Below are 72,089 nucleotides of genomic sequence, written 5' to 3'. Positions count from 1 at the left end.
GATCCTGGTGCATTCAAGGCGAGGACTTTAGCTGCTAGGCCACCGTGCTGGGACCTATCTTTAGACTTTAGTTCATTTTTGCTTGAGAGGCAGGGAGACTAACATTATATTGCTTCTTAACTCCTTGATGAATCGCCTCCTAATGTGGAAAGCCAAGATATCGTACACAAATGTTTATATATTAAAATAAAATTTAACGTTTCCTATTTTTGTTGAAATTATTTTACCACTGTACTTTAAAGCAGCTTTCATATGTCTTATAACCATATAGAAAATTAACACTTTAATTGTTACAATTCTAACACTGTACCTTTCCCTGCAAATTTTGCCATCTAGGTCTAATATGGATTATGCTTTGCCTAACTGGGTACCTACTGGACTTTTTAAAGGGCCTATACTCAGAATTCTGATATGGGGTGCACATTTAAATTTGTTTGAGTAGATTGAGTAGATTTGTTTTGATCTGCTAAGTTGAAATGCCTTTGTGAAATTCACAGACAGGTTTTACTGCTGTTTTGTGAGCTCAGAAAGGCGAAGAGTTGTAAAAGGAATCAGATAGTTTGCATTTCGTCCATGGTGATCCTGAAGCAAGCTGCTCCTGTTTGAACCAGCAGCCCTAGAATTGTGAACAGTTGCCTCTCTGTCATTAGCGCTCTTCCAGGAGAGACTCTTGGGGTACTGTAGTTTTTCCAAATGTGACAGTCAGTGCTCCCCAGGGTGTGGACGAAAACATGACAGGACTTTGCTGAAAGAAACCTAAAAGGCAAAGCATGTTGCCTTCTGCTGCTCCATGTACCGAGGTGTCCTCAGCCCTGTGCGGTACAAGTTCCAATTGGTTTCATTGATGAGCATCCTCCCGAGATGCAAGCTCCTTCCTCCTGTGGGGAAACCAGTGGTTTCTTGTAGGCAGAGGAGAGCGAGCCAGCACCGAGGCTCGGGAAGACTTCTGCCTGCCTCCTGTGGTTCCCTTACTAAGCTGCCTGTGAGTGCTGAGTAACCCCGGGTCTTTGCCAATCCAGAGTGCAGTGGACTCCAGCTCTGTCTGCTTCCGGTGCACTTCTTGCAAGCCTCCACCACACAGTGGCCAGTTCTGCATTAGCTTAGTGTCTGTCGTTCTTGCTGACAATGTTGCTGGCAAGTGCGCAGTTAGAAGCTCTGAGAGAGAATCAGGACAAAAACCGTCAGCTGGGGAACTGGCAAACAAAGCCACGGGTGAAGCGGTCTGTCTGTGGCAAGAGATCCAGGGCCAGGGACGTGGGTGGCATTTACCACGTGGGAGGCTGGCTGTGGAGGCCCGCTGCCTTCTGGAGGAAGACTCTGAAATAAACAGAATGAATCGATAATGCAATTAATTAAGTGTTGTTTTCATGTAAGAGATGGCAAAAGAATGGCTTAGAGTTTTGCCATTTCTAGAATGTGGAGTCATCTGATTAAATCTGTGCTAACGCTGCTTCTGACAGAAAGATGGATCCCTCCTCTGCACCGGGGCTTAGTAGAGAAACAAGTGATTCTTATTTCCCTTCTTTCTTTCCAAGTCAACAAGTAGCTGAGAAATGAGCCATGGGCATTTTCCACTGTGGCTCGTGGACATAATTTATTTACTGCTGGAACTGTGTAGGAGTCCGTTCAATGGAAGGCATAGACCGTGGAAGACACAGAGGGATCCTCTGTAGACTGTGGCAGTAAACACACTTACTAAATACTGTTTCCAGGCACCTGTGCCAACGGTAATTCCTGCATTTGCAAGTAAAGGAAGTCAACAAGGGATTTCCTGCTTATAAAACTGAAAATCTGTAAGTAGGCCTGGTGCTAGAGGCCACGGGACAGAGGTCCAGGCTCCTCTCGAGCTTTGATGGGGACAGGAGCAGGGGAGGCAAGATGTAGCTTTGCCTTCACACCTGGTGACCAGTGTCACCTTCCCACCTTTACAGGGCTCTTGGAGGTGGTCGTGTGCCAGTTCTTAAAGGAGTTGAGAAAGTGCAAGGAGTGACTTGTGTAACTCTAAATCTCATCTGTTCCCTATCACCATGTTTCCCTCACTCACTGGCCATCTCCCCTCCATTCCCCTCCCCCTCCTCCCCTCCCCTCCCCTCCCCTCCCCTCTCCTCTCCTCTCCTCTTCTCTCCTCTCCTCCCCTCCCCTCCCCTCTCCTCCCCTCTCCTCTCCTCCCCTCTCCTCCCCTCCCCTCCCCTCCCCTCCCCTCCCCTCTCCTCTCCTCTCCTCTCCTCCCCTCCCCTCCCCTCTCCTCCCCTCCCCTCCCCTCCCCTCCCCTCCCCTCTCCTCTCCTCTCCTCTCCTCTCCTCCCCTCCCCTCCCCTCTCCTCCCCTCCCCTCCCCTCTCCTCCCCTCCCCTCTCCTCCCCTCTCCTCTCCTCCCCTCTCCTCCCCTCCCCTCCCCTCCCCTCCCCTCCCCTCCCCTCTCCTCTCCTCTCCTCCCCTCCCCTCCCCTCCCCTCCCCTCCCCTCTCCTCCCCTCTCCTCTCCTCCCCTCTCCTCCCCTCCCCTCCCCTCCCCTCCCCTCCCCTCTCCTCCCCTCTCCTCTCCTCCCCTCTCCTCCCCTCCCCTCCCCTCCCCTCCCCTCTCTTCCCCTCTCCTCTCCTCCCCTCTCCTCCCCTTTCCTCTCCTCCCCTCTCCTCCCCTCCCTTCCCCTCCCTTCTCCTCTCCTCTCCTCCCCTCCCCTCCCTTCTCCTCTCCTCTCCTCCCCTCCCCTCCTCTCCCCTCCCATCCCCTCTCCCCTCCTCCCCTCCCCTCCCCTCCCCTCCTGCCCCCTCCTGCCCCCTCCCTCCCCTCCCATCTCCTCCCTTCCCCTCCCCTCCTCTCCTCTCATCATCTCTTCTATCTTTTCCTTGTCCTTCTCCTCTCATCTTCCCTCTCCTCCTCTCCCTGGTGACTGCTTTACTTCCCAACTGCCTGCAACAATTGCAGCTGGCCTCTTGCCTTAGTTGGGAGATGAGAAATTAATCCAGGTCTCCTACATGAATGGCAGGGACCCAACCACCTGAGCTGTCACTTGCCACCTCCCAGGATGTACATTAGCAGGTGCAGAGCTGGAACATGAACCCAGACCCTTCAGCTGGGCTGTGACTCCCCCGCTGGTGGCTGTACCACTAGGCCAAATGCCCTGCTCTCTGACCCTAGTTTTGATGCTTCACCCTAGTTGGGCAGGGATCTGCCTGACCCTGTTGGACTTGGAATGAAATATGAGAGAGTGTGAGGAGTAAAATCTTAGGTTTATTAGCAGAAATGGGCTTGATAAATTGAATTAAAAAGATCACTAAAAGGTGCCCACCTCAGTAACTTACACAATTCTAATTCATTTTCCCTTACTATAGCCCGGTGAGAGAGCTTGCCTTATCTCTGAGTGACAGATGGGGGAGCAGAGGTAGAAATGTGAAAGTCACATACCAAGTTTGTCGAAGGTCCAGGCCTAGAGCAGGGCCTCAACCTTGCTGCTCCTCCACGTGTCGCTGAAGCCGTGTGTGCTTGATGTCAGTGAGTGGAGAAGGGTGCCTGTGGCATCCTCAGAACAGTAAGCAAGGCCTCTGGAGGCAGCAGAGCTACAGGCAAGGTTTGTGCTTTGGCGTCAAAGACATGAAAAGCAAAGTTGCAGGGTATTTTGCACAGCTGTTGTCAGAGCACTCCAGGCTGGGTGCTCTGTCTTCTCATGGCTCTAGGTCCTCAGGGTCCAAGATGGAAGGTCTTCCCACGTCAGAAGGTAGGAAAGTGTGGCAGTGGGTACTGAGCTGCATCTTGAAAAATGAGCCCACTCTTGTTATGGGTGTCCATCTATTCACTGCACCTGTGTGCCCAGAGCACCTGCCATCAGGCCCTGCTGCCTAGCAGCCGGGGATGAGCTTTCCAGTACATGTTTCATGTGGACACGTCCCAATCAGGACAAACATTTATATAAGTAAGGAATTAATGCCTCCCCGAGGAGCCTCCATCCTCAGGGCAGCACATCTGTCACACTAAGAAGGCTGCCTCTTGGGTTGCACCTGTCAGACTGGAAGGAACCCTAGAGCATCTATGCTGGTTTGTGGAGGTTGAGGACAATGGTTGGCATGCTCTGTCATGCTCATGGGAAGGATGCTTGCCTGGCGGGCTTAAGGGCGATTTGGGTATTTTGCAGGAGCAATCAGAGTAAGTTGAACAGTCTGGCAGACCACTGGCACACAGTGGTAAATGAGGCGTTTGTCAAGGCGTGTTTGTGGGAACTGGAGCCGCTCACCACAGCCTGATGCTGAGAAGCAAAGCCTACCATGTCCACGTCGTCATCACACAGCTTTTCCTTCGGCTGTCACTGGGCTGCTTTTTCTCATAGCGTTCCTACCCTCCCAAGTTGGGTCTTTCCCTCCAGGAAGTTCCCACGAGGTCTCTGAGTCTTTCACTGGCCTGTGTGGAAACTGGGGCCCTTGGGATGCCACCCCAGCCTTTCTGCCAACCTTGGCTGGCCTGTAAGACTTCTCACTTCATCCTAATCCTGACCCTCTGTGTTGAAGGACACCACACAGACAGAAGTGCCTCTTTGCAGTGAGGCTTGACATGGCCTTCCTCCTTGGAGACACGACCTTGGCTTTGTGCTAACATGGTGGCCTTTGGGAAGTTGTGGTATTCTTTACGACACAGGCTCCATCAAGGACCAGCTACATTTGGAGAACTCAAGAAAGATTTGTGTCCAAAAGAAACCCTAGATGGAAGCCTGTGACAGCAGTTGTTAGACAAAGCCTTGAGAGAGAAAATGGAAAGGGATGTTTGGCACAGGAGCTGGCACAATGGGAACCTGAGACGGACCCCAAAGCACGTGGGAGGGCACTGGGATTCAGTCCTTACATGTCTGGAAAAGCAATTTGTGATCATTTGGGAATTATAGTGAATTTTCACACCAGAATCTTGGGACAGTCTCTTTGGAATTCAGGAAGTAAATATGTCCAAGAAGCATTTGTTGGGATGTCGAACAGGCGAGCAGGTAGGGGTGGGTGGAGAGAGAGAAAGAAAGAGAAAGAGAAAGAGAGAGAGAAAGAGAGAGATCTTCCATCCACTGGTTCCCAGTAGCCACTGTTGCAGGCAGTGGCTGTACCCATTATACCAAAATGCTGGTCAAGTGATTGATTTTAAGAACTCCGCCATGATAGAGAAATAGGGTCTATGGGTCAATATTGCCATTGGCTGGTGGGGATTTTGGAACTGGAAGCAAAAGATGAAAGGATATGCTGGAAATGTTTGTATTGCAAAGATGAGGAAAACAGTAAAAGAAATAGCAAGATTGGATTCTGGGAAAATTTCTTGGAAATTTCCTGAAGCAACAGAAAGAGCGAAGCTTCTCACCTCTAGCAGAGGCCTGCTAGTGGCAGGTGGTGTGTCAAGAGAACTTCGGTTTTCTACAACAAAGTAAACCTGAAATAGCCATCAAAGGAGAGGCAGAGTCGGCTCCCAGGATCGCCTGTGGCACTGCTTCCTGGAGTGGGTGCCGCAGAAGACGTGCTGGGCCGGGCTGGCAGAGCTGGGGAGGAGGCATTCCTGGCAGGTCATCAGGAAACTGGTTAGTGATGATCAAATGAGTGATTTCTTCACAACCTTAGGATGTGATAGGACCTCTGAAACCTTTGGATGGAGGTATCATAGACACCCCAACATGAGCTTCCTCATATCCTTATTTAAAGGAACTCCATTGCCTAGAACTCTGGTGGGCATGCCGCAGTCTCCTAGCAACAGCAAGCTGCGGACTCCTTTCTGTGACTAAGGACCTGTTGGAGCACAGCCATGCCCGGGCATTCGTTTTATCTTTAAAAATAATTTTGTAGGTTAGGAATCCCCCTCTTTCTTCCCCTTCTCTCCCTGCACATTCTTCTCCCCACCATTCCCCCCTTATTACTACAGTAGCAAGACCCTTCAACTGCAGTCACTATTCCAACATTCTGTTATTCAAGAGTGGCGTGGCATTGTAGTTGTAGGCAATGGTAGCATGTCTAGTATCAGATTGTCAGGGCATATTTAACAGTTTTACTTTGAGTCTTTCTTTTGTTTGGGAATAGAAATGCATATTGCAACGTATTTTCATTTCCTGCTGTGCTGTTCCCATTATACAGTTCACTTGTGAGAACATATGTATGTAGTATATGCAGAATAGCCATTTCCCTTTATTATCCACACCACTTCGTGCTACAGTAGCGAAGTTAACTTGCAGGGCTGGAGATCAATGAACTCCTGATGCTTTTAGAATCAGGGTGTCAGTACCTGCTCAGACCGTGCCCATCCCTGTGGTATCATCATGAAATCTGCAAACTTGCAGATTTTGTGGGAGGGAAGCATCTCAGGCTCCTATTCAGACCCCCAGCATCAGTGACTTCAGCAAGCCCCCGAGTGATACGTGTGAGTTTTGTCTAAGTTGCGAGTTAGCAGGAAGTCCAGAACTTCGTAGATCTTGCAGATGCATGACCTGTGAGTCAATATGCAGCCGCTGCACGCAGCCCACAGTGAGTGACGCACCTTGGCCCCGCCTGCAGAGTTGTCCAGAAGAAGCCTCTTGTCCCGAGGAGTTTGGAATTTGCGGCAGAAGTGGCAGATGCGAGATAATTAGAGGAGACAGTGACAGAGCATATGATCCTTCCGGATCCTGTTTTACAGATGGCAGGTGATGAAGTGGCAGACATACAGGAAACTGAGCGCAAGAGGAAAGTGCAGCCGAAAGGAATGGATTTGTCTGATTAGTTGTGCTGTCTCAGACATGGTTCATAAACACAACCTTGAGGAGAGATCCAAGGGCTTTTTGGATTGCAAAGAAGAGACAGAAAACGCTCAGACAAATGGTTCCCAGATTCTCCCAAAGCAGATAAATGCGTGAGCACATGCTTTTTTATGGCACGTAAATTAGGCTGTAAATCAAAGAACAAAAGATAGAACTGAACATTGCAGCCGTTAAAATGTGACAGGAAATACCTGAACAGCCTCCAGTGAGATAATTGATAATGGCATAGTGAATTAAATATGTACGGAAGAATTCGCCATGGCAAACCTCATCTTTTTCCATGTTAAATGCTAATTTTGTAAGAATAAGGCGAATACGAAGTCATAATCCTACCACCGTTTGCTGTTGGCGTAATTCAGTGGTTTGGTACAGGAAGCTGTACTCTCGCATAGACAGCTTCTCCTTCTCACACAGCTACTGTTACTCCAGGAGAGCAGAGCTGGGGCGCTCTGGATGAAGAGGGCCCCACCCACCTGTTCATTTGCTTTGCTAATGGGGTGATTTTGCAGTTTTCCATTTAGACTATCAAAAAGAAAGGCACTTGAGTACTTTGACCTCTGATTGTGTTTGGGAATTGTGGGAAGCAAAAACAAAAACAACCTTTTTGTTGCTTTTTGTAGTTCTGATGGTGTCCTGAGGCTGTGGATGGTGGGGGGAGGGGGAGTTGATGGCCCGGAGGTGTGTGACTCCTAAACTTGATGTCCTGAGTTCTAACTTTCCAAGATTCTCCAAGTCACTTACTCTCTATCTACTGTAGTTTTATGTATTGGGAAAACACCAGGGTGGAGGCAACGAGGAAGGAAAAAAGGTGGGGGAGGCAAGTGCAGCAGTTGTACATTTAGAGGGGCTTTATATGGTGTTGTTAATCAAATCATGCTGGGATGGCTGGTGTCAGAAGGTTTCGGCTGTAGCAGCATTCCTAAGCATTGCTCGCTGTGTGTGTGTGTGTGTGTGTGTGCGCGCGCGCGCACCTGCACCCATTTCCAAGGATTGACTATGATGGCCTGAGACTCCAGCTTCAGCCTTATATATATTTATACATGTGTGCTATTTCATCTGCTTGAAAGGCAGATCCTTCAGGCGCAATGAAGGGATGAGTGGCCTAGTGTCTTCAACAGCGAAGACCATGGCAAGTCAAAATAGGAGTGCAGAATACCATCTTGGTCTCTCACGTGGGTGACAGGGTCCCAATCTTCAGCTAACATCTGCTGCCCCCCAGGGTGCACCCCAATGAGACCCTGGATCAGTAGCAGAGGAGCCAGCCGGAGGTAGAATATACGCTAGGTTACTATAGGATGTGAGCTCATCATGAATCAGCTGAACTTGCTGCGCCTCGAGGCCCACACCAGACCATCACGAACGGATGCAAACCAAAACTCACAAAGGGAAAGGCCCCAAGGAAACCAGCTCTGAAGTCCTAAAAGTGCTCACTCCCTTGGAGTCCACCGGAGTTACTTTCCACTCTGGCAAGGACTTGTGTGACTTCTCGTCTCCTAGGTAAGCTTCAGAGACATATGAGGTTAGGAGTTGGTCTGCCTAACTTGTACCAAAATTCCAGAAGATGTTGAGCACAACCTGCATTGGTCAGGCATGTACAGATGGACAGGGAGCCAGTTTTACTAGTTAAGGTGCTTGGATTCTGGCACTCAGGCATTCGTAAACCTGAACATTTGCAGCCTTTGCTGACATTAGCACTTCTCTGTGTAAATGGCCTCAACAGCTTTCACCAGCTCTACAGGTAGGAAGGTACTTAATTTAGGGGGAAAAAATGAAATTATGTTGCAGTTTCTTTTAGTGCAAAAATGTGAAATCCTTGCATAGTGTTATGTTTTCATACTATACCTCGTAAAATTTATTTTAAAATATGTGTCCTTTCCCCTGGAAATCTTGCAGCCTCTGTGTTGAGATTCTGTCGATGTTTCCCAAGCACACTTCTCCCTGGGCCTGCAAAGAGGACTTCTGCCAGCCTCTCGCTCCATGGGCTGCATGAAGTGGACTGCGACATGGGAATGTGGGCAGATTTAGGCGCCATAGCTACACTCACATGCTGGGCCATCTCTTGTAAGTCAGTGTGGATCATGCGATTCCCTAAAACCGACTCTTTCTGGCATCTTTATCACAGTTCAGACATTGGTCACATGTTCATGTCTGAAGAAGGCTCAGTCCTTCTCAGAGCACGTAGGATGCCCCCGAGTTGGTGCAGCAGGTATTTTCTGGAAGACCCCTGGATTGTGTTAGGGAAGGAGTGGTTCAGGGCTGACTGCGCAAAATCCATGTCACACCGTCTGCTTTCCCTGTGTCTGCTGATTCTGAGCCGGTTTACCCAGCAGCGCCGGCGTTCTGTACATGCGCTGAATACATGAATGCGTATACAGAAAGAAGCCAGAATTCAGCCCAAAGCCTGGCTGGCTCCTCAGTGCAGCATGATTTAAATGGATTTCAGTTTTCTCAACTTTCTCCCTCCCTGTGCCGCATTCAAGCATAGCCTGAATTGTACTTCAAACTGAGCATGGATTTAACTCCCCACAAGTCCTTTGCAATCCACCTGAGTTCTTGCTGCCTCTGTGGAATACTCAGACCCTCAGGGATCCTTGGGAATCAGGGATGAACACACACATGGCAAACAAACGTGATGGAAAACCAGCTGCATTGAAAAACTAAACGGTGACCAAAACTTGTAGAATCATTGACTCAAATAAATGTTCTGGCAATTTGTGGATTAACTGCTAAAAAGTATTACCTTTACCATGAAAAAGCTTTTAGAATTTAGAGCAGCAGGTAAACAGGATTAGCAGGTGGTCCCGTTTCCTCCTAGTCCCTAATTGTGTGTGTGTGTGTGTGTGTGTGTGTGTGTGGTTCTGGGATGTGTGAGAACCAGTGCAGAGTCCATCTATTGCCAAAATTATTCTGAGCTTCCTGGTTACATATCTAGCTGTTTAGCTTCGTGTAAAATATTTTTCACTCTTCCTTCTGCAAGCTTTCCTGTTGGACTTCAGTCTCTTTAGACACTCAAGAATACTTAGCCAGTTGTCTCCTTTCTTTGTAGTATCCTTTCTCTGCTCACTCTTGAACTGTCTAGGGTCTCAGATGAGCATAACTTCATGTCTCTGGCGGTGTCTTCCAGACACATCCTTTGTACTCAGGAAGGCAGGAGTAGACACTCCAGTCTTCAGAGTGAAGTGTCTGTACTGTAAACAGAGCATATAAAGGAGTGATCATGGGGGTGTGGACTTAGCCTGGCACCTACGTCACAGGTGAAGGTGCCCACAGTCCCCATTGGAGTACCTGGTTTGAATGTCGGCTACAGCTGCTTTGCAAATGTATAGGCCATACTGGGTGTGGAAGGATTTTTGACAGTCTTGAACAGGTTTGGCAACAAACCATGAACATACCCTGGAAATGGCTTCACAAAACTAAAGGAACAAAACAGTATACTGGTGAGCAGAGGAGAATATATGAGAGCAGAATCCTTGGCATTTGAATGCTGCCTTGGATGGATCTCAGACAAGAAGTTCTCAATTCTCAATGGTTCTCTTACAAGCGTGGTGCCATGTGTAATATCATGGACAGTCAGAAATGAACAGGGTTTGGGAATCACCTTTTCATAAAGGACTCCCTCTAGGAAGAGGGGTGAGAGAGAGTGGAGATGAAGAGAGGGCATGTCAGGCAAAGGAAAGCATCAGAGTGAGGACTCCCCAAGCCTTCAGTAGCTACCTGTTGTCTGAGAATGTCACACGTGGCATTGTGGGGGAGCTGGGAGACAGTAGATAACTGTGAGAGTAGCCATCACCATGTTGTTAGTTTTAAATTTAAGGTAGCAAAGGAGTTGATCCAGCCTAGAAGTGGTTCATATTCTCTTTTAAATTCTCCATTAAAATGTAATAGGATTTTTGTCTCAAAGTACTGTATTTTTACAATGGCGCTGACACAGTGCTGAGATGTCATGACCCAAAGGCTGGTGACAACTGGGACAGCTCCTCAAACTCACAGGGCTCCTCCTGGATCCTGGCACAGGTGTCTCGGCTTGCTTTTGTACCGAGGTGCTGGGCAGATGGGCCAGGCAGCACAGTGTGGGTTTGTTCCTGAGCTTGATGAAGGCGATGTCTGTGTTAAGATGCATGAAGAGGGAACTGAAATAAATTATGTGTCCAAAAGCAATATTGATTTTTCTTCTCTGCAAAGCTCTGCTCCAACATCAGTTCAGACAAAGAGGGAGAGTAGTGCAGTGGCCTTAAAGCTATGAATTCCCCCGACTTTCGTGCTGTGGGTTAGCTTTTCTTCTTTGTTCCTTTTTGTTTTTCTCAAAACAGTTTTATCTCCTCTGTTATTAAATTTTGTCAACAAGAGGACATGTAAACTTCACTTAGCACGTCTATGAAGTTAGAAGTGACTTTATTTTAAGAAAAATTATCTAGTTTTAATTACTTCATAGGCAAAGAGAAGGGGCTCCAGCATGTCCTGAACAGCTGGGGCAGGGGCAGAGTGACACTGATGGCCACATTTGTCACCTAGGCAGCAGGGACACCAGGACCTGAGCCAGCACGGCTGCCTCCCAAAGTGTACCCTAGCAGGAAAGGCGAGTTGGGTGTGGAGCCAGGCCCTGATGTGGGGTACGGGCCTCCTAAGCAGAGATCTGCATCACTGCACCACACATCCATAGTTAGGCTGCACTCTGCTCCCAGCTCTTTGGGTTCCCTTTTGTTCCTTTTAAAAGTTACGATAAATTTAAAAAGAAAGTTAAACCTGTAACTTACTACTGTGATAATTTGGGGGAAATGTCAGGGGGGATAAGAGGGAGAGAGGGAGGGGAGGAGGAAAGAACCCCTATGCATACAAAATCACATTGTGGAAAATAATAGCAATAATAAAGTAATTGGTCAACATTCACGTGTAGTTTGTGGAACAGCACTCTGGGGATATTGTAAAGACAATATAAACACAATTCTTACCTTCGCTACATTACAAGCTTTTTGCTTTTAGGTAGATTTTCTGCAAATTCCCAGGTCTAAACAAAGCCCTGTGTCTCAGTGCAGGTAAAGGGATAGGCTGAGCCATGTGCAGCACCTGACTCCCTACAGTGCACAGGGGAAACCTCCGGAGGCAAGCGTGGCCCAACAGCCCTCTGCGACACACAAGGTGCATCCAGAGCCTAGGGAACAGAACAGCAGAGTCAGGCAGGAAGCAGTGTTTGGGATCTGTGCTACCTTCATTATTTTAAAGGTAATTTATTTAACTGTAAATTGGTGCAACACATTTGTAGCTGAGAACAGCTCAATTTATTATTACTTATGTAAGAGGCAGAGAGAGAGAGAGAGAGAGAGAGAGAGAGAATGAGCGAGCTAGTGTTCCTGTGAGTTCACTTTGCAGTTTCTTGTGCTGGTTGGGTCTGGTTCTGGGGCCAGGGATGAAGCCCTATGGACAGTGGGAACCCAGTTGCTTAAGCCATTGCCTTTGAGGGTCAGCACTGGCAAGAGGCGCAGTCTGGAGCTGAGTCAGGTCAGGTGTGGAGCCTTGGCTGCCCCAGGTGGGACTTGGTGTCTCAACTGCCAGCCTTACTATATGTCTGGAGGCAACTTGGTTTTTTAATGAATCTGTTTTGAAGTCTGGTTTGCTCTGTTGCTGCAACTCTGTTTGCAGGAGCTCCTGTGGGCTTGCCTGCTACACTCCAGCTCCTTCCTCCCTTTAGACACCAGGACAACTGAGAGACATGGAAATGACAGGAGACATGCGAGGCTCATGTGCGTCTGTCAGCACCCAAGCCCTTGCAGGGTGTCTGTCCCTGAGCGACAGTAGGAGGCCCACGAGACTGCTGGGAGTGGCCTGGTCTGCTCTATAACATGAGGATACATTGTGGAGCCATCAGGAATGCTGAGGCCGACACTCGCCTACGTCCTGGCTAGGCACAGTCATTGTCTCTAAGCAGCCCATGGGAGCTGTGGACTAAGAAACAAGGTCAGGGAGGATTTCAGAGGCGAGGTGGCCCTTGGGCAGTGGAGCTTCTTACCCCTGGAGATGCTCCACACACTTCTCAATTTAAGGAAGGAGAAGTTATTCAGCATAGAAGTGATTCAAACTCAGTTTCAAATTCTGCTCCATCCTAGGGTAGCAAGATCCTGTCTTATTTGCCTAGATGTGCTCTATCTTTACAATGATAGTGAATTGAAGTGAAATTTGGTTCCCAAATCTCATGACATGTTACCGAGATGTCACAAACCGAAGTCTGGCAGTCTCCGTGCTGGACCCTGTTGTCCACATCTCCCTCACCTGCTCTGTCTTCTGCCAGGAGGCTTTTGAGATACTGCTGTATGATCAGATTGTTCCTCTCCTCCTGTCTCTTGTGGCTCCTGGTTAACTTTAGGATAATCAGGGGCTTCACAGTTAGGCCTCAGTGTTTGTTCTCATCCTCAGCTCTGTATGTGTCTGTGCTTCAGCTGCAGCTGCCTCCCCTTTCCTCTCTCTTGAGCACCCTACGCCACCTGTACATACAACCCAACCCACCTGTACATACACCCCAACCCACCTGTGCATACACCCCAATCCACCTGTACATACACCGCTATGCCACCTGTACATACACCCCTACCCACCTGTACATACACCGCTATGCCACCTGTGCATACACCCCAACCCACCTGTATATACACCCCAATCCACCTGTGCATACACCCCAATCCACCTGTACATATTCCCCAAATCACCTGTGCATACACCCCAATCCACCTGTGTATACACCCCAACCCACCTGTACATACACCTCAATCCACCTGTGCATACACCGCTACGCCACCTGTACATACACCCCTAATCCACCTGTGCACACACCCCTACCCACCTGTACATATACCCCTACCCACCTGTACATACACCGCTATGCCACCTGTACATACACCCCAATCCACCTGTGCATACACCGCTACGCCACCTGTACATACACCCCAACCCACCTGTACATACACCCCAATCCACCTGTGCATACACCCCTACCCACCTGTACATACACCCCAATCCACCTGTGCATGCACCCCAAACCACTTGTACATACACCCCAATCCACCTGTGCATACACCGCTACGCCACCTGTACATACACCCCTAATCCACCTGTGCACACACCCCTACCCACCTGTACATACACTGCTATGTCACCTGTACATACACCCCAATCCACCTGTGCATACACCCCTACCCACCTGTACATACACTCCTACCCACCTGTACATACACTGCTATGCCACCTGTACATACACCCCTACCCCATTTGTACATATAGCCTTACCCCATTTGTACATACGCCCATACACCCAAAGGACGTCTTGTCAACCTTCACTGTGCCTCACAATCGAGTGTCATTGGAAGCAGACACAAGTGTAAGGAGCTAAGGTTGAGAAAAATAGAAACTCACTAGCCAGCATGAGGGGGATTTATTTAACTACGTTTTGAGTGAAGAGTAGATTCATGAAAACACACACACACAGAGTTGTATATGTATATACACCCATTCTTGCCTTTAGGTATTTTATTTAAGGTTAAAAAGCCCATATATACAGTTACTTGTTTGTGTGAGGTTGAGTCTATGGTTTGGGGTTCTACTGAATTGTCTCTCTCTTATTTAATTTTATAGTATACTTGGGTAAGCTGGTTTATTTTTTCTTTCTGAGTATTCCTGCTAATCTATTTGCTTATGAAAGTGCTATGTTCCTTTTCATGTTCACATGTGGCTACCTTCTTTCCTGTCTGCACGGAGTCAGGTGCAGGCGTGGGTGGGTCCACATGAATACGTCTCAGCTGTGGCTGAACAGGAAACTGCAGGGAGGGAGCAGTGAGATAGATTCCCCATCCACCAGACACGATGTGATGTCAGGAAATTGTCTCACTTCTTGGGCTGCAGAGCATACCCTGAGCTTGTGAGAGACACATGGTTTAATGAAGGTATTACAAAAGTACCAGGCCCATGATCAACCTCACACCAGTACACGTCTGCCATTGTCATCGTCACAAAGGAAACAGAGCTGAGCGTTGCAACGGAAGTGCTCGGGACTGGACTACTCTTAAGGTGCTGCTAGAGGGAGCCGGTAGAGAAAGAGCTCAAGTTGGACAGTGCAGTTCAGAGCTGGACGCTGCTTGGTTCAGTCCCTGGTGTCTTCTGTGTAGGAAGCACCAACTGTGCCTGTCAGGTGTGAGTGGCCCAGCCTGGACACCAACTCCATCATGTGGGTAAGAAAGGGCTGGAAGCAAATGCCAGAGTTTGAAACAGCAAGACAAATAGACTAAGTTAAAAAAAAAAAAAACAGCAAGCAACAAACATTGCTGTTATTCTGAACCACCAAACATGGCATTTTGCTTAGTTATTTTCAGTAAATTTTCGTTCATTTGCTAGCTGCATTGTTAGACATTAATTGGAGCCATACGCCAATTAGAAGTCAAATTGCACAGTGCCACCTCCTAAGAAAACTAATTTTTCACATGGATAATTGCCATCAGGCTGGATTTGTTCTTTTGAGCAATTATTTGGCCTATATTAGCAATTCAAATAATATTTCATAATTTCTTTGCCTGTGCAGGCATGTGAAATTAACAAAGGAGAGGTTTAATGTTTGATTGAATAAATATATACTTCTGATGGATTTGGAATGCGCTTGTGCTACTTAACAGTGTATCTGTGTTACAAAAAAATGTTTTCGATCTGAAAGTAAGCCCAATAGCTAACCATAGCAGTATGTACTGTTCTCACTGTCTTGGTGGTGGTCACACCAATTTGGGTTAATTTTGATCTCTTTATTTAGATAATGTGAGCATGAAAGATGATCTCTCTGTACTTTAAAATAGGATCTTTCATACAGTATAAAATTCATTAACTTCCATTCTAGAGCCAGTCTTCCAACCCTTGATCTCTTATACTCAGTTAACATGATTTGGGGTGGCATTGCTTGCATGAAAATAAAAAGCATGTGCAACCGACTAAGCTAATGCTGAGTCATGACTCCATATATATTTCTAATTGAAACGGAAAGAATAAGTCACAAGAATTATGAACAGATCAGATCATTGGTATAATTGAAACTTACAACTTTATTTCAGTTAGAATTATGTTAGTCTTAGCATGTACAGCCAATTTCATAAGTCACATAACTTAAGGGAAAACTGTTGCACTTTCCCTTCTTACACTTGCATATCAAAGATGGTTCAATAGTGGGTGGATTGGTGGTTAGACGTCCTGGACTTCCATCCCTGCTGTCACTTCTTGACTAGGGAGTCTTATAAAACACTGCAAATAAAGCTTATTTTACGCATTGTAGTCCACGAAGTGCCTAAATGCCAAAAAGGAAACAAAACTTCTCTGCTTGTCCAGGAACTTCCAGTAGCTCTGACACAATTAGCATGTCCTCGGAGAGTTTGACTTGTACAGTGTTCAGTGGTTCAGATAGTTCTATTTGGGCAATGCAGAATTCGGGGTGTGGCGAATTCCTACTGTGGGGTTGGTGAGGAAATGTGTACCCGTGAGCTTATGCGTAGGTATTGTATCAGCTTCAAAGGGATAAAAAATGACATTAAACTTTCACAAGAAAACATGCTGTCTTCTTTAGCTAAGGGTGCTATGGGGTGTATACTACACACTAACACCCCAAAGAACTGTTAAGAGCAGACTCTTAAGGACTGGTGCTTACAACTAAAGTTTGTTTACATATCTGTCCTTCTGCCGTGTGTGTGTGTGTGTGTGTGTGTGTGTGTGTGCGCTGAACAGGGAACTTCTCTCTGAGGAGAGAGTTTCTTTAAGCTCACTACATAAATCTCGGGGAAGAACACTGGGTTTGCCTGTTTGGGTCATGTGGCTACTTACACCACAAATCAGCTCTTTGACTTCACATGCCCTCCTGGTCTCTGACTACCCTCTCACCCCGTGTGTTTCCCCTTCCCCTCACCTCCAGGGCTCAGTTATTTCTCTCAGGGTCAAGTTTCTGGTACGGGAGGTGCTGCTGTTCTGTTTGGTCTCCACCATCCCTCCATAACTATCACAGCAAGAGTCGTTTGATCACTCGGAATCCCAGCACCCTGCCATGTGCCTCTCTTATTCTCAACCCTTTTCCCCCAAGTTCCTCTGAACCCAAGACTGGCTGTTGAGCTTCAGGATGACCTGAACTATCTGCCTCCATTTCTCTCCTGGTTAGAATTATTCTTCCTTGTGTCTCGTATTAATGCCTCAAAAGAACAACTTTGATTCAAAACATTCTGTGCTCACAAGGAATAACCGGATATGGCCCATAGGGGGTTTCTTGTGTCCAAGAGACCTGCGATCGATCTGTTAGCAGTCCTTGCCACACGTACCAGGTGTCTATGTACTCCACTTGCCAAGTGCCAATGACTTTTCTGGTTAGCTTGACTTTCTGGTATAGCTTTTGATAGAAAGCTCCAAATTAAATATTTCCATCAGGTTGATATACGTTTCTTTCATCGTGCTTTTCATTCAGAAAGTTTTTGTTGTTTGTCTTTGCAGTAGCTTTTGCTTATTGCATGTTATTTATGTCACTAGAGTTAACTCAGTATACCCACATTCTTGGTTGGTCATTTCTTTAAGACTGTGTTGTGTGCCTATATGGCTGTAATGTGAGTACAGCCCTTGAAGACACATGTTCACACCAAGCATAACTAACTGGTCCCGCGGGGACCTCCAGGGAAGTGAGCAGAGCCATCTTCTTGCATGACAACACTGGGCCTCTCAAGGTTGGATGTAATGGGTGGGGCTGGCCCTGGGACTGAGTGCCTCACCCTTGTGCTTCTACGTGTCTTCCTTGTATGTTTACAGATGCCCACTTGTCCCCTGGCTGTTGGGGTCCCTTAGTAGTTAGTTGTGATTTCTGAGCATCCCTTTGGTGCAGGCAGCCACATCCCAGCATCCTCCACACCCCCTCCCCCCCAGCATTTGACCTGTAGGCTCTTGTTCTGCCTTGGGATAGATTGGGTCTCTAATCGCCAGTCAACATCTTCAGCCTCATTAGCTTTGTCCTTTTCTTCAAACAGTCAGTGCCTTGCTGTATTTTATCAGTAATTTGCATGTTGTTTTTCTAGGGGATTTTATCTCAGATGGAAATGGGGTTATCAGGCCAGATACATGGAAGGAATGTTTGATCTGCTTGGAAATTTTTAATAAGTATTTGCATTAAAGATTCAGAGAAGTCCTGTAACGAATAAATACGTGATTCTTTAAAGTTATTTAACTCATGGTTACCCTGAGGTACTGGTCATGAACCTTCTCTGTTCTCCCCACAAATTAATGTCCTTGGAATCCAAATTGGAGAATGTTATATTACACAAAGGCTCTCTAATCATGATGTGCCTTACAAAAACTTCATGCATAGATTTAAAGTTGTTTTTGTACCAGTATAAACTTAATTTTGATTTTATTTTTCTCTTTAATGTGGCCTTTGAAATACGTTGTCATGTAGTTTTTTGTTTATTTGAAAGGGAAGAGAGGAAAGCAAGGGAGGGGGAGGGAGAGGAGGGGACGGTAAAGAAAAGAGGGGTGAAAGGAAAGAAGGGGGGAGGGGAGATGACAAAATGTGAGGATAGGGAAGGAAGGTTGAAGAGCACAGCAGAGGAGAGGAGGGGAGGGGGAGACGTGAGGAGAAGAGAAAGGAAGGATCTCTTACAACTGCTGCTTCACTGCCCAAATGCTTGCATCACCCAAGGCTGCTTCAAGATGAATCCGGGAGCCTGTAGCCCTGAGTCTCCTGTGTGGCTGGCAGGGACCCAGATATCTGAGCCCTCACCCGCTGGCTCCTAAAGTGTGTGTCAGGATGAGGTTGGAGTAAGAGGAGACACCGACTCCAGCCAGACGCTCGGCCAGGGGATGCAGGCAACTCAAGCAGGGACTCTACCACTGTACCACAATGCCTGCCCCAACTGCATTTTCCTATCCAGTTTCTGAACTTCCCTTGTTTTTCTAGGGCGATTTATTTTGTTTCCCAACTTGATCTGTGTGCTGAGTGTGACCAGGAATGTGTCATTTCTCTTTAGCTGTTTGACAGCAGTTCATAGAATTAATGTCACATGCGACTAGTTTATTGCACTTGATTAATGAAAGCGTGAAGAAACATTGTATCGATTAAACAGATGTATAGTCAGGAATGGCTTTGACATTGGAATTTACACAAAATGTTACTATTAATTCATCATACCTCTTTGGACAAGTGACCTAATGCCTTTGATTGCTGCTCAGTTATAGATATAATGAGGAGTCTACTTACATTACTGTCATGTTTGGGAGCACATAACATTTTGCACACTGGAAGACTTCATAATTGGTGATTTTCTTACATCTGTTTAGAAAGCTCAGTAGACAAAAATTTAAGTCAACAAGAAGCATTCTCATTTTGTAAATTAAACAACTAAATTCAGTGAGGGACATTCTCTCATTCTGAAATGAGAAGCTAGCTTGTCCATATCAGTGGCTAACCATAAACAAACAAACCAAACCTCTCAGGAATTTGTTAATTATGCACCCAGGTGTTCTCAATTTACACTCCAAGAATCTAGACTGTCTTTGTAAACAAATTGCCTAAATATTGTTCTGCAATGCTCCGTGTCTTGCTTTGGAGCTTCCTGGGTGTGTGTGTGTGTGTGTGTGTGTGTGTGTGTGTTGTAATGTATAGTTCTTCTCCCTCATTGATTTCCCACATGTGGACCCAGTCATGGTTCATTCTCTAACACTCCAGCCATTAGGATGCACAGAGCTGTTGTTGGATTGGGTATGGTACAAGACACGTGCACTTATGTCTTCTGGTTGCTGCTGACGCCATAGTAAAATGAGAGTGAAGTTACACAGTAGATTGGAGGTAGCTTGAGGGTGGAGGAGTAGCCTTGGAGAGAATGAACTCAGAGAACACGGAAGATGACCTCGTGCTTGCAGGTGGCTGCTCACCACCGGCAGCCACACTGTCATCCAGGAACTCAGAGATGCTCAGGGTTTGGGCCTCTTTCCCTCCTTGACAGGACCACTGGAGGTGTATACAGACTCCAGAGTCCCCTCTAATGCAGGGGCTTGTTGCTAACCACTATGCAGAAAATAAATTTAAAAATGCTTGGGATCTGGTGCAATGGCTCAATTGGGTAAACCTGCCCCTTCAAGCACCAGGATCCCATGTGCATACTCGTTTTTGTGTTCCAGCTGTTCCACTTCCCATTCAGACCCTTTTTGTGGCCCTGGAAAGTAGCAGAGGATGGCCCCAAAGCCTTGGGGACTGTTCACCCGCATGTGAGACCTTGAACAAGCTCCTGGCTCTTGGCTTTGGATGAGCTCAGCTCTGGCCATTGCAGCTGCTTGGAGAGTGAACCAGCCGATGGAAGATCTTTCTGTCTCTTCTTCTGTTTAACTTTGCCTATAAATAAATCTTTAAAAGACAAGCCATGGATTGTGCAGCAAATCCGTATTGTTAAGGTTAAACCACTGCTGAGAGGCTGGCATCCTGTATGGAGTCCTTGGTCTGCACTTCTGACCAGTGCCTGGGAAAGAGACGGAAGACGGTCCAAGTGCTTGAGCCTCTGACACCCAAGCCGAGTCCAGGTTGGAGTTCTAGGCTATTGACTTTGCTCTAGTCCCGTCCTAAGCCTTGTGGCCATGGGGGAGTGAACCAGCAAATGGCACTCTTTCTCTCTCTCTCCTGCATGTGTGCGCACACACACAGACACACACACAGGCACAGGCACACACACACACACACACACAGAGGCACACACACTCTTTGCTTTTCAAATAAATAAACCTTAAAAAAGTGAAAAAAATTGAAACACAAAGACACAAGAATATAAGGGTGAAGAAAGGTAACAAAAATTGAGTTTTAAAATTGACATCCTTAGAGACATAAAAACAAATTCTTCCTTAAAGAGAGAAGAGCTTATGGGAACAAGAAAGGACTTCTTGGTCACGATCATTTTTATAATTGAAATTTGAAATTATGCAGTATAGAAAAGTATGTTCAAACATTCACTGCAAGATGTGGCAGGGACACTCCTGCCTGGGCTGTCGTTGTGACAGTGGCTTAGGCCACAGACTCTGTCACAGCCACTGTGCATCCAGTCCAGCTCCCTGATCATGGTCCTGGGAAGGCAGCAGAAGGTGGGTCCCAGCCGGCCACCTCGAGGGAGGGCAGGATAGAGTCCAGCCTTCCGAGTTTGGACTGACCTACAGGTGATTGTGGCCATTTGGGAGTGAACCAGTGGGTGGAGTGTCTCTCTCTCTGTCACTCTGTGTTTCAAAATAAATCTTTAAAAAAGATCTGGCAAGTAAATGATTAGAAAGTTTCAGAGGCAATCAAGGAGCTTCAACATTTACTTAATAGCATTACTTCTGTAATACAAAGAACTAAACATACTGGTGAAATTTCAAAGTAATAGTGCAGGAAAATCCCCTAGATTTGGGCATAATTAGGTTAAAAAGTTCTACCTTTGAACCAGAAGTAAAGAAGAACTACACAACAGATTGGGATCAAAGGAGTGAGCATCACAACTCCAGTCAGCCAACTCTGAAACACGGAAGCAGACCGATGCTCGCACTGGACTGAGCAATAACAATCATATACATCAGATGAATATACCAAATAGTAATATCAAATGCAACTCTGCCCTAAAAGATGGTGTTTATTATAAATACTGCAAAAGAAGTATAATTCCAGGTATCAATCCTATTGTTACTTCTCACACCTGTGGGTGTGCATTCTTCCCAAATAGCAGAACAAACCAGGTCCGGGGGAAATGCAGCATTCAGAAAATGACCTGTGGCCAGGAAGCCGTTCTAGTACAGGGTGCAGGGTCCAAGCCTAGAGCACGCAGGGTGGAAGGAATGGAGCAAAATGGAGAACAGGTGGGCAGAGGCTCACTAGGTCTGAGGAGCAATGGAGATAGCGTGTGTTACTTTGAAGGCCCAGCACCATATGGAAAGGGCCTGCCTGTGTGTGGCGAAGCGTACAGCAGTAAGGAAAGGCAGCAGAGTGGTTTTAAATGTAGCTGGGTAGGACATCAAAGCATGGTATTAGAAGAAAGCTTTGAAGTAGTGCAAAGCCTTGCTTCAAACTAAGCATTGTTGATCTGAGTAAAAACCACATTCTGATGATCTGTTTTACTGGTAATTTCAGTATGTGTATATTAGGATGGCAGGCGCAGGCCCAGCAGGTCTTGCCAAGGATGTCCGCTCAGGAAGCAAAGCTGATCTACTCTGAAGTCTGAACACCATGACGACATTCATGGCAGGGTTGGGCATTTGGTGCAGTGCATACCCACATCCCATGTCTGCCTGGGTTCAAGTCCCAGCTCCGCCTGCAGCCCAGCTTCCTGCTGATGCACACCCTGAGGGACAGCAGGTGATGTGTCCAGGTTCCAGGCTCTCAGCTCGGACCTGATGCTCACCTGGCTGTACAGAGTGTTTGCAGAGGGAACCAGCAGGTGGATATCTCTGTCTTGGCTCCATCTCTTTGCCTTTTAAATAAAAATAAATACATGAAATTGAAACACACCGTAAGCTCGGAAATGCTGACTTGGATGTATCTCGGGGACCCCTGGCAGCAGTTGCCAGGAGAGCCAACATTTTGATGGAGCAGTTATGTGAGGAGAATGAAGAAATGGCATCTTCTGGAATGTTCTTTTCCAGGATACCTTCCACTATTAGTTTGTGGCAAATTTTCAGAATTCTGCATTTAACAGTAAAGTCTAAACCATGTTACTCTAGTTACTGGTGGAGTAACATATTCTTTTTTTTCTTTCTGAAAATGGGGGGAAAGAATCAGTCACAAGGCTTCCCATCTGCTGGTTTGCATGACAGTTCATAATGCTCGTCATTAAGAGAATTCAGTTTTTTTCTGTGCTGCACTTATTTTTAACTCTCATAAGATCTCATTATAAATGAAAGATACGTCATCGGGGGCTCTTGAGGCAGTTGCTCTGTGGAGAGAGGGTCTCCCAGATGCCACTGCTGATGACATCACCATAAGAGGCTGTCTCCAGGCGCTGCTCCTCGGAGAGTCCTTCGAGGTGATTTGCGGGTGAAGGTGTGTGCTGCTTTCCAAAGTAATGCAGGAAGGAGTTTGAAACGGCGTTGTCCGAGACACGCAGTGCTTCTCTCACGCAACCTGCAAAGTGAGGTGTAGGGCTGGGTGAGGAGAACAGAATCGGTAAAAACAAGACGCAGGATGCCATACCTGTGCAGGTGTAGTGAGAGGAGGGTTTGTTCTCAGGAGGAGGAGGGGTAAGCTGAGTCACGTGAGGTCGTGAGCATGAGAGCACAGGCTGAGCAGGTGCCTGCCTTGCTGTGATGTCTACTGGGGGAAGCAAGACAGAAGGAACCATTTGACAGGAGCACTGCACTGATGGTCTAGTACCTGACACCCAGATCACATATGTAAGAGTTATGGAAGGAGCCAGGTGGAAGAGGTGGTCCTGAGGATGGAGCCATGGCTGTGGTGCTGTGAAAGGTGTGACATGCTCAAAGTGATTTGCTGTCTCAAAGAACTGGCAAGCACTTGTTTGGGATCTCTTTTCCCATTTAGCGGGGTCCCCAATATTACAGCTTCAGAACTACAGACAGTAGCAGAGCGGAGTCAGGACACCCTAAGAGGGGAGAACTAGGAGGGACCGACAAAGATGTAGCCCTGAGACAAAAAGGCATAGGAGTGTGTGCAGGTCTTAGGAGGCTTCAGAGCCCTTGGGGGTCTCTCCAGTGTCGCCACAGTGTTTTTCTGTGTTTCCTCCCGGTGGTTTCATTCTTTCAGGTCTAACATTGAAGTCTTTCATTCATTGTTGCAGATGGTACGTCAGAGGGTCTAGTTTCGTTGTTCATGTTGATGCTCGCTTTGGCCACTGCTGTTTACTGAAGTGAAGATTGGATGTGTGGGTTGACATCTGCAGTTGCTGTGGCATTCCATTTGCCTGAATGTGCTTTGTAATGCCAACAGCATACTGTTCCGTAATGCCACGCTTGGAAGTCAGGTGTGCTTTGTTCTTTTTGCTCAGGAATGTTTGAGTATTGGGGGCTTTTTGTTCCCTACAATAGTAGTATTTCTGCTATACACATGGAGAGTTTTGTTGGTATTTAATATAGATATTTTGAATCTGCAGGTGTTTTTCAAGATCATAGATATTTAACAATATTAATTGTCTTTATCCACAGGTATGAGTCATCACTGAAGTTTCACAGTTTGTATTACAGAGTTCTTTTACTTCTGTATTTGAGCTCATTCCTGGTTTTCATGTTCAGAAAATGTGGGATTGGAGCATGGTGATGGTAAAGGTTTTTTCATGTTCATTATTTTGTATCCTGAAGCTTTACTGACTTCATGAGCTCTAGTGGGTTTTGGTGGAGTTTTGGAGATCTGTCTGTGAGGTTGTGTCTTCTCTGCTAGGGCCGTTGTGTCTTCCTCCTTTCCACATTGGATGTGCTTGATTTTTCTCCTGCCTGATGATTCTGGACATTGAAATTGGCAGAGGTGGTGAGGATGATACATCAGAATCACAGGAAACAGAAACAAAAGCACATGTATGAGATTATAAAAACCAGAAAAGCTTCTAAACAGCAGAGGAATAGTCAGCAGAGTCAGGGGACAATGAATCATTTACAAACTATACATCTAACTGAAGGTGGACATCTAGAACAGATCAGGAAATTGAACAACAGCCCAGCAGCAACAACTACAATGAAAACAACACCAACAAGAGAAAAATATCCCTTAAGTAAAGGTGATCCACAGGGTTAGGCATTGTGGCATGGTGGGCCAGAGTGCTCCATTTCCAATCCATCCTGATGCAGAAGGAAAAGCAGTACAAGACAATGCAATATTGGGCCCTTGCCACCTGCTTTGGAGAACTGGATGAGGTTTGAGGCTCCTGGTTGTTCATGCTGCTTTGGAAGTGAACCATTGGATGGAAAACTCTCTCTCTGTCTCCCCTACCCCGTTATATTCTGCCAGTCAAATATACACAGGCAACTTTAGCAGAAAATTGAGCAGTAGCTCTAAATAGACATTTCTAATAAAATGATATACCAGTGATCTGCAGTATACAAAACAGTGCTCAGCCTCACTTATCATCAGAGATAAACAAATAAAATCATAATGAACCATCACTGTATCCACGGGGTGCACCTGCTGTTAGGAGTACAGAAGATGAGACGTGCTAACAAGGATGTGGAAAGGAAGCCCTTACACATTATTGGTGGTAGGGTACATTTACACAGCCTTAATGGAAAACAGCATGGAAGGTCCTTTAAAAATTGTAACAATAACTACCATATGATTAGGCAGTTACACTACTGGGTGTATGGATATGTTGAACAGAAGCGAAGTAATACTGTGGAGGAGAAGGCTGCATTGCCATGTTGTTCAAGAAATGTTAGTCAGGTGATGAGAAGGAAAATGTCGCAAATAAGGGTGCTTTGAAATGTTTGTGGAAATGCTGACTTAAAAGTGAATTTATTTCATTGTATATATTTTTGAAAACCATGCATAGATTTTTCATAATATGCATTTCAATGAACTTTCTGAAAGCACCCGGACTACTATTTAGTCATGAGTACTGAAAAAGTATTACTTGCAACTATATAGGTTATATGTTAAGTAATTAAAATGGGCACAGAAAGACAATGGTCTGTATGAACTTGTTCTTCTCTTGGAATCTAAGCTTTGGGACTTATGCATGGATCATTCCCAAGGTGAAATAGAAAGCAGAGAAGGAGTGAGATTGGGTAGTTCAAACTAATTCAGCAAAATGTGAGTACATATGGTATGTGAGACAATGTTTTACAGACTGCAAAGGATTCAGAGTAAAATGGATCCTGTTGCTATGTGGGTTGTAAAGAAAAGGAGAAAAGTGAAAGATGGTTTTAATCCAGTGGGTGGAAAGAGTCAACCATGTTGGTGATGTCCCAATCCGAAAATGCAGAGATGGTTGATGAGTTGCAGCCTCTGTGCTCCCACCCAAGGCAGACCCCCAGAATCCATCTGCAAGCTCTGTGTCTCTGAGATCGCACCTCTGCTGTGTCCCATGAAGCTGCTGCCAGGTAGTGATGAACACATTCGCCATTGATCAAGGATGAAAGAAAGATTATGGCTTGCCGTAGGGAGCAGAAAAACCTTCCTGGAACAGTAGCGCTTGCCTTAGCCTAAGCAGGATGGCTGAATTTTCACAGGTTTTTGGATAATAGCTTCTGAGTGTCTGTCAACAGGCAGCAGGCAGGGAAGTGTGGAGGCTGGATGAAGTGGATATTTGGGAAGGCATGGGTTAGGCAGTCTGGCTAGACTTTCAGCTGCATGTCAGGAGGAGTGAAGGATGAAACCAGGGAGTGAGAGTGCTGTGTACAAGGGAAGTAATATGAATGCAGATAATATTCTCTGGGTGCTTGCCATGGTTCTTACCATGGTTCTAGCAACGCACTTGCCATGGCTCCAAGCAGCGTATGCATATGTTGTTTAGGTATACAATGCAGATAATAAGAAATATTGCACATTTATAGTATTATAATTGTTTATCAGTACACTTTTTATGTTTAGAAATGTATGTTTTTATGTATGCTCATATATACTATGTACAAATTTAGATGAAGATAACTTACATGTTTCGTCTATATGTATAGATAGCAACACTGAAAACAGATATCTCAAACTGCCTGCTTCATTGTGCACAGACTCTAAAGGTCAGAGACTGGGTTTAGAACAAGCAGCCTCTCTGTACAGACCCCATCCTTAGCCTTGATGCTACCCTGTGTCCCAGTGGTCAGTGATTCTGCTCTGTGTCCCAGTGAGCAGTGATACTGTCCTGTGTCCTGGTGGTCTGATACTGTCCTGTATCCCAGTGGTCAGGGACACTGCTCAGTTTGCAGGTGCTAAGACAGTCTCAGCTTTTCAAAAGGGGAGTGAGGCAGCTAGACATGTGTTACAGGAAATCTCCTTGGAAGTGGTGTGTAGTGAGACAGCAGTGCAGGCAGTAGCAATTCCTGGGCTATTTGCTTGTGCCCAGTTGGATAAGGCCAAGTATGTGCTTGGGGCTGTCCAAGGTACCAGAGACAGTGCCTTTATCTGCCACAGCAGGGAGAATCGCCATCGCTAGTGATGTCACGTTATGCATGCAGATGAAATGACCCTGGGCAAAAATAATGACTAGTACTTCTTGGGAGGATTAATAGAGTCTCCCCAGTTTCTGTTGAGCTATCATTGAATTCTGTGGCATGAATCAACTGAGGCAGCTAACCTGGGTTTAGTTATTGTGCATGAGTGGTGATACACACATAGCAATGATGAGTGTTTAGGTCCTTGGAACCACCAAACAGGGGGCACAACTCACACTGGTCTGCTGCCAGGGAGTGCTGGGGGAGAGATGGTGAGTGCACCGTGGGCTCCTGGGACCGTGGCCTCCATGTCAGTGCTATGATGCCAGAGGTCCAGGGTGCACCGCGAGCTGCTGACAAGCTAAGTGTCCGTAAGACTGTAGCGTGTGACTTTACATGAATGAAATTGCTGTAGTCAGCTTTCTGTCTCCATTGAAAGACAAATGGACTTAAAGAGTCACACAGGATTAGACAGGTGTCTAATGTGGGAAAGCATGCCCTGATGAACAGAACAGAGGTGGGTTGAGATTAAATATAGATCTCTGTCCCTCCGCCACAGATGTCACTGCGAATAAGCTCTCCACAGACCAAGGGAGATGGCCAGCTCCTCGGAGGTTTGCTGGATTTGCAGTAGTGTTTAACATGACAACTTCCTGTACATGTTACCAGACAAAGCCACTTGGCTTTGGGAGCCAGGCTGAGGTCACAGGGATGGGGGGAATGAGGTTGCCTAAGCCGAACGTGAACCCCTTCATGGGAAAACTGGGCTCCTGGCATATTGTTCTTTAAACAGAACAAATGAAGACAGCCGATCCTCTCAATTTAAGCAATTCCAGCTGTTGACTGTGGGTCTGAGTATGCTGCATATTCCTCCACTCAAGGCCTTTGCTTGTCCCTGAATGGATCCACAAAAGATGCTGCTGGTTTCCTTCAAGTGAGGAGGGTCATGACCCTGGGTTGTGTCGGCTCACGTGGCATCCTGCTGGCCCAAGAGGGGCTGTGAGAGCTGTTTCCCCTTTGCTTGCTTGAGTCATCCCTGCAGTGCCCTGGGAGTCCTCAGGGAGGGGATGAGTGGAGAAAGAGGAAGATCTTGCTCATTCCTCTTCCTTCCATGTGGTATGTGTGTCCCTTTGCAGAAACAGAAAAGGGAAGTTAGGAATATTCCAGAAGTGCACCTTCTCCATTGGAACCCTTAGCTGCTTCTTACTGTTGTTCTACTAGCACATCTCACCTTCTAGCACCTTTGGTTTTTTTGTTGTTGCTCTGTTTCAAGGTTCTCTGTGATTCCCACTGTCTTTGACCTTGGATACTGATCTTCATCTGTGCCCGTGTACCCATCTTGCAGCCGTAGACCAATCTCAACTCCCGTTCATGAGGCCCTGGCTCGTGTGAGCTGAGCCCACCTGCTTTGCTTCTGATGAAAGAAGCTTAAACTTTTAACGTCCATGTGTCCTGCTGACCAGCGAACTCCTCGATCCTGTGATTTTCACTTTGGCTGGTTGGGCAATGACACATGGTTGCTAATGAATTTGAGTCGCATGCACTTGTACGTGGTTAAGACTGAGAATGCTTTCTTCCTACAGGAGGCGACACTATTCTGATATTTATAGAGCTATCCTCCTTGATGCTGTCTTACAGTAGATAATCAGGTGCCTAAGGCCCCGGCCATACCCTGTGTACAGAGCAGGGCACTCTGGCATGCTCTCATTTCATAGCATCACATGGCCGCATTCAAGTGTTGACACACGCCAGTGTCTTTAATGTCCTCATTTCCCTTACTGGCAGTACAGGAGTGTTGGAAATAAAGGTTTGTGTGTTTACGCAAGTATGTGTGTGTGTAGATATCACACTTACTTTCCAAAAGAAGCCTGGGTTAAATCTTGACTTTCCTCTCCATTTTTCTAAACAGAAGGCTCCCTGCATGCTTTCTTTGTTGTACCAAGTTTCAGAATATGTTCTATCAGGTCATTCTGTTTCCCATTTCTCTTCATCCTCTCATGGGCTTCTCAAGATTGATTTTAAACTGGAATTACAGAGCTTACTTTTTTTTTCTTTTTAGTAAGTAAGAGTTCCACAAAAGAGTTTTATTTATTTATTTTTTGGCATTTATTAGCCTTGGGGGAGAAAGATTTATGACAATGCACTCTGATAACATCCCAGTAAGCTTCTTAAATCTTAGCACCACTGGTGGGTTTATGTTAAAATCCAAAATTAGCCCCTACTTTCTTCTGATCTTATCTTTCCTGTTGGCTCTGCAGTGAGTAGAATTCTTGTGTGTCCTCAAGGAATGTCATTCAGATATGTGGTATATTGCCAAGCCAAACAAGAGAAGGCGGTTTGATGACGGGGTCCTAGCTCCTTGTAATTCCTTTCCTCAGGTTGGGTCACCAGTGTGAGCCTGGTGCAATGAGGACAGCCTGCACACAGCACAGAATCTGCTGAGCTCCAGAGCGCTGTGTACCCTCCTGCCTGGTCCGAGAGGGTGGCAGTACTTCAGGGCCGAGCTGGGGTTCTCTGTTCGTCCCTAGCACCTGGAATGCCCCTCTTCTGCTGACTTTGATGTGAAGACGTTGCTCATTCCCTGCAGTGTTTACGGACATGCGCATGTACCCACTGGCTCTCCGCCAAGAGGAGCATGGCTGTGTGTGGTTCCCCAGTCACCTTGATGTTTTGGGTCACCCTATGCCATGCTTTGAGTAAAGAACGCAGGCTGAATTTGCTGTGAAGGACCCTCAGCTGTGAGTGTGTGCTTTCTCCTCCTCTCCTAGCCTGTTTCTCAAAGCCCCAGGCTGTCCCTGGGCTGAAAGCAATGCTGAGATAGGCTCTAGCTGGATTTGATGAAACAACAGTTGCAGACCTAGCCCGATAGTCTGGTGGCTAAAGTCCTTGTCTTATACACACCGGGATCCCATATGGGCGCTGGTTCTATCCTGGTGGCCCCACTTCCCTGCTTGTGGTCTCGGAAAGCAGTCAAGGAGGGCCCAAAATCTTGGGACTCTGCACCCACTTGGGAGACCTGGAACAGATTCCTGGCTCCTGGTCTCAGATCAGCACAGCTCTGGCCATTATGGTTGCTAGGGCGAGTGATCAGTGGATGGAAGATCTTCCTCTCTGTCTCTCCTCCTCTCTGTATATCTGACTTTCCAATAAAAATAAATAAATCTTTGAAAAAGAAAGACTGAGCCTCCTCAGCGGTTCAGACGGAACAGTGGACAGTGTATCTGGGTGCACATTGGAGGATATGGCCGTCATTGGAGCCTGTGGAGGACACCTGGTACCACAACAGAGGATGGAGCACAGAACATGTTCAAATCAAATCAAATCACCCAGGTACCCCATCCATGTATTGGCAGTGAAAACCTGAGCAAACGGAGACGCTAAGGTGGACTATGTCAGTCAGTGGAGTTTGGAGAGATTTCATCATGGCTGGAGGGCAAGATTGGCAGCAATTCAGAACTGTTGAACTATCGAAACCACTTGAGCAGTGCCCTCGGAGCATGCCCCACATCGGGGACCCTGAGATGGTTGAGAGGCTGTGTGTGGCTTCTCTCTTTTTCTCCCCCCTTTCTCCAGGTACAGGAAGGAAAAAAGAGAATGTGGAAACAACGGTCTTACCCATTCTGCTGTAGCCCTTGACCCTTTGTGCCCTAATCAGCTATGTAAAGATCATCAAAATAAAATAGTAATAATTAAAAAAAGAAAAAATCCATGTGTACAGAGCTTGTCTTGTTTACTCCTGAGCTTTAGTGTGTGCCCAGTCCTGGCAGGCAGCAGCAGTTCCTCTCAAGTTCCCAGGAGCCTCTGCTCCTTTCTGGAGACAGCTGTCCTGTCCTTCCTGAGATGGTAGAATGAGAAAATGATACCACTTGTACCTGAGACTGTGACAGCGAGTTCATGAACCCCTTAACACATTGCACCATAGAATCAATTCCTCCAGCCACTTGAAAGCCTCCCTTCATTTATGTCATTGGTTGGAAATATGGGATGTGTGTGAGCAGAAAATTGTTGAGTGCTGGAAAGACAGCAGAAGTCTGATTTTAAAGGCAGTGTTTTACAGAAGGAATCCTAGTTATGTACCTCATCTTGTTCTGTCGAGTCTCCACTGCTTTGGTTCACTGACTGAGTTGTCCAAGCTTGATATGTTCGTTTAATCAGAGTCAGGAATACATGAGCGAGCACCATTATGACTATTTTTATGTCTGCGTATTAGTTGGCTTTGGCCAAGAAATATCAAGCCAGCAGTGCTGATCAGTGTGTAACCAGAAAAGGCCAGGCTTATTCCATTCAGAAGTAAAGCTGAAACATGTTCTGAGCCCTTTTCCGATGCTGACCTCCAGCATAAAGGCTAAGTGGGGGAGGAGGAGAGGTAAGGGGGCGTGAGTGTGTCCTGACGGAGTAGAGCAATCCTATCCTCATGTTAACTCACTTTGCTATCCCACGGGAGTCAGTTGACTCCTTAGTGTTTCATGGTAACGTGAAGACTGGTCTTAGCCTGTGGGATCTGAGACATTATACACCAGGGATAGCAAAGTACTGTTAAATTAATTATTTTCAAGTATGGGGCATTATCAGGAGCAGTGTTGTTGCACAGACTGAGTGACTGGCTGGCGCATAGTCATTTATGCATGGAGTCACATTGCGCTTTTGTTGTTTCCTGCTTAACGTTTCTCTTGGTTTTCTGAAAGCTGTGATTGGAGCATGGCTAGAGCTAAATGCATATCAAACAAGTTTTTTTATTATTATTATTTTCTTCAGTGACACATAGACCATTTCAGTAGCATCATTTTCTTCAAGAAGGTTTTTAATTTTCATTTCTTCAGTGACACAATGGTCATTCAGTAGCATGTTATTTAACTTCATGTTGTTGTATTATTTTTCTTGCTGTTGTTTTGTTTTGTGGTTTTTCATTTAAAGGGAGGTATAGCAACTGCATAGTAGAGACTATCATATCCAGATGTGAAGATACAATGTATTATTCACCTTTACTTGCAAATCAAACATGGGTTCCCAATGAAACTCTTAAACACATCTTGACACTAGGATGATGGACTCTCTTCCATTGTCCATGCCCGCAATGTCAGGATATATTTAAATAGTAGAATGATGGACTTCTGACCGTTGATGAAGGCCTATACTGTTAAAATAACGTAGGGGAAATCAGTGGGCGGGCAGGGAGGGGATTTGGGAACGGGGAGGGGAAATCCTAGTGCCTATGGAACTGTATCATACAATAATGAAAATAAATAATAAAAGTTTAAGAAGATACTGGGATGGGGCCTATTTGTCATCAGTGGTTCCCAGTGACACATCCATCCTGGTCGTTTTTGGAGGAATACACTAGTGTGGAGGTTTAGAGAAGTAGGGTTGAAGCATGGCCTTTCATGTTGGAGAATTCTGTCTGAGTCTTGGGATCTCAGGCCTTTGGGCAGGAGCTAGCCTTGCTGAACCTGGGTCTGAGCATGTCCCCTCCTCACCCTTACGCAGATAGAACACCAAATTTGAGAAAGTTCTGGAATCAGGGTCAAAAGCCTTCTGTGGTAAGCTCCAGATGGTCATTGTCAAAGTCCATGCTTTGTGCAACATGCGCTGTCAGTGGCCACTCACTGGTCAGTGGTCAGTGCCCCTGGCTTCCTATAGCCCCTGTCTGTCTGCTCTGCTCTGTCCACCCATAGGGGGATGGTAGCATCCATAAGATGAGCGGCCTGCAGGTGAGCAGAGCTGTGTATGGGCAGTGTTTGGCTGATGGATACTGAGTTTTGAATTTGTAGAAAGTTAATGTGTCATTTTTTTTCTTCTAATATTTGAAGATTTTTAAAAATAGTATTATTTTATTTGTCTTAAAAATGCAGGCAGCAGTCACATTTAGCCCACAGGCCAGAGCTACCTGATCCCTGCTCTGTGGGGCCTTGAATCGTCTCAGTAAATGGAGCTGTTGCCGCAACAGATTCCAGGCTTATTCTTAGAGCTTATTAGTTTACTGACTGAGATACGGAAATTACTTCCAAAGCATATTTATGAAAGTAATATGAAAATTGCTTGGTTGCTTTAACATCTCCCTCTATGAGTATTTAGGCTTTTATACTCAGCTTTCCAGTGTTTTTCATGATGATTTTTTAAAGCTTCATTTTTATGAATAAATACTAAGATGAAAAGAACCAAACGGAGCCAGGAGACCTGAACTTCTGGTCTCCTGGGTGCTGGATGTGTGGTTTGAGAAGAATTATGAATGTGTTTGCACTCTCATTTCCTTATCTGTAATTTAGAGATAATAATATACGCTGCAGGTATGTAGTGAAGATGAACTGGAATTATGTTTGTGAAAGTGCTTTGTAAGCTGCATATGACCATAATTATGTGAGCAGCTCCTTGGCAAAGCGAACATTGCTAGCCTATAAGGTCTTCCTTAATCAAATTCTGCACCACTGGATATTTTGTTCTCTGGAAACACATACTCTCTCCTTCTCAATCTCTCCCTCCTCTCTCTCTCTCTCTCTCTCTCTCTCTCTCTCTCTCTCTCTCTCTCCCCTCCCTTCCTTGTTCTCCTTGCTCACTCTCTCTTATCCTGGTTGTCTCCTGTACATGTTAAGTGTATATGCTCACACATAAGCATACCAGAGAGACACATTTTTTATAAAGTTTTGCTTGAGCTTTGAGAGACATATTTTTAACACATTTATTTATTTTGTATTATTTCTGTGTTTGTTTGAAAGGCAGAGTGACAGAGACAGAGAGAAAGATTTCTCATGGGCTGGTTTATTCCCCGAACACTTGCAACAGCTAGGGCTGGGTGCAAGTTTCCCTTGCAGGTTCCTGGGGAGGAGATGTGACCGAGAAGAAATGAGGGGACAGTGCTCTCTTAGACAACTGACATAGTTTATTTCCAGGGTTAGAGCTCTTATACACTTAGTAAAACATTAGTTCAAACATAACTCAGAATTAGATCATGTCTGGGAGCAGAGAGTTCAAGGAAGCTAACAAAGTGATTTGTTCATAACACTATTGAACTAGGGAACAGATACAGAGTACTGTCTGTCCTTGATTATTAGGTGACTATACAGAGCACAAATGTTCACTTGCCATCAAAGAGAGCATGAAAACACATCCAAGGACGTGATGGGGGCAGGGCACACTCGGGTGCGAGAGCCTCTGGCTCCTCTGGGCCCTTTCTCAACAGGCTCCCACAGGCCTCTGCTGTCCCAGCCACCCACCCTGTTGGATGTACTCTGACACTGAGTCAAGAATTCCTCTGGATCTCCCACATGTATGGCAAGGACCCAAGTTCTTCTTTTTTTTTTAAGATTTATTTATTTTTTATTACAAAGTCAGATATACAGAGAGAGGAGGAGAGACAGACAGGAAGATCTTCCCTCCGATGATTCACTCCCCAAGTGAGCCGCAACGGGCCGATGTGCGCCGATCCGATGCTGGGAACCTGGAACCTCTTCCAGGTCTCCCACGCGGGTGCAGGGTCCCAATGCATTGGGCCGTCCTCAACTGCTTTCCCAGGCCACAAGCAGGGAGCTGGATGGGAAGTGGAGTTGCCGGGGATTAGAACCGGCGCCCATATGGGATCCCGGGGCGTTCAAGGCGAGGACTTTAGCCGCTAGGCCATGCCGCCGGGCCCAAGGACCCAAGTTCTTGAATCTTCAGTGGCTGCCTCCCTGTGGATTAACAGCAAGCTGGATCAGAGACAGACTTTCCACTGAAGGATCCAAGAATTCTAAGAGCTGACTTAACCCACTACCTGCCAAGAGCTACATTTGGGACATTGTAACAAAATCAGTTGCTGGCCACGTTTCCTTTGTTGATGGGCTGAGACTGAGTATGGAAGGGGAGCGGCTGTGTGAACTTTGCCACACCCTCCTTGAAGCTTCCTTCTCTTCTGTGTGAATTCTGAGACTTCAATGTGCTCAGAGACAGACTGCAGAGCTCAATGGTCTCTGCTGGTTGCAGGAGACAGCAGCTTGAAGCCCGTGTCCATGTGGAGCACTGCAGGGAGAAGCAGGGGGCCATCAATTCCAGAGCTCTTTTGCGAATTAGATGTTGACAAAATGATTCTTTCCCCATGCACACTTTTCCTCCACCCCATCTTCTCTGCATGCCCTGTAGGCACCGAGCTTATTGTACCTCCTATTGGTGCCTTCCCTGAGAAGACTGGCATTTGGTGATTTAGAAATTTGTTCTGAGTGGGAATAAACGATTCCCTGGGGTTAAGTTAAGTATGAGACAGGGCATCAAGCAGCAGCTGCATAAGGCCTTGGGTTTGCTCTTAAGCAGGCAAACCCAAGGCCAGGCAAATGTGTGATCTGCAGGTTGACCGCAAAGATTCTTAGCAGGGTGACAGGGAAGGGACATGGTACCCTGTGAGCTGGATTCAGACCCCAGCCCACCCTCAGACTGTCATGGCTGTGGCACCAGGGTCTGTGTACTCTGGGAAAGGCCCATGGGCTCCTGCTGGGGACCATGTGCCCACGGTATGTTGGCTGCAATATGGCGTACCTTTCACCTGGTCAGTCCTGGTTAAGACATCACCCCGTTATAGCAGCCTTCAGCTGCTCAGGGAAGGAATGTATAATGCTCCCTTTTGCTGGTCTGCTGTGTGCATTCTTGGAGAAGGGAGCATTTTATCCCACCTGCTTTGAAGGAATTTGCACAAGCTTTTGACCAGGCTTTCACAATCATCAGGGAAGACAAGTGGGTCCTGGGTCGATGTCAGGGATAGCAGATATTCTACAGGTGGGAGAAAAATCAGTGACAAATGTAGGGGTCCCCATCTTGATTTGGGATTCCTGGTCATGCACAATTTAGGGAGGTGTCATATTAAAGATATAACTGAGACAGAGACTGTGGTACAGGCTTCTTAAAAAGCTATAAACCAGCCAATACAATTTTCTTTATTACTGGCATTCAGGGCAACTCAGCCATCTCAGAGAAACTTTTTTCTCCCACGCTCTTCTGCAGTAAATTATTAAATTATAAACTAATTCTCAGCTTTCTGGAGATGGGAAAGACCACAGAAGACATTGAAAACATCCTTTCTCATAAAAGAATTCCATCTTAAGCAACTTAACCTGGAAGTCCAAAGTCAGCTGTTGTCACAACTCCCAGGATGGAAAATCTACTGTCATATCAGTTAATACTATATAGTAATTGTCACACAAGCTTATTTGTTTCTAAAGTTTATTGACCATTTCTGGAAACATTGACATCAAGTCTCTGTTCTAAGAATTTTGTCTGTCCAAGTCTAGTTCCCCCTAGTGAAAGGGAACTGGGTGGTTTTTATGTTTTACCTAATGGGGCTTTATGGACTCCCACAGTGATGGAGCAAAGCCAATGTTGGATGTGGAAGTGCAAGCACCATCTTGCTCCTGTTGAGGCAGGCGATGGGTTCCTGGGCTGAGGCTTCAGCCAAGGACAAGGGGATCATATTCACCTCCAGTTGCTTCAGCACCAACTGCTCAAGTTAATCACGAGGACGTTTTCAAATGAGAGAGCTTAGTAACAGTGATGGGTAGCCAGGAGAAACATGCCAGCAGGGAACCAGATTCTCTGAGCCTGTTGAACCTGAGTTTATTGTGCTTTCTGAACGCTCCTTGGCCCAGGCTTGGAATCCTCACTACATTCCATGGGGAAGAGAAAGATGTCTTCCTTCTTTGGTCAAGATCTTAAAACCTGGCTGAACCAGTCACATTGTCTATGTTTGCTCCTTTCTCTGGATTTTCCAGCTCTCGAATCCTTGGTGTTGTTGGGCTGGATGGATTCCTGCAAAAATTCCTTCCACTTGTGCCCTGTCCTTGTTTGTCAGGCTCTGTCTTATGTCCTCTGCTCAGTGTGATGTTCCTTGAGAACCCAGCTGGAAAGCAGAGTCCCACAGCTCAGCTTGACCCCAGATTAACTTCCATGCTCCCTTGCCAGCTCTCAACCTACGTGTGTGTGAAGTTGATTTACTCATTTGCTATTTCTCTTACTGTCAGTGTTCAGTCCTTTGAAACTCTGCTCCAGGCTTTGCGGTATTAGGCACATGTGCTGTGTTTACTGCAGTGGATGCTGATTAAATGAATTAGTCAAGAGAAAGAACAAACTCTTTGTGTGACACGTTAGGCTGACTTGCTGGACTTGGGCATTCGTGTTTTCTACTGTGGAGCACCTTCGGTCTATCCTTCAGGTGGTGTGTTCTCAGCTCCTTTCATGACTCCCCCCAGCATTCTTCTTCTTCCCTCTTTGCTCTTCAAACATGACTCAGAGCACAAATGCAGCAAGACATGAGCTCTGAGTATGGCTATGAAGGTGCTGGGCTTTGGGCCTTCAGGTCATGAGGTCCCATGAAGATGCAGGGTTTCCTAGGCGTGGCCCCTGGGGCTCAGGGAACAGCTGGGTGAGTCCACACTTGTGCTTTCTTATGCTTTCTAAAATGTGCTGTAATATTGATGTGTTTAGCTTCCTGGAATCTCCCCTTTCACAGATTCTCCAGGCCTCCGCTGAAGGAAGATGTCACTTGTAATAGGAGCACAATGTATACATGGCCTAGAGTTGCTTGTTGCTTCCATGGTCCAATGTCTGTTCATAGTTTTGTCCATGCTGGTGCTGCAGTTTGAGAAAGCCACAATAGACAGAACACTTAAAAGTTTCCAGCAGCTTTAATAGTTTTATTTTTGTGGTCATGTGACAATTACAATTGTCAGACTGTTCTTGTTAGGCTCTGAAGCATTGTACATTTCATTCATCTTGTCTGTGTGTCACATTTCCCTGGGTCTTTGCCAACTGGTAACCTAGTGGCCCTGTGTATCTCTCAGCCATTGGCACAGATTGTCAGGTAACAGCATGGTTGGTAAAGTGACCATGCTAAAGTCTCACCCTAGCACTAGGAAGATCAGTCCAAGTCCCTTTGTCCTGTAGCTCATGGGCAAAGCGGCTCTCCAGGATGGGGAGGTTAAGAATGTTTCATCAGAGAAGATTCAGGGAAGATGATGTGTTATGCCTTTGGCCCTACATGTTTTCCTGCAAGTCAGGATGAGAACCTGACCTCCTCCACTACTCACAAAGCACTAGGTAGGCACTGGCAGCCCGATGGAAGCCTACAGGCCAAATCTGTTAGCACCATTTTGTTGTAAATGAGCATTTAGCACCATTTTGTTATAAACGAGCAGTTCAGACAAGTGCCAGGAGAATCTGTGTGAAAGACATGAGTGCCAGCAAACTGGGGTGCATGTTCTGCCACCATTTCCATGCTACACAGAGAACCTACCACTGCTGTGCCTGTGTCTGCCAGTCACAGAGCTAGTGGGACCCAAGTGTCACCTGGAGTGCTCAGGCCATTATTTAGCTTGAATGCCCCTCTACAAAGGCAGTATTATATCCCAGGGTAGAATGTAATACAAGCTTGGAAAGGCCAACTCCCAAGAACCTGTGTAAAGTCCATACAATGTACCCTGTACATGCAGGCACACCTTCTCCAGGACAGTCGACCTGATCTATTCCTCATGAATGTTAGGGTTTTTGAGCTTCTGTCTCAGATTTGTTCCTTTATTACATACAATTTATTTGGTAATAAATTTCCAAAGTTGTGCATAGAGCAATTCTGGTATCTTGAACCACAGTTTAGTCCTATGAATGCTTCTGTATTCAGGGAATCCTGTTGGGGAACTGTTTGTTAAATGTTGCTGGCTAATTCTATTGTTCTGTATCTTTTACTCAAGATAAGTTGCTCTCTTTGGATATATTATAAGAAGGGCACCTCATTACTAACTACCCAGACAAGGTTGGGGGAAGGGCTAAGAAATTTGAATGATTGATTCCTGACTCTAGACACTGCACAAGCTACACAATGGAGAATTCAGCCTCATCCCTTTAGAGAGTATTGGTTGTTCTGTAGGAATTTCTTCCCTCTTCAACCCATTAGTAGGGCACTTATGGAGATCTGTCAATATTAGTGTCTGTATTTATTCCTTGAGTGGTTGCTCATTGGTTAGATCAATTTTCTATTGAGTTGGTAGAAACAAGAGGTCCTGATGAATGACCTTTTGGATTAAAAACAGGTGTTTGCACTTATATATCCCCCCGTTAGACTATGGGATTGGATGCTCATCTAAATGCCCATCTTCTGAGCTTTCATGTCACTGCATGAGCAGTGGGAATCCCTATGGGATGTACCTGTAGCTTTGTGTATTACACACTGATTGGTGCCCTTCAGAACACTCAGAACCAAGAGGTTATTGTTTCTGTAGCATTGTTCTTTGAATTCTAGCAATAAGGAACAGATTCTGAACCAAAATGACATAAGACTTTCAAAGGGGAAAGTTGAAGAGTTCACAGAACAGTATTTTTAGTTAATCTGAAAAATATGCCAAACTTCAAAGTGGTAATTGAATATAACAATTTGTTTTTCCTGATCACTGAAACATAAAAGCAGCCATGCTGGGACCATGAAGTCCCAGGATCTGGCAGCTACAATTACACACATGGTTATTTCCCTCATGTTTCAGTGTTAATGGCTCCAACATGTTTGCTGCCTTGATGCCATAGGATATCTTTAGATTTTGAGGATGATGACCGTGAAGATGACTGTGCATCACTAAACACCATCCTGCCTGGCCGTGTTGCTTGTGCCCCACTCCGTAGTCCACACTGCCAAGTCTTTGAGCAGTAGCACTAACTATTGTGTGACTTCCAACACTGCAACTGGAGGTGCTGTCTCCATGTGGTCCTCAATCCCCAGGTCCATGGACATGGAGCCGCAGCCCCCTTGCCAGGTGTGAGACTCACTCTGCTGTCTGGGTACCACAGCAGCTTGACCTATGAAACCCACAGTCCTTTCTCAGCAGCTGCACTAACTCCTCTGTCTGCCTGTCACCACCTTTGTGACTGGACAATGTTAAGGCTCTTTCTGTGGTTTGCTGACAGCTGCTCTCCAAGGTGCTGAAGATGGTGGCACCTTGGAAGAGGAAAGTACTGTGTTCTTGGATGTTCAGATTACCCATTGTTTTATATTCTTGCTCCTTCTGACCCTAGCCTGACTTCAAGTTTCCTCTATTTTTCTTGTTCCCCACAAAAAAACATTACCTAAGTATATGAAAATATACAAGAATCTCCCAAGGTGTGCAAAGAAGTCACAATGAAAGTCTATGGCTACAGTAATAGAATATCCCAGGACCATATCTCTATAGATGTATGCAGACTGTGTATAAATAGTATACAAGGCATTCATTGAACATTTACAAGTTCAGTTTTATTTGCTTGAAACACTTCATGAACTTAGTGGAAATGTCCTCATCTCCTCATTTAATTTGGATGAATTTGTAGGACCATCAGTAGCCATAGGTCTGGACACTTGGTTGGATTACAGCAGGGAGCTTGAAGAATATGTGATGGCAGTCTGGATGGATTTTTACGCTTTCCATTGGGAAATCTTGCTCTTTCATTGTAAGGAGAAGGGAGAGAATTAAGATGACTTCCACACAATCAACTTTTACAGAGCTCTAGCACAAATCATCTTATTTGAATTATGAAACATTTGCAAGAAATATAAGCAGTTTGGAGAATTTGTATGGAGTTTATGAATGTAATAGGAATGATAAATATTTTAAGGTGAGAAGCATGAACAGATGGAGCATTTGGGAATTTAAGAGGGTTTTGACTCAGACAATTGCTTCTGAGATTGAAAATGGAAGGCGTGTTATTTTTTCCTACAAGTTTACATCTAAGGTTGGCTTACTGATAGGAGGAAACTTAATCTTAATTCCTGTTGATCAACATTTATTGTTTTCCTACCATGTCCTTTTCATTCAGTCTTGTTTATCAACAATAGTACCAATCTTTAGGAAACTAAACTGCATGTTCCTGACACCATTCAGAGTGTTTAAAAATGTGTGTGTGGCCCGTTGGTATTTGTTACCTAGAAGATGACTTAGAGGAGCTATTTCACATGACTTTTAAGCTAAGATTTTAGGAAGTGTTGGGATGAATTGAAAATGTGCTGACTTCATCTTCAGCATTAGTATCTCTTCTGAGGTTTATCTTTTATATACGTTACTTTTTCATGTTAATGTAAATTTATACATAGAACACAACTTTAATGTAGTTCATAAATCCAATTCTGATATTGTAATGATTATTTCATCTTTGCTACATCTGGAATAGATGTTGTAAAAACTCAGGCTAGTATTGCTAAAGGAAATCGAAGATTGTTTACTTCACCAGAGTCAGTGGGATGTTTGAGGAGAGTTACTATACGTTCTTAGCCATGTTTTAGTATGTGTCCTAGAGATGCAATACTGGAGTGAATGCTTTTCTACATTTTTCTATTTGTGTTCCTACAATACTGCAATACTAGAATAACAGGATAGTATTTATTTTCCATTGTGTGGACTTCCAATTCATGGAAGTTATTATCACTTGATTTGAATCAAACTAATAGACAAGCTTGATTTTGAATTATCATGACTCAACCTGTGATTGAGGCTAGATTTCTATCATTTGTTTTATAAATTGGAGGCTGAATTTGCAACTCTGTCCTATGAGAATGGATTGAAGGTACCTATGACATTTTTTTCCAGGAGGAAAGACAGCAGTCATTGACTCTTAAAGCACTGTCAAATTATACAGGGAAAGCCCATTTTTTGTGGTCATGGGGGTGAAGCTGGGACAGTATTTGGAAGCTGCAGGGTGACAGATTGTAGTCATAGAAGAGGAGGAGTTTTCTCGCAGTCTTGGCTGTCCCAAAATGCTGCAGGAAGCAGTAAATGACCAGATTAATCTCTGGATCAATTCTCCTAGGCAGGCTTCTGGCCACAGAAACAATGTCAGCATCCGGTTTCCTGGATTCTGCAGGACATTTGCTGAAGCCAGAAGCTCATGGTTGGCGTCTCTTTACCCACAGTAAATATGCTCTGTTGTGGATATTGTACACCATTTTGAGTGGTGAAACGTATGGCCATTTCAAGTGATTTAGTTTTATGCAAATGCAGTAACTAAGAATTAGCTGGGCTTGGTTGTGGCCAGTGATATGTGTGGTCCTAGAATAAACACCCTTCCTTGCATGACCTTTCTCAGTTTCTTTGGTTAACTTTCCTGACCTCTGTTAGCATTGTTGTTCCTCACAACTGGGCTTGTGCTGCTCTTCCTAGTCAACATTTTTGTCCTTGGTGAGCTCATATACCAAGTGGTTTTACATACTGCCTCCACATTGAAGATTTCCGACGGGGCAGCTGTGGCTTACATGTCTGAATGCCCACATGACATCAGCAGGTGAGTGTGTGAGAGCAACTTCCACTCTCACACATCGAAGGGTGAGCTCTGAGTTGTTCTCAGTTTTTGTCCCTCTCGGGAGATGGTCCCATTCAGTGATCATTTTTAGCAGTGTGATGGTCCTTTTTGATAGTCTCTGCTTTTGCCTCACACAAGTTCTGTGTGCATGGTATCTCTCCAACATACTCAACAACCTTTCCTTCTACTTCTTTGTCTACCACCTTCAGCAGTCAATCGTCACTGCAGGCCTTGGCCACTCCCAGAACCCCGGAGGGTTCCCCTGTTTCATCTCTGTCCCTTCCAATTCATTTTTTTTCCTGATTTCAGTGAGCATGTTTATATTGCTTTAAAACAGCAGTACCTTTTAGCCTGAGGTCATTACAGACCTTCATGAGATCACTAAAATACTGTAGAAACGTTCCATTTTAAGCACTGTTTCAACAAAGAAGTCCTGATGATGCCACTATCAGGCTTAAACTCCTTTCAAGGATTCCTCTAATTGTTGCAGAGAAGTAGATGTTGCTGTTGCGGCTGCAAGTGCTGCCCCAGTCTCTTCACCCTCCTGTAAGTTCCACTCCCCCTCACTTGGGGTGCCTCCTTCATCCTGACTTCCTATGCCAAGCTGCTTCTCAGTCTTCCTACTCACCCTTCACACCAAAATGTAAATGTCACATGTCCACATGCCCGTTTGCCAACCCCACCATCTAAATGAGCTCTTGTTCTCATGCCCTCTCATTTGTGTCTCATTTTTCCCCCACAAGACTTGTCAACATCATTTGCATAATTGCATGTTTGATGTCTGGCTCCCCGCATGTGCTGTAAACAGTCTTGTTTCCACTCTAAGAGGGATGCATTTCAAGGAATGAGTTTTCAGAGAGATGAGCTCCAGTGTTTCCAAAGCGAAGAGTCAAGTTTGGTGGTTGAAATTTTGTCCCCAGTTTGTCAGAGAGTTCTGTGAGGCTCCCTGAGTTACACTCGGGTTCACCCATCAGTTTCTTTGATTCCCTTAAATTAATAACATTTCTTAAGCATTCTGAGCCAGTTTACACATTCACAAAATTTATTGATATTGGCAGTGATTAAATGAGTTTAGGCATGAAAGTACTTGATATATCTCATGTTGTCTTATTAATTTTTTGATGTGATTTTTGTTGTTAAAACTTATTTATTTACTTCAATGGGAAGGTAATAGAAGAAGGCGCAGAATGAGAAAGAGAGATCTGAAATCTTGTGGTTTACTTTTCAAATGGTTGCAGCAGGCAAGTCTGGGCCCAGTCTGAGCCCAGGAGCCGTAATTCCATCCAGGTCTCCCACATTGGTGACAGCAACCCAAGAACTTGTCCTGTGACCTGATGGGTTGGAAGTGGAGGAGCCATGGCTGGAACTGGTGCTTTAATTTGGGATGCCAGCATCACTGGTGGCAGCTTAACTCATTGTCACAGTGCTGGCCAAGTACTTTTATTTGTTTGTTTGAATGGTAGAGTAAGAGAGTAAGAAATAAAGATGGAGAAAGTTGCAGATCTTCCAACTGGAAGCTCCCACAGCAGCTTCCAAATTCCTGCAAAAGCTGGGGCTGGGCCAGACTGAAATGAGGAGCCAGAATTTCCCATCAGCTCTGCCACCAATGAGTGGCAGGAACCTCAAAGCAAGAATCTTTATGGCTGCCTCCGAGGTGCGTTATCCCGAGGCTGCATCAGAAGCTGACGTGACTCTCAAACCAGGCATTTGGAATTAGGGTGCTTCGGGCGGGCTCACACAAGGCACTGCAATGCAGGCCATGACCCACTTCTTAGGAAACAGACGTGTACATGGCCACAGGCACATGGAAATCCAACAACTGTGTCTGCATACTTCTTAGCAAATGATCTTCACTCACCAAGTGACCACCCAGATGTGGGGAGTATTAATGTTTCCTCAGATTTTTGTGTTGTTCTTTTTCTTTCCAAAAGTTAGTTTGCATACAACTTGGACCTTATTTTTCCTCTTGCCTTATCTGATGATGTGGTCTGTGTTAAACAAACATACACTGTGTGTGACCCAGATTCCATTCTCTATTTCTCACCATTTAGAAAGAAGACTCATAGGGAGCCTTAGAAATTAAGTCTCGGGCAGAACACACAGCAAATAGTAGGACCGTGTCTCCACAGGAAAGCCAGTTTTTAATAATTGTCATGGAGCTGATGATCAGAGACACTTTAACAATGATGGTCCTGTGAAAATCCAAGAACGCCTGAGCCATGATTTCTGAAGCCTTTTTCTACCATGGAAGTGGCAAGAACTCTGTCCAGCACTCCCAGAATCAACCTGCCAACCTGTGCAAAGGAACCAGACTTGTGACAATTCAAGGAAAAACGCTTCTTAAATTAAAATGGGGAATTTTGAGACACTTTGCCTGGGTCTGTCGTAGTCTCAAAAAGCAAGTGCACACATCCTGGCAAAATCCAGTCTCCTGGGCACCACTGATGGTGTCAGAACCATCTTGGAGTGATTTCAAACCCCAGTGCCCAGCGAGTTGTCTTCGTATGCCCTGTCTGGTAACACCATTCCTCAGTCCATTTCTGCTGGACTTGACTCAGACTGGCAAGTACATGTAGCCTGTCCAGGGGCTACCGAGCAGAAATGACCAGAGGCAGTTGTTTGACATCAGTGATGTCATTGACAATATTTGAAGCAAACAGAAGGGTAGTCAAGAAGCTTCAAGAGAAGAGTTGGGTGCTAGTGTTGGCCAAGCTCTGTGTCACACCAGCACTGCATTTGGGTCCTGGTTCCTCTCCCAGCTGATCCTTGCCAATAGCCTGGTAAAGTAGCAGTAGTTGACTGCTGCCACACATGTGATAAGGTGACGTCCCAAGCTTCTGCTTCAATTTGATCCAACCCTGGTGGTTGCTTCAATATAGAGAGTGAACTGTGGGTGGGATAATTCTATTTCTCCCTCTCTGTAACTCTGCCTTTTAAATAAATACATAAATCTTTGTTTAAAGAATCTATTGCATTAGCCTAAGATGCACTTGGGTTATACTAGTCTCAGGAATTCTTAGCATAGTCATTAACTGTACACTCAGCCCACCAAATTGGGAATTGACTGAGTTCACACAGGAAGAAATAATGACTTTACAGAATTAGTTCAGAAAAACTACTTACCAAATAACACACAGTGACAGTAAATCTTGACAAGGGGAAAATCTGATATCTATATTTCCAGTGTCATTTGAAATGATCAGCTTGAAATATGAGACATGCAACCAAATAGGACAGTGAGGGCCATGTATAAAGATAAGACTATATAACAGGTTCCAGAGGGAGCCTGCATTCATACTAGCCAAACATGGAAGCCAATTATTTTCAAAATGTTTACAGAGAACTAAATGAAGGCCTGGGAATGAGGCCTTACTGAAGACTCTATATCTAAAATCATAGAAATCTGGCAATGGAGAGATAAAACATGAAAATGAACTGAACAGTAAACTTGAAGAGACAAACAAATTGGTGAGCTTGAATATTGGGTATCTGAGAGGGGTTGTCCTGGGGGACAGAAAGGAAAAGAGGCGAAGAAAACAGCCACATAGACTGGGACCACCACCCCAATGTGTAGGGGACCTCTTTGGGGCAACAATGACAAACATTCTGGAATTGATGATGCATCCTAAAACCACCAAGGCATACCCATTAAAAAATTGAATCATGTGATATGTGAATCCTCAGGGTTTTGTTTTGTTTTTCCTTTTTAAAGAGGCAATGCACAAAAAGGATGTTAACATAGAGTTTCCCCTCTGTGTCTGACATTGTGATGGCCTCATTTGTTTTCCACTTCCCGTTTTCACGCTGTTCACTTGGCGCTGAAGGTGAAGATGAGGAAGATGAAACAGCATGACTGCAGTCTCACTAACCCTCTAAGCAAGTGACAGACACATTTCAAGACTATTGCCCCTGTGATTTCTGGGAATATTTCATCAAACCAGCTAATCAATATTCAGTAAATATTTAATGAAGTTAGTGAAAGCGGTTGAGGAAGTTTGCGGATGTAAACGGCTTTGCTTCGGGGGCTTTCTACACTCAGTGCTTAATGAGAATCCTTTCCAACGTGAGAATCCCTGTGTAGTTCACATGTGTCCTGGGACAGAGAGGCGGCCATGGCTTTTCCTTTGGAATGCGGTGGAAAGAATTTCCCTTCCCGAGTATTTAGCACTACCGTGGAACTCTTGGTTGATGTTAGGTGATATGCTGGGTCCCAAAGTAAAAAGATAAATGCGCCTGCAGGAATTCTACCAAGAGCCAAGTTTCAATCAATACCAGGAAGGAACGGCTGCAAGATTTGGGCAAGGACTGGCAGGGTGAAGAGAGGAATTCAGTGCAGTTTTTCCACCTTAGAAAGTTGAGCATATGTTGATTTGAGGTCAAAACATTGCTGAGGTTGTATCAGGCTGTATTTCCCCCAGGTTTCCTTTACTTCTGGCTCACAGGTAGAAATGTGTTGGGCTGCAGCTCTGCAGAATTCACCAGAGTTTGTTTTAACCAGATAAGTGTCGACGTGCAGGAAATAAGTTGCTAATGACATTTTGTCCCTTGCAAAGAAGGGCGTATGACAGCAGTGCTTGTGAACACCTGGTAGCCGTGGCTGGGGTCTAGCCCAGGCTGCTGGCTGCTGTGACTCTGAGAGCCGGAGCCCAGCTCCACACTTTGCTTACATGGTACTCCTGCAGGCGATGCATCCCTGGTAGGCCATCCAGGGCTGTTATGCCCTGACTCTGAGTCACCAGCGCTTTCATGTTGAGCTCTTTGTTTAGTTCTCTCCTTGGAATCAGATGCTTGAATTTTCCTTGTTTGGTAGTTTGCTTCCTTGCTCAGCTTAATATTGTGCAGTGGATCCAAATAATCTTTGAAGACTTATAAAGTAGAAGAAAAAAATCTTATGCAAGTTTGAGCACCTTCAAGGGGAGGCAAATGATCCAAACAGTGAACCTGCTGCCCATGCTCCCTACATCAGAAATGGATCCGTGATGTGTCAGGACGCTTTAGGGTGCGTGCATCAGGGCAGACTCGTCAAAACTGGCCTAACCAGAAATAAAGCTTTTACATAAAAAGCAAGGTGTCCCATGGCCCAGGCAGAGGCACGTGTGACAGCTGTGCCAGTGAAGCACGTGGCTATGCCCGCTGGGCCACTGCTGGCCACATACCCACTCGCCGTCTGCTCCAATCAACAGCAATCACCAGGGAAGTTTACATCCTGTTGGTTTACTCCCTCGGCCTGAGACTGCCTTGTTGAGTCATGGATTTTCTGCACACAGGAAGAGAAGAGAAGGTCCTGCCACATCTGATAGTGAGGCAAGGATGTGGGCTTTAAGGCTTTCCTGTGTATGAGTAAGGAATTCCTGTGTATGAGTAAAGCTTCTCCCATTCGACGTACGTGCTGTGTTCCAAAATTGAAAAGGAAAAATAATGGGTTATTTCTTTACCAAATTCATTTCATAACCTGGGGGGAAAAAAGGTCATTTTTAGTGAGCAAAGCCTAAGAAGAGAGAAAATAGGAAAAAAAACGCATAAGAAAAATGGTGGTTACTCAGCTGGTCAGATCTGCAACGTGCTTGTTCCTGCCGCCTGCACCTGGGTCTCCTGTGACTTTATGACAGTGACCGTGGTTGTTGAATGCCACTTTGCAGTTCTAGTCAGTGAGAAATTATTTAATTATTTGCAACCGGTTACTGAATGTAGTTTAAAATGTTTTAAAATTCCCATTAGCTTCCTTTTCTCTCCGTAGGTCTTCTGAAGGGTTGGAAAGGATCGCTTCAGCGCTTGCCAGTGGCTGTTGAAGAGGACTGCATTTGCTTTTGCTAGTGGAAGGTAATGCCATCACCCTCTAAGCCACGAAGGAACAGCCCCGAGGACTGAGCCCCACTATTCTTTCTGCTTTGCTGCCCGGGTTTCTATTTGGAGAATTTTTTTAATACTTCAGGGTGACCAGGCAAGCTTATATGTCCAATTTTTTTTGTTTCTGCTTTTGGTGTTTGTAGGTTTAGACTAAAAAACATGGATGCTTAATGCTGCTTTTAGTCACTATGCAATAGAAATCTAGAAAGTTCTTTCTTTCTGCAAGTTAGTTCCAGTGAAGCTGCCGTGGGGGGCAGTCCTGTCTCAGTCACAGACAGATGTGTGTAGGGCCAGAGGGCTTGCCTCTTCCCTGGCCATACCCCCTCTGCCTGAATGGCGCTTCTTCATGCTGCTCTGGCCTGTGCTAACCTGCCCAGACTTCTTTCTGTGGAATGTGCGGGGTTGCAGGCACGTCAGCTATACTGACACAGCACTACAGAAAGGCCGTTTCTGAGACAAGCAAAAGGCAGGGACTGTGTGGATGGCGGCTCACCTAAGGCGAGTTGGTGCAGAGGACGGGAGAGGAGGAACAGCACTCAACACCAGCCATTGGAGTCGTTTGACCTGCTTCTCCAGGCCGGTGGGAAAGAACACCGAGCACAGATCAGATTTTCACAGTGAAATGGAGCACATAATTCTGTAAAGCCGCAGTCATTGTTGTGGCTGCTATTGACTTCCCTAGCATGACCTCGGCAAGGTGTCAGACACCCTCGCTTCCTTGTGCGGGGGCACCCTGGGCATTTCCCATATTTGCTGCATTCCTTCTGGATATTTCCACGCAAGCATCAAGATACATGTTCAATAACAGATCAGTCAAAAATGTCGCTTTCTGAGTCATCAGGTACCAGAGGAGAAGATGATGGCATATCTACAACAGGGCAGTTTCTAAAAAGGGTTTAGCACAAACAGGAAACACCACTTGAAGTCCTGGAGACGGTATGACTCACAAGAATTGCTGGATATAGACGAGCCAGCTTTTATGTATGCTAGGCTCATTAACACACACAATCACAGATACTCTGAAAGAACCTAGGAGATCACAGTTGCGCATTTGAAAAGGTCTCTTGTTAGAGCTGGGGCTGTGACGTGCCAGGGTAAGAGGCCAGTCCGTCCCAGCCTCCAGCAGCCACTAACCTGCGTCCTGTTGGCAGGTTTCCACTGCACACCTGTCTCCATGTGCCCCCTGCAGCCAGCATGGGACTCGCCTGGGTTGTAGTGTGTTTATCATCATATTTCTTTCTTTTTCTTATTTTTTCCATTGTTTTCCATGATACGGTTTTGTAGGTTTAGGGAATTCTGCTCTGTCTTCTTGCTCCTTCCCCTACCCTCATTGTTTTCCCTCATATTGTTAGAATAGTACAGTCCTTCAGCAACAGTCACAAGCCCAACATTTGGCTATTTAAGCGTAGGATGGCACTGTAGGCATAGGCGATGGTAGCATTGTAAGGTACATATAGCAGTTTCGTTAGGAGCCCACCTTTTACTCAGGATTAGGGATGCATACAGTTCATTTAGGAGAATATATATATGTACATATTTTCCTATAAATCTAGTTGTTTTGTATCTTGCATGAATATTGCCTTGTACCAGGGAGAACATGTAGTGTTTGTCCTTTTGACTTATTTCATTGAGCATAATAGTCTCCAATGGGACCATTTTGTTGCAAACAGTAAAATTTCATTCTTTTTAATGTCTGAAGAATAAAAGCCAAAGTAACCAAATGGGACTACATCAAACTAAGAAGCTTCTGTACTGCAGATCAACAAAGTGAAGAAGTAACCAACAGAATGAGAGAAAATTTTTGTGCACTACACGGCAGGTAGGAGGACTAATACCCTGGATTTACAAAGAGCTTCAGAAAGTCAACAACAGTGAAACAAACAAGCCTGTGAAAAAAATGAGCAAAGGAAATGTGCTTAGAGGATGTCAGGGAAATACAAATAAAAACCACATCGAGGTTCCACCTAACTCCAGTGAGATTGGCCCACATTCAGAACTCTACTAATAATATCTGCTGGCATGGATGTGGGGAGACAGGTACCCTCCTTCACTGTTGGAGGGAGTGTAGGCCGGCACAGCCATGGAAGAGTCAGTATGGAGAGTGCTCAGAGAACTGAAAATTGATGCATGTCCCAGCTATTCCGTTTTTGGGAATATATCCAAGGAAATGAAATCTGCATATGGGGAGGTCACCTGCAACCCAGTTCACGATAGTGAAGATGTGGAACCAAGCCAGAAACCTGTCAGAGATGGATAAGCAGGAAGTGCGTGTCATTGCATCATCGCATAGGGAGACTCTGTTTATTCATTCAGCGGCCGGTGACTCTGTGATCCCCTCCCTTGCTGTATGTGATACATAATCCTGCAACAAGCATTATTGCACAAGTACTTGTGTGGGCATGTGTTTTGAGTTCTCGAGTATAAGAGAAGCCTTAAAAACTCACAGAAAATGATTATTATGAAGAAAACTGTGTACACATGAATTTCAATTTTTCTTGGCTCCAAATGAAACTCCTTTTTAGCCCATATTCCCACCAGTTTTTTCAAGTGCCCTCTTATGCCTGGATGTAAATTTTTTAAACCCCAAATGAAATTCCTTTTTAGTCCCATTTCCCCACCGGTGTTTTCAAGTGCCCTCATACACCTGCTTGAGGAATGACTGGTCGATGTGGAAACTGTATGTTTGTCTTGGTTAAGGAATATTGTTTTCCAAAATGAACACCTTTAACCAATCTCTCCCAAGCGATTGAACCCAACTCCAATGAAGAGCCCTGGTCCGTTTGCCTCTTTGCAGATGTAGCATTCCGAGAAGTTTGGCAGCACTGTGATTGTGCATTCAGCAAAATCCTGACTGAGAAAAAGCACTGATTAAATGGCTCAGGTCCTCGGAAAGGTCAAAGTCAGAGTGAAAGTGGCGGAGGAAGCGGTTGTGGACAGAAACTTGGAGGACACATCACGTTTAATAGGGAGTGCTGGAGGGGAGCAGAGTGCCCCACCATTGCTGGAGCATGACTGATGTGAGCAACCTGACAAGTTCTGTGCAAGTAGGTCTGGATGGAATTGGAGAATTACGTCAAAGGTTCAGGGCTGGAGTTATGCTCTGTTTTCCTGCTGTCTGTGTATCTTCCCATCTGAGGTGTTTAATTGCAAAGATCTGACATCAACTCTGTAATTTGCCCTTGGTCGCGTGCATTAGCTTCTATTTTTGTGTAACTTGAGTAACTGAAGATTTGTCTTAAGAACAGATTTAAATTCTCAGCGTAACTGAGAAGAAGGTGTGGAGAGTTCCCACACAGCCGCGATTCCGCCAGCAGCACACACTTCTCTCTCCACGCACACGCTCTCTAGGCTGGCGCGTTTGCTGCTGCTGCTGCTGAGCTGCACAGATGCCTCCTTCTCCTTGCCCCGCCCCCAGGTGCAGGCCTGGCCCCGGGCTCACTGTGCGTGTGATGTGTTTTCTGCTGATTCCTGTCGTAGAAGCCCATGCAGAAGGTTCTCACGGCCCCCTCTGTGCCTCTCCAGCCCTCTCTCCCTGAGTCGTGATAAGTGATGACTTTGCCATGCCCTGGTTTGACCTGTTCCTGAAGGCTCTGGGTTGGCGCTGGCTGCTTCTGCCAGCCAGTGTTACCTGTCTACACTCGCTTTGCACTAACACACCTGGAGTCCTTTGTGATGAGGGAAGTCCTTGGCCCTAGATCTCCTCTCTCCAGCTTCCTTTGAGAGGCAATGGAAGGGCACAGGATGAGATTTTGAGTGAGTATTCTGATTTTTGATGAAGGAATGATATTCATATCTGGATGCTTTGAAATTCCAAGGGCTTAAAAACCACCACCACCATGAAAAACAGAATCAACAAACTTTGTGTCATGCCCACAGGAAGCTTTAGAATTTCTAGAGTCGTCAACTCGCTCTGACTCAGAAGGAAAATCTATTTTCTTTCAGAAAATGGCGCTTGAGTGGATCTCTTATTCCACTTGTCAGCTTTCCGAGGCTGCTGCTGTCTCCGAGATGGATTCTCTGTGCCAGCTGAGGGAGAGCACCAGCCCATCTCCCCCTGCATGCTGGAGTTGATACCCATCTCAGAGAGCCTTCCCAGAAAGGTCAGAGGGGCTGTGCGGTCAGGGTGCGCCGTCCGGGGCTGCATGCCTGGCACCTGCCAGTGTCCAGCTCGGGCTCCCCACACACCACTGCAGTGGAGGAAGCCGCTGCCTTGGCCTTGGTGCCATGTGCAGGCCGGAGGACAGTGATCATGACTGGCCGTCACAGTCAAGGGCATGGGTGGGCCATTACTGCCAGGGACACCACAGCTTACAGAGTCGGAGAGTTCACAACTAGCCTTTGAGGATAGTAAGGCCCGAGGAAGTGAAGATGACAGTGGGTATGGCCCTAAGGGTGGTGGCAATCCTGTTTGTGTCTTGGGTTTTCCTAGAAGTGTCATTCACCTGGACTCTGGTCTGAAAGCTGTGGTTGCTCGTGTAGAAGGCTCAACTGACAGCTGTCTGGAGTCCTGGGCAGCTCTTCCCCTGTGTCAGCACACCCCATCACTCATGCTCTAGGGAGCCATTTGGGGCCTTCTCACTGTGGCCTGAAAGCAACCCACTGCTGCTGCACCAGGCCTTGCTGCTCAAGCAGCAGAAGCGAGGGCGGGCTGTGTGACTCTGGCCAAACACCGCTTGCCTCTGTTCGCTCCATTCTTCCTGCAGTGGCAAGAACAGAACATGTTCCTTGGGGCATGGGGAGAGATACGCAGGCCAGGGACTCCATCTGCCCTCAGACTTGCAGCTGGTCCCGGTAGGAGCAGCCGTGCAAAGCCCCGAGTGTGCATGAACCCTGAGCGGTGTGGCGTGTTCCTGAGGTATGATGTGGTTTGTTGTGGAGCAGTGAACACAGTATTCCTTGCAAAGTTTGCACATCAAGGTGCTGGAAGCTGCTTACTGGGATGGGCCTTTCAACTTCTCCCTTCCTCCATTCCTTTCTGAAGAAATGGTCTCACGCAGCATTTCTGAGCTTTGGTATCGCTTCTCCCTGGAGGAGCTATCTTAGAGCCATCTGGACTTGTTTCTGTCGTGGCCATTCAGAAGGGTTAACGAGGGAGGCCGTGGACGTAGAGGACCGAATGCAATGGTCTCCTTTGTAGTTCAAGTGGTCCTCATAGGTCTGGGAGTCTGGACAGACTCTTTACATGTGACATGTTTCCTTATTCATCTTTGTTTGAGATGGATGGAGCGAGAAACAGCATTCCCTTGTTCACTTCCTAAGTTTTCACAACAGGTGAGGCTTGCCAGCACAATTGCTTGGGCCACCCTGCCACCTCCCAGGGGCCGCAGAAGCGGAAGCTGCCCAGGAACTCTGAGATGGAATGTCACCCTTGGAATTGCTAGGCTCAAACCTTCGCTCCCGGTTTCTCTTCTTTATTATGGAAATAATGCCTGCCACTGTAACAGAATCTAAAGTTGATCCATGCTGAATGTCAGCGTAGTATACTGCTGATTCCTGGGTGTAATTACCGTTACCAGGAGAATACCCTCTTCGCGTGAGACCACTTACTTATCTCGAGAGTAAAGAGAAGCTTCCTACCGCTGAGTAATTGGAAATGTAACACACAGTTGCTAGAAAGGCAGTTAAATGGCTGCTTCATTCCTTCAAATTCCTCCAATGAATTTGTCTTTTCATTTTTAAAAATACTGATTATATTAACTGTCATTAAGGCCAAAGAAAGTTTTCCTTCCTTCCTTCCTTCCTTCCTTCCTTCCTTCCTTCCTTCCTTCCTTCCTTCCTTCCTTCTCTCTCTTTTCTCTTTTTTAGTTATAATGTTAAATCAAGGAAGTGTAACAGCTCATTTGTTTCAGTCATTGCAACCTTCTTGTTTATGTTCCCATTTTCCGCCTTTGGCCATAGGAGACCATGTTACCTGAGGGCTGACGTTGTCATCCGTTCCCCTCGTAGCATTGGTAATTTCCTTGGTTTTCTGTGTTCCCTATATAGTGCTGCCTGTAGTGCTTCTGCCTCTACTGTTTCCTAAAGTCACCAGTTGCTTTTGTGAGAAATGAGGGAGACCACAATCCAGGTGTTGGCAGCTTGACTACCAAGTTGGCCTTGATTGCCAGGCCTTTTCAGTGCATATAATTAGGCACGTTTTTAAAATCTAAGAGAGCTCAGAATAAGCTCACTATTAAAAAGTGTTTTAAGATTCTTTGTGGCTCTCTATATACACTTCTTTTTTTAAAGATTTATTTATTTTTATTGGAAAGGCAGATGTATAGAGAGGAGAGAGAGAGGAAGATCTTCTGTCTGAAGGTTCACACCCCAAGTGGCCTCAATGGCTAGAGCTGAGCCAATCTGAAGCCAGGAGCCTCTTCTGGGTCTTCCATGCGGGTGCAGGGTCCCAAAGCTTTGGGCTGTCCTCAGCTGCTTTCCCAGGCCACAAGCAGGGAGCTGGATGGGAAGTGGAGCCACCGGGGTATGAACTGGTGCCCATATGGGATCTCGGTGCATTCAAAGTGAGGACTTTAACCACTATGCTCTCGTGCCGGGCCCCCCTATATCCACTTCTAAGGGTGCTCTCTCATGTCACAATTTTCTTTTTGGTTTTGTTCTTCTGACAATCCATTAAACACAAATGGCTCAGCTTCCTCTAGCTGGTACTTCGTTGTACATGCCGAGATCAAGAGAGGTCAGCTGATTCCTCCTATAGGACGGCTCAGATCAACTGCTGTAAGAATTTTGTTCTTCAATAATTGCTTTGAAAACTGGGAAAGACATCACTATACTAGTCTCCATAACTCCCATTCTTTTTGGTTATTAAAATTTATTTATTTATGTCCTTTATTTTAAAAATGTATTGATTTTTTTAAAATTTTACTTGGAGGTCAGAGTTACAGAGAAAGAGAGAGGAAGGGGCAGAGAGAAAGGAATCAATCTTTCATCCGCTGATTCATCCACCCCTCCATGTGTGCAGTGGCCAGAGCTGGGCTGATTCATCCACCCCCCCATGTGTGCATTGGCCAGAGTTGGGCTGATTCATCCACCCCCCCCCCATGTGTGCACTGGCCAGAGCTGGGCTGATTCATCCACCCCCCCCATGTGTGCACTGGCCAGAGCTGGGCTGATTCATCCACCCCCCCCCCCATGTGTGCACTGGCCAAAGCTGGGCTGATTCATCCACCCCTCCATGTGTGCACTGGCCAGAGCTGGGCTGATTCATCCACCCCCCCATGTGTGCATTGGCCAGAGCTGGGCTGATTCATCCACCCCCCCCATGTGTGCACTGGCCAGAGCTGGGCTGATTCATCCACCCCCCCCATGTGTGCACTGGCCAGAGCTGGGCTGATTCATCCACCCTCCTATGTGTGCACTGGCCAGAGCTGGGCTGATTCATCCACCCCCCCATGTGTGCACTGGCCAGAGCTGGGCTGGTTCATCCCCCCCCCCCATGTGTGTACTGGCCAGAGCTGGGCTGATTCATCACCCCCCCCCCCCCCATGTGTGCACTGGCCAGAGCTGGGCTGGTCCTAAACTGGAAGCTAGGAGCTTCTTCTGGCTGTCTCATATGGGTGCTGGGGCCCAAGACTGCGGGCCATCTTCCGTGGCCTTCCTAGACCATCAGCAGGGAGCTGGATTGGAAGTGGAGCAGCCAGGACTGGAATTGGCCGTATGGGATCTTAGCAGCACAAGTGGAGGATTTGCTTGAGATGCAACGTACTGGCCCTTTTATTGAAAAATATCTCATATAATGTAGAAAGCCCGAAAGATGAATTCTATTATCCCAGAGTTGACGATTTTTAGATGATTTTCCCATATTTCATCTGTAAAGATATCATACATACATATATACATGGGTCTAAGTTTTTGAAAGCATAGAGGATACATTAGTGTCACATAGCACATGCGTGACAAAGATCATGGAATGAGGAAAGGATCTATCATGTGAGAATGTGAGAAATGTAGTTCAGTACAGGCAACATTTGTAAATCTCTGATCAGAAATCATAAATACCACTTTTATCAACTAATCAAAAGCAGCTTGGCTAAAAGCGAGCAATGTTGAGAGACGAATAAAAATTGAACAAGAAGCTATTTTCAGTCTGTTCTTGGATTCCCTTTCCATAAACAGACATGCTTAGTTGTAATGAGAGCACACTGCTTTGTCTTTTTCACTAATGTGAGCAATAAGAAAAACCCTCCCTAAATGTCCCCTGTGGGATGTTCTTAGCAATACTCAGTGATAATTGTAAATTAATTTGAGCAGATACCTCTCTTTGGTTCAAGTGATTATTTCCTAAAGTTTAGGCTATTTATAAGGGGCAAGAATATTCATTATTCATGCAATCAAGCAGGAGACACCCAGAACTTTTAAAAGAATGTGAATTGAGTTCTGAGTTGCCTATATGAAGGCGTGGCTATTGGAAATGTTTCGCTCTGAGAGTATGAATGTCACATTGTGGGGAGAAACAATGTTCTTACTCGTAGGCCATGCAGAGAACTGTTCTTCAGATGTTAACTCATTGTACGTAGCTGGGACCTCCCACTTTTCTACCCTGTTAAGATCAAATACATTTATCTGAGTATTGGAGGATAAAGGACCATTATTTCCGTAGCATTATGGAGATAGTGTCTGAAATTGACATCCCATAGCCACGTATTGTTGATAAGGTTGGACCCACTTTTTATCACTGGGATGAGGTCTACTGGGCTAGAACATTTGGGGGGTGCGGCGGGGGCCGACACGTGGCCCATCAGTTCAGGTGTGTGATACCCACGTCCATTATTGGAGCGTTGCAGTCTGATTCCAGCTGTTCACTTAGAGGCAGCCATGCAGAAAAAGCATCTACCCACATGCAGGGCCCAGACTCCAATCCTGGGTTCCTTCAGCCTGGCCCAGTGTGGTCTGCTGAGAGCATTGGGGAGTGGACTGGCATTTGGGGCATCACCTTCTTTTTCTGTATCTCTGCCTTTCAGATGAAATTTTAAAAAATAAAAGCTTACCAATGACATACCCTTCCCATCTTCAACCTTGGATCACTTAATCAAAGGCTGAGATTTTCCACCGGATGGTGTAACCTTGGTGCCGGGACTAGCAGACAGGTGAGCAGGTCAGTAGGAAGTTGGGGGTCCTGACTGGTGGAGAGTGGCGTATTCCCTCTCTCGCTGTGTGGGGAAGCAGTAAGTAGCATTGCTGCTACAAGTCACCTTACACTGAGTACAGGCCCCCTCGGGTGAGGTCTGTGCAAGGAGCTGATCCTTCGTGGCACCATGCAGGTGCCTCGGTGAGTGAGATCTGCCCTTGCTGCGGAACATGAGTTTCAACAAATGCTGACTTAATTCCTTGGGGAGTTTATTCTCAGTCCAAACAGCGCTGTGCTGTTCGCTTAGTGCAGGGGCTGTGTGGTGCTGGAGGCCTCTTACTACTTCTTCACTCAGTTCATCTCCAAGTTCGCATTGCTTCTCAGTGTGGTTTATGCACTTGATGCTACTCTCAGTGTGCGATTTCCAACTCTACTTCGTTCGGCAACCATTTGCCATTAATTTTACTGCCATAGGAATCATGGTAAATCAATAGCAGTTCATTAACGTTATTGTCCAATTATGGAGGAAGTCCACTGACACCCGTTAGCATAAATTACAACAAATATGAAAACCAGAAATATTGATCCTTTCCCCACAGGTACCGTATTAGTGATGCTCACCGAGGCTTATATTCAATAATCAGGTCTACATAGCCTGGGAGCCCTTCCCATCTTTCGTGGGTATAGTTGAAATGTATGTGCATCTATTCATGTTATTTGGGAGTAGAAGGAGTACGAGCTGTTTTCCGTTCTCCCTGTGATTTTCTTAGCATGGTCACAGATTAGTCTTAACGATAACTTCTGTCTACTTTTCATTTCTCTTGCATTCTCTGATGGTGGCAGCATACACAACTGATTTTTCTGCATGGTTCAGAGCTCTTCCAGCTATTTTTAGGAGCAGTTGCCTTGCTTATGATCAGGCAGGGATTCATACAGGTAATCCAATTCTGATATTAACTTATATACGAGTTCCTACAGCTACAAAAATATTAGTCTCAGCCACCTGCCTTGGAGAAGAAGTTTGCCAGAGAATCGGGTTGATCATCAGACTAAAACCTCCTGGATTATAAAGCCCTGGGCCATGTTTCAGCTGCTAAGTTCTGAATGTCCATTCGTTTAGACCCTGCTGCAGATTCCAGAGAAATTGCCCTGCTGTAGTTGGCATCCCAGGTCTGTGACAGCTCTATTTTCTGCATTCCCAAGCCCTTTGTGTCAAGGTTGCCCCTAAGGGTCACTTCTCTGAAGGAACTTGCTCTCTTGCAAAAACTTCCTAAAACACATACTCTCCTAAAGGAAATTATTTCACTGTGACAGTTACACCACTGATCATGTAAGGAAGGAGCATGGTAATCCTACAGTAGTTAGCAATGTGGAAGAACACGAACGAGTTTCTCCAAATACAAGGTTCATTGTGAATGGGGTCCTCATCATGTGGATGAGTCGCATACCTTGAGTGCCGTGCCCATCCCACTGGTCTCTGTAAGGGACAGAATGAAAGGAGGTCTCTGAGCTTTGGACTGTTTGGTTAGCACTCACTGCTCACCGGCTCCTTCTGGAGGTGAGCTGCCCTCCATGGGCAGTGGTCCCAAGTCCCATCACATAACGCAGACTCCTCACCTTTGCCTCTTTGTGATGTACAGATCAACAGTCGGTTCATTCAGAGCTGCAGGGTCCGTTGAGGGACTTCCTGAGTTTCAATGACAGATGACTCCCCAGTTAGGAGATTACTGGTTCCTAGGGGGCACTGGGAGTTGGCATCTTGTGCCTGCCAGTTAACTGAATTTGACCTTGAATTTCTACATTTTGTCGCAGTGGTCTCTCATTGCTTGCTTATGGAAGAGTGGCTTTCCTTTTGAGCAATGTCCCGTTTCTTGCATCCGTTGATTACACTGGCATAATAATTATCAGCTCAAGTTTATTTGGATGAGAGTCAAGACTGTTGGGGAGATTTTTCCTGGGATATTTTGTTGCAAATTTGTTCCATGAGGAATTATATGCTGTATTGTTTAGCTATCACACATGCTAGGATACAGAGTTTTATTTAAATAGATTTAGAGTCTTAGAGTCCCTAGAAAAATGAGATAGATTCCCATTTGTATAACTGTTAGGCTTGGAGTAGATTTTGGGGTGTACCCCACATTGGCTACTCTGTGCTTCTAATACAGTTTCCTGTGTGTGTCCCTTGGAAGCAGGACACGAGGCCCATGTTTTTTGGTCTCTGCCTCCAAAACAGGAGATTCAGAGGGAGTTCTTGCTTTTGGCTTCAGTCTGGACTTAGTCCAGGCATTACAGGCTACTGGAGAGTAAATGAGAAGATGGAAAATTTCTCTCTCTCTCTTTCTCTCTTCTTTCTTCCACCTTCAAAATACATAAATCATTAAAAGCAAAAAAGGGTCAAGGTTCCAGTCATCAAGTGATAACATACATGGAATTGTTATTTATCTTGTTTTCCTAAGTACAGATTATAACGCTTATTGAATATTACAGTCCATCCCATAAACATGTACCATTAAAATGATTTTTAAAGAATATGTCAATATTTTAACAAGAAAAAAATTTCCATGGTTTGCAATTCTGCTCTGAAACTATTACTTATGTGTTTTAAATGTGTACTTAGAGCCTATATGCCTAAATCCCCCAATGTAAAATTTAGCTAGCAGTAGTACTAGTACTCACCTTTAGAGTTCACATGATTTACTCTTAATCTCTAATGTCTATGGTTCTACTGTATCAGTGTGTGTGTGTGTGTGTGTGTGTGTGTGCATACATGTGTAGATGTAGATGCTATGCCTATCATTCAGAGGAGAGCTTTAAGATGTGTGGATATAGCATGCTGTGAGATGCTATGAGCCCACATGTCTGTGATGGGTGATGCTCAGTTGGGATGGAGAGCCGTGATCCCTCAAGGCTGTCATCCTTGACTGTGTGAGAGCAAGTATCTAACAGAAGACTAGCATCCAAATATATAGGGAGCTCAAAAACGTCACTAGCAAAGAAAAATAAATATCTTAACAAATGGGGAATGAAAGATTAAATGGACATTTCTTAGACTAAAGGATAAAAATGATAAACAGATGTGTGAGAAGATTTCTCAGGATCGCTAACCCATAGGGAAATGCAGATCAAATCCCCAGGAGGTACACTTTCATTCCATGGTAGGAGTTCGATCCCACATGGCAAAAAGTGGGCAGTGCTAGTCAGGATGTGGGGCAGAGAGAATGCCAGTAAGCACAACTATTGTGGAGAATAGTGGCAGGTGACTTAGAAACTTAGAAATCTGTCATATGGCCCAGCAGCTCCTGTATATGTTGGAAGACACCAAACCACCATAGGAAGGGGGAACATGCGGCAGTGTTCATGATAGCTGAGTTGCAAAGTCAACCTAGATTCCCAGTGATGGGAAAATGGACAGGGAACATGCATACATGCACAACGGAATGTTCCTCAGCCTTAATAAACAGTGGAACCTGACATTGGCAGCAAGTGGACGGAGCTGGAGGGCCTTGCGTTAGGTGAGGCACAAAAGACATGCAGTGTGTGTTCTTTCTCACTGAATGTGAATGTAGAATAGTGATTACTAGTGATTAGGAAGCACTGGGGAAGTGGGGGGAAGGTAGGTGAAGGTTCAGTGGTTGTGGAAAAATGGAGTAGGAGTGAGCTCTGGTGTTGTACGGTCAAGGACACGGTGTGAGCTCCGGAGTTGTATAGTCAAGGGCACGGTGTGAGCTCCGGTGTTGTACAGTCAAGGGCACGGTGTGAGCTCCGGAGTTGTACAGTCAAGGGCACGGTGTGAGCTCCGGTGTTGTACAGTCAAGGGCACGGTGTGAGCTCCGGAGTTGTACAGTCAAGGGCACGGTGTGAGCTCCGGTGTTGTACAGTCAAGGGCACGGTGTGAACTCCAGCGTTGTACAGTCAAGGACACGGAGTGAGCTCCGGCGTTGTACAGTCAAGGACACGGAGTGAGCTCCGGTGTTGTACAGTCAAGGGCACGGTGTCAGCTCCGGTGTTGTACAGTGAAGGGCACGGTGTGAGCTCCGGTGTTGTACAGTCAAGGACACGGTGTCAGCTCCGGTGTTGTACAGTCAAGGGCACGGTGTGAGCTCTGGAGTTGTACAGTCAAGGACACGGTGTGAGCTCCGGTGTTGTACAGTCAAGGACACGGAGTGAGCTCCGGCGTTGTACAGTCAAGGACACGGTGTCAGCTCCGGTGTTGTACAGTCAAGGACATGGCTGTCAGATATAATACATACGATCTAGTGGGTCTAGAGCGTGGGGGGATGAGAGGTTGCAAACACCAATCAAAGCCGGGGAAATGGACAGGCCCAATAAGCCAGTAGAGTTGTTTGGCTATTTCACCTTGTGAAGTGTGTTCAGGATATTACATTAAACCACATAAACATGCACAAGTATTACAAAATACTGTGAACAAAAAAACCCCATGTGTTGTAATTGTTCATTTTTTGTTGCTGTTCTGTTGGAAGAATTTTATTCATTGATAAAGTGAAAGCCTTGCCTGAAGTTTTTTGAGTTATATATTTGCTAAATTATAAATCAAGAACAATTAGGAAAAATATCAAGGTGAAATAAATATGATTTATTCCTTCTGTCTTGACAATAGTTTTGCACTGTGAAAGGAATATGAATTTACATATTAAGGAGCACAAAATCCAGGGGAGCGATAATAACTATGCATTAATCCGCATGATTCCAAGCTCTAAATAATTTAAATGCCAATAGAAGGATATGTGCAGAATGTTACAGGAGTTTAGGAATAAGAACAATTATTTCAAACTTGGAAAATATAAGAGCTATTTGTACTTCTCGAGAAATGAGTATTCTTCAGCTTTCGGTTTTTAAACATTATAGCCATACTGGTGATGTGGGGATTTAAATATTACATAGAAAGAATCCTTGTTAAGCAGTAAAATTATTTTTATGAAATGTACTCAACTCTCCAGTGGTCTTTATGTATCTATTCTGAAAACTATGGCGTATGTAAAACAATGTTGCATATAGATCAAGAACAAAATCTTTTTATTTTTTCAAAAGATTCATTTATTTATTTGAAAGTCAGAGTTACAGAGAGAGAAGGAATGACAGAAAGGCCTTCCATCTCCTAGCTCACTCCCCAAATGACCCTGGTGCCCAGAATAGCCAGCAGTGTGCCTGTCTCTAGCCAGGAGCTTCTTCCAGCGGCCCTCGTGGTCGCAGGGGCCCAAGTGCTTGGCCTGTCCCCTGCTGCTTTCCCAGGTGCATCAACAGGGAGTTGAACCAGAAGTGGAGCAGCTGGGTCTTGATCTGGCACCCACAAGGGATGAAGGCATCTCGGGAAGCTGCCTCATGCGCTATGCCACAGCACCGGCCCCAAGAACAGAATCTTTCAAGTAGTGTTGGAGCTTTGAACTTGCTCTGATGTTACTTGCTGGATGACAAGCAAACTGTACACCCTCTTATTTTCTTGGTGTCCTACTCAGGAATTGTGAGATATTTTTAGTCTTTATTTTTCACGATACAGTTTCATGGGTTTGGGGATTTGCCCTTCCATCCTCCCCAGTTAGCCTCCCCTCTCCACTGATTTTCCCTATTATTACAATAGTATGGTCCTTCAACAACAGTCCCAAACCCATCATTCTTAAGTGTATCATGACATTGTGGGTTCAGATCATGGTCGAGTCCAGCATCCTATTCTCTAGATAGATCCAGCAGTTTCATCGGGAGTCCATCTTTTATTCAGAAGCACAAAGACGTACTGCAGAATATCTTTACAGAATCATGAGGTTTAGAGGATGTGCTCCACCTGAAGCTCGTGGCACCCTGGGAGTCGGCAACCTCTGAGGGCTGCTCTGGTTTTTCTTACCGCCATTTGTTGACATCAGCTGAACCCATCAAAGAGCGATGCTAATGGCCAAGTGTTAAGATGATGGGTTTCTTGTGCTAATCATGCAGATAAAGTGGGGATGTCCCCCATCATCCTGTGTTCAGAGTCACTATTAAATGCCTTTTCTGCGTATCTAGAAGTAAACTCCCCTGGGCCTGCTGTTACACCCACACGTGGGGTACTGTGCTTCCCCTCCTCTCCCTACAAGGTCCTGCTGGCCTCCTGAACAACCCAGGTTGACAGAATAACACAGGAGAGGCCCTGTGCAGTGTGGCTTACCAAAGGACATCCCAGGAATGAGGACATTATTTATCACTAAGTCATTCCCTATCTCCCCCTGCAGCAGTGGACATGCCCAGGCCAATGGCTACTTGCCTAGTTGGAAATCTTGACCACATTCTCTTTCCCTGCCCTCCAGGAGCATCATTCTCTGCATGTGCTCAGGATTCACCCTTTCTGGGGCTTTTCTACCAACTGACCCACCATGTCATGGAAATGGCTTACGGTCGCAGATACTGAGAGGGGCTGGATTGTGCCAAAGCGAGCGTGGAGAAGGTGTCATGTGTACCAGAAGTACCAATGCTGGGCAATCTGTGGTAAGTGACACCCGCCATTCACCCAGTGCTTCTTCAGCCCAAGGGCCCTGGGGGCTCCCTAAGCCTGTTGCACTGGTTCCATGTGTTCGCTGTCATTGACTCTGCACAGAGTTAGCTTTCTTCTACCGTTTGAGCAGAGTGACGGGCCTGAACCTTTGTTCATGCATTCCTTTCCTCAGAGTCATGGAGTCTGTGACGTGTGTGAGCATGCTGACATGCACAGAAGGCATACATAGCTTGGACTACACATTACAAGAGTAGAAGTGTTTAACATATAACCTCATGTGGCTGTTGGGACAATACAGAGGTGTACTTAGAGTGCTCCTGTTGCGCACATCCATCAAATTGTGTCTGAAGCTCAGTCATCTCCAGGTGTCTGCAAGGCACCAGCGTCAGAGTGTTCTCCATGGAGACCCAACTCTGCATGGCCAACTCTGCCATATAAAGGATGTAGTATTTGCATCGAATGTATATGAACCTAGCTAGTCATCTCTAGGTGACTTTTAATTCTTTGTAAACATTTGAGTGCTGTGGTCTGTAGAGTATCATGTGAAGTCTATATGTGTTCAATACAAGTGCAGTATTTTCCCTCCTGAATATTTTCCATCCTTGGTTGAATCCATGGGTGCAGCAGTACGGGCGTGGGGAGTGGTGGTGGCTGTGTTTGTGTAGGGATGGTAACATGTTACATGTGAGAATAGTTCTCTAACAGAGGTGGGTCACATATTATTGCCCAAATTGCAGCAAAGAAGCTGAGACTGTGAGCGAAGGTGTGCCAAGGCCAAGGTCTTCTGAGTGTCCAACAGTAGGATCAGGACAAGGAAGGGGCCCTGGTTTCTAGTCCGCTCATTCACGAAGAGCTGCTACTGCCCACAGAAAGAATGGTTTCAGAAAACCACAAATGGGGGTCTGTTTTTCTTTTTATCACAACCCAGCTTTCATCTCACCTAGTACTGTGGAAACCAATGGCTTGGCTAGAGTATCCTCTTTTGCTTTTCATTGTTAGGAAGCAGTAAGAGAGGTAGGCAGGGGGCTTGCTTGATAAGCTGTTGAAAGACAGGGTGATGTACCTTCAGGGCGTCTAAACCAACTCCCTCACTGGCCTGGTTACCTGGCTTTGTCACCCACTTGTCTTCTGAAATCTGCACCTGTTAGGCATGACTGGGTCTTAGAAATCAGGTGTGATCTCAGTGATTCCTGGGGCTGGAGGCAACAACTGCAGCTAGACATGAGGCCCACAGCAGGACAGTGACACGGGCCTTAGTGTGCAGCCCAGTTCATCAGATCACCCCCAAGAGCTGAAAGGGCTCCCAGGAAAGAAGCCCAGGCCTTTGCAGCCCATCTCCCAGGCAGTGGGGAGAAGAGAAGGGCCGGTAAGAGACAGTTGGGGAAAGGAGAGGATGGGAGGGGACATATGCCCACTTGGTATCTCAGCACTTTCTATTTGTACAGCTTGTGTGAGGCTCCAGGCCTGAAACCTCAGATGTACCTGTCCGTGCAGGGAGCTTTTGCACTTGCACATGAAAGCACAGATTCCTCATTTGGCAGTTTTATTTGCCAGAGTTTCAGTGTCTGAAGCTCACTGTAATAAGTTTTTGTTGTTATCATTTTAACCTTAGAACACTTGCTTTCTAATGCTTAAATTACAATAAACTAAGTAAATATTAGTTTTCTGGGCTTTTTTTGTCCATTTTTCCATCTGCTCACCAATGATATAAGAGAATTTGTTCTGGCAAAAAAAAAAAAAAAAAAAAAGCCTGCAAGTTATAGAACAGCTTTGATTTGCACCCTTCAGTTGGATTTACACCTCTGTTTGTTGCGATTGTGTGGCCAGTTCCTGCGTTCAGTCACTCATGTTGGGTTCTTACTTTGCCGAAGTGAGATGAGGATCGTTCTCAGGTCGGTACCGTGAGGTGGTCTCCTCCAACCTTCAGCTGCTGGATGCACAAGGTGTTAGAATGTATATGTTCCTTCCGGAAGCTCAAGGTCAGGCGATAACATAAGTCTTTTCTGGTGGAAATCATACTGAAGATTCCAGGGTTAATATATTTCTGTCCACTCTCATTTAAATATATATAAACATTAACCGTGGCACAAATTAAAAAAAAAGAATAAGTTACAGGGATTATTTAGCATTAAAGCAAATATAATTCCGTGATGCTTTAGAAATGCATGAAAATTCAAAGAAACCCAGAGAGAGGAGATGACATTCATCATTGCATGGCTCCGACAGACGCTCAGCGCATTGTGCTCTGTGACCTTCCAGCCACCTGTGATGGCTGTCAGCCCTGACACCTACACAGGCGTTGTGAAGTAGGAGCAATTCAGCTCCATAAATAGGCCATCTTGTGCCCCTTTTCACTTCCCTGGCGAAGAGTCTGTGCCTTCCTAGGTGTTGATTTGTCTCAAGCATTTGTTGGCAGAACATGGCTACTTCTGTATGGAACTGTGGTGTGTAAGTGAGCCTCTGGCTGTCCAGCTCCCAGCCACACACCCCGTCACCATGTCCACACCAGGGCTCTCAGCTCCTAGCCACACACCCCATCACAGTGCCCACCCCAGGGCTGTCCAGCTCCTAGCCACACACCCCATCACCATGTCCACCCCAGGGCTCCCAGCTCCTAGCCACACACCCCATCACAGTGCCCACCCCAGGGCTGTCCAGCTCCTAGCCACACACCCCAACACAGTGCCCACCCCAGGGCTGTCCAGCTCCTAGCCACACACCCCAACACAGTACCCACCCCAGGGATCCCAGCTCCTATTTCTCTTGAAACACTAAAGCCATTTTTTTCCTGCCACACTATACTTGCCTGTTCATTCTGCTCTCCTTGACCGTTACAAAGCGCCTGTGCATGCCGGTGTCGATGCATTTCCACGTTGTCACCTGCGCATCTGGCCCCTGTGCAGCATAATCGTTATTCCCAACCCAGGGGCAACTTTTTCACATTATCCAACACACTCCTCTCTTTCCTGTAGCAACTATTTTTCCTTACTCAAGGAAACATTGTTGGTGTTGCCCTATGCTTTGATATTTCTCGTGAAGTGCACATCTTCGTTACATTGCTTTCTAGAAGAAGAGGCAAAATATAGCATGAACTGTAACTTCAGCAAATGAGTATTAAGTATTTCTGTGATATTTAGGTTGCTTTAAGCCCTTTAAATTGAAAAAATACAAATTTATAAGTGTGTAATTCATGTGGATTTTCCCTAAAATCTGGTGACTGTCCCTGTCAGCAGGTGCTGTGTATTTTGGGGAAATCGGGCTGTGACTCTGCATTCAGGAGACACTCAGTAAATGATATTAGCCTTGGTTTTGCAGTGAGAAGGCCTTTCTGTACTGAAGATCTCCCATAATCCATGCAAGTTGTCCTTTTCTCATTTCTGCTCATCAACTTGTGTCTTGCTTTGTGACAATGATAAGCTAACCCTTTCCTATAACTTTTTTGGTCATTTATTCATTTTATGTTATACAAATATAAGGTGTGTATGATAGCACCTTCTCTATATCACTAACTACAAAGTCCTGAGTATCTCCTTAGTCCTGGTTATAGTAAGAGGAACTAGAAACATTGAATGAAGTAATGAATATAATGAATGCATGGATGGCAGAGGGAAAGATAGGGAAGTGATGAATGGTTGGAGAGGTGCGTAGATGGGCAGATAAATGGATGTTGCATAGATGGATGAATGGGTATATGGATGCATTACGGCTGGGTGAGTGGGCTGGAGGAGATCTTTCCCACTGTGGCTGATGGAGTGTGGAGATTTTTATTAATGCATATTGGAAGTCATTGATGATGAGTCATTGTGCTAACATAAGAAAATGCTAAGATGCTAAGATGCCTAGTGAAATAAATGAATATTTCTACTCAAAAGTACTTCTGGAATGCCTTGAAGCAGGTCTTGTGACACCTGACAACTTTGGTCATGGAAACGTTTTCTGTTTCCATGTAAGACTAGTAACCATTGAGAATTCTTATTCTAAAGTTAAGGCTGCAGTCCCAGTTAATATATAGCTGTTTTTAAAAATGTGATATTTGGACTGATTTCTAAGACACAGGTTAAGATATGTCCATTTGGGTACCTGAGATGGAGTGCTGGCTGCCTGCTAATACACAGTGCTAATACACTGCTAATATACTGCTAATACACAGTGCTAATATACTGCTAATACACAGTGCTAATACACTGCTAATATACTGCTAATACACTGCTAATATGCTGCTAATACACAGTGCTGAAGGCTCAGATAGTCAGTAATCAACAACCCAAGCTGACCGAGTTCCTAGTACCCACCATAGGCCTGATTCAGCCCCAGGTGTTGTACATAGGGGTCCTTCCCTCCTCCCTCCCTCAAATAGCCTTACCTGGGGCTGAGTCAGGCCTAAGGTGGGTGTTAGGAACTCATCAGGTTGGGTTGTTGGTTACTAACTATTTGAGCCTGCCTGCCTGCCTGCTTTCCTTCCTTCCTTCCTTCCTTCCTTCCTTCCTTCCTTCCTTCCTTCCTTCCTTCCCTTTTTGCCCCCTCTCTCTGCATTCCATTTCTCTTCCTGTAAAAAAACATGTAATGAGATTCTGTGATAATACAAAGGACGTTTTGTTTAACTTGAACGTGTCTCAAGGTAGTTATAACTTGACAAGTATTGCAGGTTTAAAGAGTTAGCTTCAGTTGAGATGTTCAGGTAGAAACAACAGAACCATCTGGTCTTTAGTCATAGGCTGTAGGGGAGTTGGCAGAGGAAGAGACCAGTTGGTCTTCAAATATATTCCTTCTTAGCAACAATTTACTGCTGAGTATAAAATAATGCACATTGAAGAGCTCCAAATACATACATACATCCAGGCAGATTAGCATTATTGAAATCCTTTGCTGTCAGGGTTTTGGATGTATTGAAATGTTCTCTGGGTTGCTCCCACTCCTAGTCCTGTTGTCTGTACCCTGTGAAGTTGAGTCTCAAATTTGGTAACTCCAAAGGCATGGTTCCTTATAATATGTGTAATGTAAGGAGTTCAAACCTGCGTGAGTGAAAACCCTGCAAAGGGCTGCCTTCCACGTGTCTGATTACTTTCAAGAGACAACATTTCTGTCTTCCCTTTGTTTTTAATCTCATAATGTGTGTCTCTGCTAGATAAAGATTTGATTAGGAGAAATGATACACTAAGTACTTCTAAACACATTTCCATAATGTGACATGGTTTCTGCTGCTCAGAATTCCCCAGGGGTGAGCCAGTCTTGCACTTTTGCTCCTTGTTTCCCAGAATGTGGAATCTAGTAGATGCCCAAGAAACTAACCCGGGGCTCTGTGAATGTTGACTATGGATTTTAAAAGTTATCGCTTGCGGAACACAAACAGAACCTGGACCTCCCCCTGTCCCATGTCCCTGAACTACCTCCAGGGGAGAAGGAAGTTCCTCCAGGGGAGAAGGAAGGTCCTCCTGGGGAGAAGGAAGTTCCTCCAGGGGAGAAGGAAGGTCCTCCAGGGGAGAAGGAAGGTCCACAGGCTTCTTGGATGTCAGGCTGCTTCAACAACCAGTCCAGGAACCTGCTGGCTTTCAAACGATGCCCACAGAGCAGTAAAGAACTCCGGGTTTTGTGCCATCTCCTGCAGTCTGGATCTTGTCAACATGACTGCTTGGATTGACACCACATTTCCTCTGTTGAGAGGGTTCTGTTGGCTGTGGTAGAAGCTGGGCAGGTGCATTTCCATGATGGCACAATAAATACATTGTGTCATAAACATTCACCCAGTGCCGTGCAAACATTTAGTCACACAAATCATTTCTGGAAAAGGAAACTCTTAAGTAGGAAACTCAAAATCTTCTAGGATTTAATAAATACAATTGCTCTGTGTTAGAATTTAATATATACAAATTACTCTGTACAATTAAACTCATTATATTTGAATAATAGTCAAACAATTCCTGCTAATGTGCAGATCAAGGCAACTAATCAAAACAGTGTGTTTGCAGCTTCCAGGCTTACTGATGAGCCTCAGAAAACATCTCTGAGGTTGCTGTAAAAGTCTTCCTTTTCAAAAGCAGAACTGTGCTGAGGGTTCGAGCCTGATTTGGAGAAATGCACACTTCTGCTGTCAGCTGCGCTGGTGACTCTGATGTTGGGTGAACCCTTTCACCATGCTGGGATTCCTCCCCGCCCTGGTGGTTAGGAGGAGTGGATGGGAGTATAAATCCTCAGATTGCTTTATCCTCAAAGCTGGAGTCTGATTTAATGGCTCAAAATGGCAACTGGGTGGCCATGGGACAGGGGTTCCAAAAGCGTGGGCACGTGTGGCAGTTTCAGGAGGAGTGTCCAGGAGGGCACGGATGCCCTGTTGCTGGCAGACGTCGAGGCTGTGAAGGTCATAATGGCCCAGGTGCCACGCTCCCAGCCAGCTGTCTCGTCCCTTCCCTGTGTTGAATGAGGAACTAAGTGGAGGTGTTAGCATGGGCCTTTCTTTCTGTCAGCACTGCCCAGGCATTTGCTGAACTGAGCAAAGGAGGCATGGCTGATGGCTACATTTAATTTATTGCTTCTCCAAACTCCCACTGCACCAGTGCAGCTGTACTCAGAAGACCCATACTGGCTAAGAAAATAGGACTTCAGAGCGGATGTAGCCAATAAAATGCTGAAGGAACATGCCATTGTTATTAAAATGGAGCAACACTACTGATTAAAGTAAATAACTTGGCCAGTTGGCCGTGCGTTTAGTACCTGACCCCGGCATTGAAGGCATCACTTGGGTTGAGGGTTTACATGACAAATGGAAGGCTTCTCCCCAGGCGGAGTGATGCAGTTTTATGTAGCAAGATTGCCATGGAAACTGAAGCTAAAGAGGGCTGTGAACATCCAGTCCTTTGAGCTGAGCGTGCTGTGTTCCGTGGGAAAAAAATTCACGAGAAGCTTACCTAACCTTCACTTTTCAGTGAAAAATTATAGACTTGGCACTTCTTGACTCACATCATTGTTGAGCATTTTCCTTCCACTGTAATGAATAGGAAGATGGCAGCTTAGACCAGATCCGTGGAGCCTGTACCTTGCCCACTACCTCCGTTGTTCTGGTGGTTACACAGCACGCCCCTACTTTGCAACCCCAGGTTGTGTGTGTGTGATTGTCCACTCTGTCAGATGAGTTGTGGTCCTCGAGTTGTGGCCCCACATCATCCCAGCCAACACACACGGCTCCCATGGACCGTGGTGACATACATGGTGCTGGGTTAGCCAGGATATGTGGATGGCCACCCTAGAAGCTCAGTGTTTCTGGCTGCATACAGGGCAGCTCACTGAGTATGTGGAAAATGTAGCTAAGAGATGAATATATGAAATCCAGGTGGAGCCTTTGCATGACAGGCATGTTCTGTGAACTTTTCAAAGACCTCTCATACATGTATAGTGTCGTGTTCATACATGTATAGTGTCGTGTTCATACAGGTGTCCTTAAAATGAACAGAATTCTGAGTTCTTGGTTTTCAACCCTTGGGGTTTGGAATTTTGGCAGGTGTGAAAGCCTGAGACCCTGCCCATGGCTGCCCTTGGCTGCCCTTGCCCTCAGTCCGTCATGCCGTCTGGTGAGTGTCTACCAGCCTAGAAGCTCAGCCTCCAGCATACCCTTACAGGGGCCCGACGTGATCTCTCTGTCCTCTGCGCTAATTGTTTACCTTAAAATAGCCCAAGTCATGCAAGAGAGTCTGACCAAGAGTAGCTGCAGCCTGGCGGGGCTGAGGAACTGCTGAGGCCCTACAGCTGCATGACTGGTTGTGTCCCACAGTGGTGAGTCCACACCCTGTGTGCAAACGGCCTCTGAGGAAGTTTGCAGGACAATCACTTCTGCAGCACCTGCACCTGTGTAATAACAGTGAGCTTTCTGTTTATTCAGATGCATGATGGGAAGGGAGAGAGAGAAAGTGTCCGTGTACTCGGTTTGTCCTCCCCTGCTTTCTGGATGCACAAACAGGAAGCCTGACGAAAAACAGAGCAGCCAGAACCTGAACAAAAGCTTGTTTAGGATGTAGTTATTGCAGGCAGCTTTTTAGTCTACTGGGCCAGTGCCTTCCGCAACAGTGCCCCAGCGAGCTGCACTGGGTACTGAGGAGCCATCAGCAGAAGCAGGCTGTGAAGAAGGTGATTGTGGAAATATTAGAAGCTGACATCTGGCCAGCTTTGCAGGAAGAAGGACTATGGCTTGCAAAGGCTGGCAAGATGGCATTACAGAGCGGAAGCTCCAAAGTCCTTGTGCAAGCTGCCCAGCCCTGTCATGGCTAAGAAAGGCAGCTTGCCTAACCTGCTGCGGTTGGCATTCCACAGGTGGGGGTGTGGGTCAAGTTGTGGGCAATGACTCCGATGAAGACGCAAGCTCACCCTGTAATCCTCTGCCTCTTGGAACATGGAAAGCTGCTGTCTGTGAGGCAGACATTCCAGATGAGGGCCAGTTGGAGTCCCAGCTCTTCCACTTCCTATTCAACTCCCTGCCAAGGCACCAGGGAAAGCATCAAAAAAGGGTCCCAGTACTTGAGCTCTTGCACCCACAAGGGAGACCTAGACAAAGTCCCTGGCTCCTGGCATTGACCTGTCCCAGGCCCAGCTGTTACATCCATCTGGGCAGTGAACCAGCAGATGGAAGG

Source organism: Ochotona princeps, chromosome 21 (genome assembly GCF_030435755.1).
Source record: "Ochotona princeps isolate mOchPri1 chromosome 21, mOchPri1.hap1, whole genome shotgun sequence".
Lineage (NCBI taxonomy): Eukaryota > Metazoa > Chordata > Mammalia > Lagomorpha > Ochotonidae > Ochotona > Ochotona princeps.
The sequence above is the reverse complement of the archived record's forward strand: the minus strand, read 5'-3'. Positions refer to the sequence as shown.